This window comes from Bos javanicus, chromosome 19 (genome assembly GCF_032452875.1).
Source record: "Bos javanicus breed banteng chromosome 19, ARS-OSU_banteng_1.0, whole genome shotgun sequence".
Classification (NCBI taxonomy): Eukaryota; Metazoa; Chordata; class Mammalia; order Artiodactyla; family Bovidae; genus Bos; species Bos javanicus.
The window spans coordinates 25,574,060-25,624,558 of record NC_083886.1 but is presented as its reverse complement, the minus strand read 5'-3'; the positions used below and the strand labels follow the sequence as shown (position 1 = coordinate 25,624,558).

The 50,499-nt window shown below is 39.2% G+C and overlaps 3 protein-coding genes across 9 annotated transcripts; 2 read left to right on the top strand and 1 right to left on the bottom strand.

Moving 5' to 3' along the window:
- Window positions 1–918: 918 nt before the first annotated feature.
- ASPA (aspartoacylase) lies at window positions 919–22,195 on the bottom strand. 2 transcript variants are annotated; one of them, XM_061390714.1, is made up of 7 exons: window positions 22,097–22,195; window positions 17,632–17,886; window positions 13,593–13,788; window positions 12,114–12,207; window positions 9,178–9,285; window positions 4,511–4,620; window positions 919–1,751 (listed from the first exon to the last, which is right to left on the bottom strand). In XM_061390714.1, exons 2-7 carry the CDS (start codon window positions 17,865–17,867, stop codon window positions 1,554–1,556), a joined length of 942 nt encoding a protein of 313 aa, XP_061246698.1. In that variant the 5' UTR covers window positions 17,868–17,886; window positions 22,097–22,195; the 3' UTR covers window positions 919–1,553. The 2 variants fall into 2 exon arrangements, with proteins under 2 accessions (XP_061246698.1, XP_061246697.1); XM_061390713.1 differs by lacking the exon at window positions 22,097–22,195 and having other exon boundaries at window positions 17,632–18,044.
- A 1,534-nt stretch (window positions 22,196–23,729) lies between these two features.
- SPATA22 (spermatogenesis associated 22) lies at window positions 23,730–38,623 on the top strand. 6 transcript variants are annotated; one of them, XM_061390712.1, is made up of 10 exons: window positions 23,797–23,814; window positions 24,532–24,610; window positions 25,203–25,292; window positions 26,365–26,493; window positions 29,989–30,049; window positions 30,182–30,277; window positions 31,696–32,038; window positions 33,036–33,168; window positions 35,578–35,675; window positions 38,299–38,623. In XM_061390712.1, the coding sequence occupies exons 3-10, from the start codon at window positions 25,250–25,252 to the stop codon at window positions 38,488–38,490; spliced, it is 1,095 nt and encodes a 364-aa protein (XP_061246696.1). In that variant the 5' UTR covers window positions 23,797–23,814; window positions 24,532–24,610; window positions 25,203–25,249; the 3' UTR covers window positions 38,491–38,623. The 6 variants fall into 6 exon arrangements, with proteins under 6 accessions (XP_061246695.1, XP_061246693.1, XP_061246691.1 ...); XM_061390710.1 differs by having other exon boundaries at window positions 23,798–23,814; window positions 25,175–25,292; XM_061390711.1 differs by lacking the exon at window positions 24,532–24,610 and having other exon boundaries at window positions 23,730–23,814.
- A 6,267-nt stretch (window positions 38,624–44,890) lies between these two features.
- Window positions 44,891–47,726, top strand: LOC133231938 (olfactory receptor-like protein DTMT). The gene has a single exon (XM_061390704.1). The coding sequence runs from the start codon at window positions 45,458–45,460 to the stop codon at window positions 46,400–46,402; it is 945 nt and encodes a 314-aa protein (XP_061246688.1). The 5' UTR covers window positions 44,891–45,457; the 3' UTR covers window positions 46,403–47,726.
- The last annotated feature ends 2,773 nt before the right edge of the window (window positions 47,727–50,499 follow it).

Below are 50,499 nucleotides of genomic sequence, written 5' to 3'. Positions count from 1 at the left end.
GAAAATATTTTCCCCAAAGTATATATACGGAAAAATTGACCTAGAAAAATTGAACTTGTGCATAGGACACAAAGAAACATTCACAGTGGGAGAAGGAAGCTTGGTAAAGCTTGTTCTATACAAAAGCCAATTGATAAAAAAAAAAATTTTTTTTACTAAAGAATTTAGAAGGAAGAGAGTCTATTCCAAAGAAAATAATTTTGGTAAAGTACAAAAATAAATGCTGAACGTTTCAAAGCAGTTTAATTGTGTGCTATAGAGCACTGAATATGGAATGAAATTGGCTTAATGGGATTTGTTTTGCAAGAATGAAATTATATATATAGACATATACATGTTACAGATAATGACAATATTAGTATGATTTTGTAAATATATTTGAAACTGTAAACATGGGTTTCCTTGGGGTCCAAATCATGGGATAAAATGTTCTTTACTTGGCTGTCATGGCCTAAGAGAGAGGGAAGGAGAGGCTCTTGCAAGGATTGGAGAGGGAGGGAGGTGTAAAATTAGACCAAGGACCTTTAAGAAGGATCTTGAGAGTGGGGGATTTGGGCATTTAGGACAGGAGGGAATGTCTTAAAAGAATGTATTTGTGAACCAGAGACGGGTTTGGGTCACATTTCTACTAGCGTCCACTGCCCTCAGTTCTGTCTTTACCACCTACACGGCTGGAGCCCAGAGACTTTCTTATACATTGGTCAGGAAGAAGGACAAATGAGTTCTTTCAAAGTAAGAAGGGACAGCTGGGAAGGACATGCCTTCCAAGTTGGGAAAGAACATGAGCTTCTGGGGGGGCGTGTGAGAGGTCTGAAGGAGGCTCCTGGCTTCCTGGGGTCAGCGCAGAACAAGTGGGCGTACCCGAGTGCGAAGCTTTGTGATGTTTTGTGTGGGTGACTCTCAGTGGACAAAGGCCCATTCAGAGTTTCTTGATTTATTCATAATGTCACCTTTACAATCAGCCCTCATTTCTCATTCACATTTCATCGTCATAAGAGCATTTTAAAATCTACAGATATCACAACTGCTGCCGATTGACTTTAATACTTTAGGATTAATTCAAATGTGAAAAAATTTAAAATAGCCTGTGCTATTAGTTTCTAGGAGTATTTCTATATTACTTAAAAGCATACAGTATTTAACTCTATGCTCAAGTTAATAGTTTTTTGTATATAGTATCTGTGCTGCGCTGTACTGAGTCGCTCAGTTGTGTCCAACCCTGCAATCCCATGGACTGTTTCAATGTTAAAATTTGAATTCTAAGGCTGTTTACTAAGAACGTTAAACTATCGAAGTATAAGGTATATAAAGCTATAGAGAAATAAGAAGTGCACTTCTTTGAATAGGCTACATACATAAAGTATGATATCTGTGAAAGGCATTCATTAACACATTCATTCATTCAACAAATTTACCTGAATGTCCACTGTGTTCAAGGCACCACTAGGAGCTGTGGAAATGATGATGAGTAAGGCACAATCCTGCTCTTCAGGAGCTTATAAACTAGCAGAATTTTTCAAGGTGCTCTCTAACAAGTGAGCCACAAGTGATTTCTAATGTAGAGAGGAGCGAATACTGTTTGCATTGAGTGTTAGTTTAGTCGTCTTTGCAAAAGCTTCTTTCTTCTCATAATATGCGGCCTCATTTACAAACACTGGGTACACGGTTTGGTCTCCACCCAATGAAATAGTCTTTCCATCAAGAGTTAAAAACACAGGATCCTCAGGGTGCAAGGGTTTCCAATCTTGATCCTTTCAGGAAACAACATACATAAATTACATTTGGTTTCTCTCCTACTTTACAAATTGTATAATGGAAAAGAATATGAGAAAGGATGTATATGTGTATATCTATCTCTATATATTCACATATGTGATGGAATCATTCGCTGTACACCAGAAATTAACACAACATTGTAAATCAACTATACGTAGAAGTAGCGTTAGTTGCTTAGTCGTGTCTGACTCTTTGCGACCCCATGGACTGTAGCCCCCCAGGCTCCTCTGTCCATGGGATTTTCCAGGCAAGAATACTGGAGTGGGTTGCCATTCCCTTCTCCAGAGGTTCTTCCTGACCCAGGGATCAAACCAGGTCTCTGGCATTGCAAGCGGATTCTTTACAGTATGAGCTACAGGGACGTCCTGTCAAAAAATCAACTATACTTCAATAAAAAATAAATTAAAACATTCTTATGTCAGGCTCTAGACAACCAAAATGACAGCACTATCTTCTTTTAAAAGAGACAAGTTAGAGGTATGTGACTAAACTGAGATTGAGCAGTTTGTTTTGGCAGCAGTTTTAAGAGTTCCCCTTTTTATTTTTATAACTGCCACATGATCAGAGTCTGCTTTGGTATCAAGTTCACCTTGAATGTTGCTGAAGAGGTTTATAATATCAAAAACCAAACTACATGCACATATTCTTAAGTGCAAATTATATCTCTTGCTAGCTGAAGTTAAATTCCTCTCAGCAAAATTTAGGAAATATTCATTAAGAGTCTTCTGTATATAAGACATTCTACTGTTGGGGATAAAAAATGAGTGACCTTGTGCCTGCATGCTAGAAGGCTCTATTCTGGTGGGGATTGGTGGGAGAAGGTGGGGATAGGCTGGGAAAAGCCTGGGAAAAGCACAAGATAGGTGAATATTTCCTATACCTGTTCCCACATTATGATAACAACTGAATCATTTAAGAGGTTCACAATCTTTATCTTTCTATCCTTTAAAACACTGCCTCAGGCTCCTTCAAGTTTCCACCTGGATCCCACTAAGGCACAAAGCTGGATCTGCTCCACTAGTCTGTGTTTTGGGGCAGGCTGCTTTATTAAGTCGGAGAAGGCAATGGCACCCCACTCCAGTACTCTTGCCTGGAAAATCCCATGGATGGAGGAGCCTGGTGGGCCGCAGTCCATGGGGTCGCTAAGAGTCAGACGACTGAGTGACTTCTCTTTAACTTTTCACTTTCATGCATTGGAGAAGGAAATGGCAACCCAGTCCAGTGTTCTTGCCTGGAGAATCCCAGGGTCGGGGAGCCTGGTGGGCTGCAGTCTACGGGGTCGCACAGAGTCGGATACAACTGAAGTGACTTAGCAGCAGCAGCAGCAGCTTTATTAAGTTGTAAGTCCGAATGACTATCATTAGGGTCATTAAATAGCAGTCTGAACTGGATCAGTGGTTTCCCATTCTAATTACACAGGCCAATAAGATCAGATTATCCCAGAGCAGGGACGGGCGCTGTTATTTTCTAAAAGGCGCTGTAGGCGATGTGCCTCCAGGGCTGACTGCACCAGGCTAGACAATCCATTGGTTCTCTTCCATTTCTGACGTCTGCTAGTGTGTGGGGAGATGGATGTTTCAGCTTTTTAGAATCTTTGCTCTTCTCTGCTTTTACCTCTGCCTCTTCCAGATTTAAACTTCCTATTCTTTCCTACGAGCCTTTTCTTCCCCTTCATTACACCATTATTGATCAAACCAGACAAAGAGCAGATACATACTGGGGTCTTGAGGGGTCAGGGAAAAAAGGCAGAAAACATCCCAAAGGAGGAGGCTCTGATTGGTTTGCTCTAACTTTTACAGTAGTGATGACAGGGAGGTGGTAGCAACGTGGCCAACTGCAAAGAACCTTCGTTCTGGATCTGCCATCAATAACTACAGGACTGTGGGAAGGATCTAATTTCTGAGCCTCCATTTTCTTATATTAAAGTAGATGTAATAATTCTTATCCATTGCACTTGACGCAGGAATTTCATGTTCTCTGACCCCCATCCACATCTCATTATTCTGTTATAGCATCTGGTTATCTTCATTTCAAGACCACAGTTTAGACTTTAGTATATCTAGACTATAAGTTCCACATGAATATAAACCATATTCGTTGATGTACCTCCAGAGCCAGCACAGGATTTATTCCATAAATATTTACTCAGTGATGATCTGAATACCTTATCTAGACTGCAGTGTTTTTGAGAACATCTATTGAGGCACTCACATATGTAAAATGCTTAATGGGCTGTTAAATGTTAGTCGCTCAGTCATGTCCGACTCTTTGCAACCCCATGGACTATAGCCAGCCAGGGTCTGCTGTCCATGGGATTCTACAGGCAAGAAAACTGGAGGTGGTAGCCATTTCCTTCTCCAGGGCATCTTCCCGACCCAGGGACTGAACCAGGGTCTCCTGCATTGCAAGCAGATTCTTTACTGTCTGAGTCACCACGGACTATAAAGGTCTACTCAAAGCTGCGAGCATGCTCAGTTGTGTCTGACTCTTTGCAAACCCATGGACTGTATAGCCTGCCAGGCTTCCCTGTCCACGAGATTTCCATGGCAAGAATACTAGAGTGGGTTGCCACTTCCTCTTCCAGGGGATCTTCCCAACCCAGAGATTGAACCCATGTTTCCTGTGTCTCCTGCATTGGCAGGTGGATTCTCTACCACTGAGCCACCTGGGAATCCCTCCCCTGAAAGGTAGGGCATCATTATTTTGAATATTTAAAAGAAATAGTAACCATTACCTGCAGTTTAGGATGGATGATAGCAGAAATTTCTCCACTTTCATTCCTGGGATAATCAACTTTCTCCATTATTTTATAGACTTCAATAGCACAGGGAGGAAATTCTTTTCCTGTGGCAAAATAAATAAATATAAATGGCAACTAAAAAATAAAAAACACTCCTGATAAAAGGGAAGTTTATACTTCAAAAAAGGAACCAAAAACTGCAAACAGACAGCTATAGGGAGAACACAGTATCTTTTTTGCTTTTAAATCATTTTTCATTGTGAAATATAATACTCAGAAAGTACATAAAACACAATTTCACCCAGAAGTGGGATTGCTGGGATCATATGGGAATCCTGTTTTTAATTTTTTGAGGAACCTCTATGCTGTTTTCCATAGCAGCTGCACCGACTTAGATTCCCACCAGTAGTGCATAAGGGTTCCCTTTTCTCCATATCTTCAGCATAACTTATTTCTTGTTTCTTGATAATAGCCATTCTAAAAGGAGCGAGCTGATATCTTATTATTTTTTTTATACTTTATATTTTAATTTTTTACTGGGGTACAGTTGCTTTTCAATGTTGTGTTTCTGCTGCACAATGAAGTGAATCAGCTCTACATATACAAACAGCCCTGGTCTCCTAGCTCCCTCTCCCACCCCGCTGCCCCATCTCGCCCATCTAGGTCACCGGGGAGCACTGAGCTGAGCTCCCTGAGCTACACCATAGGTTCCCACTAGCTATCTGTTTTACACATGGTAGTGTACACACATCAATCCTGATCTCCCATTCCATCCTACCTCCTTCCCCTCTCATTACGGTTTTGATTTTAATTTCCCTGGTGACTAATGATGTAGAACATTTTTTCATGTGTCTGTTGGCCATCTGTATGTCTTCTCTGGAAAAATGTCTATTCAGATCTTCCTCTCATTTTTAAATCAGTATTTTTTTTTTTTTTACTATTGAGTTGTATGAGTTCTCTATATATTTTGAATATTAGTGCCTTATCAGATATATAATTTGCAAATATTTTCTCCCATTCAGTAGATTGTATTTTCACTCTGTTGCCTTTGCTGTGCAGAAGATTTTAGTCTGACATAGTCTCATTTATTTTTGCCTTTGTTGCTTCTAATTTTGGTGTCAGATTCAAAAAATTGCCAAGACCTATACCTATTTCAGGAAGCTCACTGCCCATGTTTTCTTCTATGTTTTATAGTTTCAGTTCTTATGTTCATGTCTTTAATCCATTTTGAGTTAATTTTTGTGTATGGTCTTTAAGATAGTGGTCATTCCATTCCTTTGCACCTAGCTGTCCAATCTCCCCAATGCCCCTTATTGAAGAGACTGCCCCTTCTCCACTGTAGATTCTTTGTTCCTTTGATGTATATTAATTGACCATATATACATAGGTTTGGAGAAGGCAATGGCACCCCACTCCAGTACTCTTGCTTGGAAAATCCCATGGACTGAGGAGCCTGGTAGGTTTGGAGAAGGCAATGGCACCCCACTCCGGTACTCTTGCCTGGAAAATCCCATGGATAGAGGAGCCTGGTAGGCTGCAGTCCATGGGGTCGCTAAGAGTCGGACACGACTGAGCGACTTTCACTTTTCACTTTGATGCATTGGAGAAGGAAATGGCAACCCACTCCAGTGTTCTTGCCTGGAGAATCCCAGGGACGGGGGAGCCTGGTGGGTTGCCGTCTATGGGGTCGCACAGAGTCGGACACGACTGAAGCGACTTAGCAGCAGCAGCACATAGGTTTATTTCTGGGCTCTCCACTCCATTCCATTGAACTGTGTGTCTATTTTTATGCCAACACTATATGGCTTAATTACAACAGCTTTGTAATATGAAGTTGGGGGCTTCCCTGGTGGCTCAGCTGGTAAAGAATCCACCTGCAATGTGGGAGACCTGGGTTCAATCCCTGGGTTGGGATGATTCCCTGGAGAAGGGAACAGTTACCCACTCCAGTATTCTGGCCTGGAGAATTCCATGGATTGTATAGTCCAAGGGATTGCAAAGAGACAGACACGACTGAGTGACTTTCACTTTCACTTTCACTTTGAAGTCAGGAAGTGTGATGCCTCCAGCTTTGCTCCTCTTTCTCAAGATTGCTTTGGCTATTTGGGGTCTTATATTGCTCCGTAAAATTTTAGTTAAGGATGTTCACAACAACACTAAACCAAAGGATGTTCTCGAATGATTCCTACCAGCACTGGGTCCGCAGGTACACAGAGGTTGGACAGAGGTGGAAAGCAGAACTTAAAAAGTCGGTGCAGGGGAGAGAGAGGCTAGGAATAAGAATCAGGCAGGACACCTGTGCTCTAATCTCCCAGCCGTGTCAACTTGAGCAACATGCTTAACTTCTCGATGCTCACTCTCTTGACCTGTCAGATGAAGATTTCACATCAATTCATCTTGGAGGGCCCCTTCCAGCTCTGACATCCTGTGATTGTGTAACTTCAGGAGGACGTTCAGCAGGTTAGATGACTTCACCATTGTGCTCCTCCTCCTAACTAAGTATGTTAAACATCTGGGCAGCTCTTGAACAGTGAGATATTGGGATATAGCCAGTCTGCCCATAGTGGAGTGAAACTTACAATGCTGCAGCAACGTTAAACAACCCAGTGCCCAGAAACTTGGAAAAGGGGTAGTTTTCGTTTATACCGGGCTACCTCTGAATAAACAGGATGAACTTTCATCCAGCATAGAGCCCACACTATGCTATGGTTGCAATCCACAGGAAAATCTTCCTTTCCCCTTAGTGCAGAAAGTGCAGCCAGGGTGGAATTCAGATATCCTGCCATCACTTCTGTACCAGTTTGCTTCTGCTGCATAATATGTTATGCCAGAACTCTGTGGCATAAAACAACCCTCTGGTTTAGCTCATGATTCTGTGGCTTGGTTGGGCAGTCCCTCTGGTCTAGGCTGGAACGGCTGATTTCTAATTGGCTTGCTCATGCATTTGCGGTGAGCTGGCAGATCAGCAGGAGGTGGATGATCTAAGATGGCTTTGCTGTCATATCTGGGCATTTGATGGGTCCTCAGCTGGAGCGGCAGAACTACTGACTGGGAGGTCTCAGTCTTCAGCCTCATGGTCTTGTATCATCCAGCAGGCTAGGTGAGCTGATTCACAAATGACAGTGCAAGGCTCCTAAGAGCAGCGAGACAGCAAGCCCGGACGTGCAAGTTCTTTTCTAATCTCTTCTGTGGTATAAAACATGCCACATGGCCAAGCCAGATCCAGGTGGTAGGAAAACAGACTTTATCTCTAGCTAGGACATGGAAGCAGGGAAGAGAAGAATTTGTGGCCATTTTTATAATTTACCAAATCTTCCAAGATGAAGACAGAAATATCAGATGTCATTTCTTTAAACCAGAAGGTCCACTGGGAGAAAAGAAGAAAGTGGTAGAACACGAAGGAACATGTTTTTGCTCCTTAGAATCTCAGAGCTGGAGTGACTCTCAAATGCTTAACTTCCATTGATGCTTGAATATTCTCTGTATCTTTCTGGCTAAGTGGTCATCTTGCTCCTGCTTGAACAGCCTCACAAAGTGTGGTCTGTTCCATTGTTGGTCAGCTTTGTTAATCAAAAGTTTCTGTCCTTAGATAACATTATCCCACAGATTCTATTCTGCCCTCTGAGTCACAGAAAACTTGTCTAATTCCTTTCCAGTATAACACTTCTGAAACTCTAAAATAAAATTGGCTTTAAGACTCCTTTTCTGCCAGTCTGAGTGCCTTTAATTTTATCAACCAGCACTCAAATATTGTCACATACACGAGGATACATGTGAAGGTATTCCGTAAACTGAACTTCTATGTGCATCCTTGGGATTATTTTTCTTATGGTTTTCAAACTCTTCAACATTCTCAATCATCTCCTTAGCTGCTGCTGCTGCTAAGTCACTTCAGTCGTGTCTGACTCTGTGTGACCCCATAGATGGAAGCCCACCAGGCTCCCCCATCCCTAGGATTCTCCAGGCAAGAACACTGGAGTGGGTTGCCATTTCCTTCTCCAATGCATGAAAGTGAAAAGTGAAAGTGAAGTCGCTCAGTGGTGTCTGACTGTTAGTGACCCCACAGACTACAGCCCACCAGGTTCCTCTGTCCATGGGATTTTCCAGGCAAGAGTACCGGAGTGGGGTGCCATTGCCTTCTCCCCATTTCCTTAGCTAACCTCTACTATAAGATGTTTCTCCTGAAGTATGTATTCAGAATTTATTCACAGGTCTCCCCAAGTGTTTATGCAAGGCAGAAAAGAGATTATTTCCCCAATCTAATGGGATAAAATGGTTTTGTATTTTAATTTGCACTTCTAACTACTAGTGATATTGGACATCTTTTCATCTGTTTATTGGACATCTATATTTCTTGGTATTTCTTTGCTTTTTAAAATGGACATTAATAGGAAAATGAGGATTTCATTTGTGAGACTTTATTTGGTAGCTGTTCTTCTTGAATGTGTCTACACTGGTCATTGAAGAATGGCTGAGATGATTACATTTAAAAAAAAAAAACAATTAATATCACAAACGTGGCAAACTTGACCTGGGGTCCATTGTTATTTCAGTGTTGAGTGGTTTAGTCATCATGTGCGCTCCATCTCGTCTTCCTGTCCTGATTTATTTGCACACACACAAGCTAACAGTGAAAGAAACAATTTCGGCCTCCTACTTACCTTCATTGAAATTATGTATAAAATCAAGAGCATGCTGAATCATTTTTCTCATTTGATCTAGAATATCAGCTCTCAGAACCCCCTGAGGCTGGGGACCGACTTCTATACCTAGGTACAGAAGGGGAGATAGTCACATTTCATGTGTTAGAATACAAGATGGAGCATTTTCATACATCAAGATCTAGAATCGCATCATTAAAACTGATTAAAAAGGCAGACCATGTAGCATAATGGAAAATATGTGAGACATAATATTAGGCAATAAATAAAGCAGAGCATTTACAAGGTATATGCATAGTAAATAAAGACTGGGAGAGAACATAAGAAAATCAAAGAGTTGTGCTATAGTAGTAAGGTCTTGTGGGTCTTTTTTCTCTAAATTTCCTTCAATGTTGGCAAAATATTTAAAAATTATAATACAGTAAAAGGAGCAGACAACTTTATATTGACAAAATAGTAAGTGACCACAAAGAGAAACTGTCATAGACACAGCTTGTAGGAGAAAACACATCTATTTAGTAATAGAAAGCTAAACTAAACAAGCCATGGATTTAAGTCAAACGACAATCTGTGTGACCCTGGAGCAATATTCTTGCCTTTAACATAACAACCCAACCTGCCATGATAGTCAATGGTTTTAATTTTCTGTGGAAAAAACCTGTATTCATTTCTTCTCATCACAATAAAATTAATTCCCATACCATCAGGTCTACTTCCTGTGGCTGTCAAGCATTCTTCCATAAACCTATAAAATATTTTTCTCTAAACCACTTATCTAGTCCTTTCCCTCCTGTCCAAGTCTCCCACTCTGTTATCATTACAATCATCACCTGATTCATTTATAAAACTATTTACCAATATAACATCATCCAATCCTTTCCATCTATTCATATACATTCTTTTCCACCTATCCTGTTTTCACCCACTTCTGTTATTTCCCCATTCACAAAATCTTACTGTATTCTCTTTTATCTTCATTTTTCACTTCTGTGTTTAGCTTTTCTGGCTATATGTTTGGGCATGTATTTAAGAATATGGTATAAGTGTGGCTAAGGTATGCATAGATGCATAGATGATTTGTAAATGTGTGAAAATGTGTTTGTGGATATGTCTGTCTGCGTTCTGTACAAGGTGTTATTGCTTTCCTACCCAAAATTCATTCCATCTACTCCTTGCTGACAGAGTCCTGATTTTGGCTGGGATTCCAGCTCAGGGGTAAACACAGAACAGTTTTGCTCAATCACAGTACTCCATCAGCCCTAGTAATTAACTGAAGAATGCATATATGACTCAGTTCTGAATAACTGGCCACAACGGAAGGTCCACAGGGGAGTTCCTGGGAGTCTCCTTTCTCCCACCAGATACTGCCATGTTGGCATATGATGCTTGAAATTACAGTGCACATCTTGTGCCACCTAAAGTCACGTCATTGTTGTTTAGTCGCTAAGTCATGTCCGACTCTTTTGAGACCCCAGAAAACTATGGCCTGCCAGGGGATTTCTCAGGCAAGAATACTGGAGTGGATTGCTATTTCCTTCTCCAGAGGATCTTCCTCACCCAGGGATTGAACTTGTGACTCCTTGGCAGGTGGATTCTTTACTGCTGAGCCACCAGGGATGCCCATCTAAAGTCATAGAAGTATTACAAAATACTGAGGTGGAGACAGTGTCTCTCTGATCTTAAGTGTCCCCTCTGCCCATGACTGGATGATATAAAAATATTCCAAATAATATAGTAAAGTAGGTATAATATTTCTAATTATTTATAATGATCTTAATATTCCCCCACACTGAAACGCTTGCAAGATTTGGCTCTATTTTCAGAGGAGTGGGATTTTTTATTTATTTTTTTTGCCACACTACATGCAGGATCTTAATTTCCCAACCAGGGATCAAACCCAGGCACCCTGCGGCAGAGGGGCAGAGTCTCAACCACTGAACCACCAGGGAAGTCCCTGGATCTATTTTTAAGAGACAGATATATCAATAGATATTCATTCTAGCTAAGAGCAACATTTCCCATAAATGTAATAAACCAAGGCTTATAAATCTTATGCTTTATTTGGTGTCATAGATCTCTATCCTTTATTTTTAAGCACTTTGTTTGTTTCAAATAATTACCTACACTTGGTCATTTAGCTTGCCTCAACGGACCCCTTGATTATGCACCAAAATTATCAAAAACCAAATAACCAAGATAACTTTAAATCTACTTCTAAGTTGTGTTGCTGTTGTTCAGTCTCTAAGTCGTGTCCAACTCTTTGTGACCCCATGGACTGTAAGACAACAGCAATTTTAAGGATTACAGTGCGGTCTGCAAACAATGATGCTAGTACGTCACTCAGGAATGAGAATGGGATGTAGAAAAAAGAGACTGTCAGAGAGAGTGTATGAGAGTGAAGCCTGTGTGCTGGAAGTTACCAAAAGGCAAAGACAAATCCACAGCTCAGTAACTGACAGGGCACACAAGTGAATGGATAATAAACACAGGTTATCAGAGACTCTACTGCGAAGCAGATGCTAACAGGGATGCTGGGAGAGAATTTTCCATGGGTCTTCTGTATTTCTGCATGTCTTGCCAGCAAGATACTGACTGCCTTGGCTCCAGATTATTGTTTTAAGAATTTTGTACAGCGGATACCCTTGGAAGATAGGGCTGGTGTCTTGCTTGAGCAAAAAGCAGGTTGCTTACTACCCATTATAAAAGACTCAAATTCCTCTCGCTCAGTGCTTCTTTCTGGAATGTAGAAAGTTGGTCAATGAAAGTGAGGAAATCTGATATAGCTAGAGACAGCCTGGGGATAGTTTGCTTATTACTTGACAATTACAAGCCATAATGATAAGCAAAGTAGCTGCAAATAGTTTTTAAATTAGTTTTCTTAGAGTTTTATCTCAGACATATTTTGTTTAGCTGTGACAGTGGGAAATGTGACTTACCAACAGGATACTTGGCTATAGAACGAGTAGTTGCATATTTGAGAGAAGGATGCTCAATAAGGTAAACATAGCAGGGTAATGGAGCCAAAGACGTCTGAAAAGAATTTAAAACATGTTCTTATTATGTAAAGACCATATGCCTTGTTCTCTTTGCTGTCAGTCAATAATGCCTTCAGTATGTTTAACTTCATCAACTAAGATTAGTAAGACAACTTTATGAAACACATTCTAAACTCCAACTACATATAAAATTAGATTATATGTAACTTTCTGGATAAAATGTATATTAAACAATTCTCCAGAACCACGAACAAAGTATATGAATAAATTCTTCTGAATGGCTTTTGTTATTTTTGTTTTCATCACTCGTTACACTGAGTATTTAGCTTACTATGGGTCTCTTAAAGAATTCTATTTCTACCCTTGTGGGCCAGGTCTCTAGAGATGGCAAGTAACTCCCCCACTTATCTGAATAATTCAGCCTCTTGGTTTTGATGACAATGCAGCATACAAAGTATTCAGCTCTCCCTTCAATGAGCAGCAAAGATACTGCATCATGATCTCCTACCAGAACTACTATCTAGTCAATGTCACTAATTCAAGGAAACAAAAATAATAGTTAATCCTTACTATCGCTCAAAGCACTCAGCTAAATGCATTAAGAATTTTTTTTTCTTATGTAAGGCTTATTATGGTCATACCAGGTAGCTGTTGTTATTATGCCAATTTTATAAAACAAGGAAAGCAAGGAAGTTGATTACCTTGTTCAAGGTTAGCAAGTGAGAAAATCAGGATTTGAACCCAGGTACTGGCTATATGGGTCACATACTTTTCATTAAATCATACTAGCTCATGCTAGCTCTCTGGAAGGAAGGCTATCCATTACATAGAAATAACCATACAGTTCATTATTTGTGTTTTGCTTGACAGTTATTTTCTAGCAGTTTTTCTTATTATAGGCACTGGACTGCTGATTTTTTCATCTTGTAGATTTCTGAGCCTTAAGATGATTAGCTATATGAAGTACCGAAAGATCAGATGTATGTTGGGGTATATGAACCAAACGGAGACAAAGACAGGGCTAAAGACAGTCTTTTTATCATTGGTCTTTAGTCAACATTAAATGACTATCTTTTAAGCTTCTTAAAACTGTAATTGAGCCACTTCAACCACTTCAAAATTTTGGTATTAATTTTACTGAAAAACCCATGATTACTGTCATAGTCTTAATAAAAGATCTAAAATTTTATAGACACAGTGACTCATATGCTCTATTATTTTTTCATTATATTTATTATTTTGCTCATCCCTTCTCCTTTTCTTCTGCCTGTCACTGCTGCTTCTCTTCTGGTGCTCCCCTCAGTCTCTCATTTCTCTTGGACCCTCCCTCCTCACCCTTTTCTGGTTGTTTCAACATCTATAATCAACTTAAAATTACAGGTCCTAGGCTAACTTGTAAATTAATAACATTGACATTACCTTAATATAATGAAACATCTGAATTAAAAAGTCATTCCTGGAATCTTCAAGAATAAGAGTGCACCCCATGTTAGAAGTAGTGTTGTGAAGGTCAAAAATAATGTCATAGGAATCTTCACTATCTTTTGGACCAAATAAATGATTGATTTCTTGAGCCCTTCTCACTTCATATGGCAAATCCTCTGACTTTTTTTTGCTGTTATTAGCAGAAAGAAAAAGATTAACAACACCTGGAGCTAAGATAACATACATATACAATGAGAACACAGTATATTAGAAACCTGGCACCAAAGCTTTAATATGAAAAACCTCTGAGGGAAGGGGAACTTTATGTGAAAATTTTACAAATGAAAAATTACATTTCCCCCCTCTGTTTGATTCCAAGTAATGTTGCATTGTCACACTTGCAAATAATAGTTCATTTATGTGGCTGGTCACAGGAAGGACATTTCAAACACTTTATCATTTGACTTCAACTCTGAATGAAATTCATCCATTAATTTAATCAAGAGTCCCTTAGTAGTTAAGTGCACTGGGCTATAATGAAGCTAGACCATCAAATGCACCTATTATTTTTTTACACCCTAGCTAATTCTAGTGCACAAGAATAGTCAAACTTAGGAGCTCACATCATCTTATTAGGGATTCTTAAGTGATTCTAGGACCCACTAGTGGTCCAGGGCCAAGGTTTACAGAGAAGAGTCTGGGTACACTGTGAAAATGCAAAACATTGCAGGAGTATGCATATATGCATTTTTCTAGGATGAGGGTTGATATTTTTTATTGAATTCTCAAATGAGTCTCTACCTGCTGCCCCCCACCTCCAACCTCAATAGTTAGGATACATTTTTTCTTAATGTACATGATAATTTAAATTTATTTTTCTCATGAAAGCATTCAACATTTCCCTATAATTCCATTTATTTCTATTCTCTGACTATTTTTGTTAGCATCTTCAAAAGACCTACAGTTTGCACCTGAGTAATTCTTGCCTGGAATGCAATCAAGAAATTGGAGCAGCAGTTTTTCAACTATGAAGAAAAGCTGCATACTAAGGCTAGTGCAGTGGGAAGACTGGGGCTTCCCTGGTAGCTCAGCTGGTAAAGAATCCACCTGCAATGAAGGAGACCCCATTTCGATTCCTAGGTCGGGTCCCCTGGAGAAAGGATAGGCTACCCACGCCAGTATTCTTGGGCTTCCCTGATAGCTCAGATGGTAAAGAATCTGCCTGCAATGTGGGAGACCTGGGTTCGATCTCTGGATTGGGAAGATTCTCTGGAGGAGGGCATGGCAACCCACTCCAGTATTCTTGCCTGGAGAAGCCCCATGGACAGAGGAGCCTGGAGGGCTACAGTCTGTGGGATCGCAGAGTCGGACACTGGGCGACTAAGCACAGCACAGTGGGAAGACAGAAGCCTGTGGCCTTTATAACATCACTGAGTTATCCAGTCCTGCCTGGACTGCCTACCTCTGGACTTGTTATTTGTGGAAAGAAACTCTTATTTGTTTAATTCATTGTTTTCAGATTTCTATTATAAGCAACCAGATAGTTCCTAAAGGCTACATGTGTATGTGTGTGCAGGCTAAGTTGCTTCAGACATGTTCTTTGTGACCCTATGGACTGTAGCCCTCCAGGCTCCTCTGTCCATAGGATTCTTCAAGCAAGAATACTGGAGTGGGTTGCCATGCCCTCCTCCAGGGGATCTTCCCGACCCAGGGATCAAACCTGCATCTCTTATGTCTCCTGTATTCGCAGGTGAGTTCTTTACCACTGATCCCCTGGTGGCTCAGTCAGAAGAGTCTGCCTGCAACGCAGGAGACCTGGGTTCAATCCCTGGATCGGGAAGATCCCCTGGAGGAGGAAATGGCTATCCTCTCCAGTATTCTTGCCTGGAGAATTCCATGGACAGAGGAGCCTGGTGGGCTGCAGTCCATGGGGTCACAAAGAGTCAGACGTGACTGAGTGACTAACACTTTCTTTACCACGAGTGCCACCTGGGAAGCCCAAAGGCTACAAATGCACTTTAAAAGCTAATTAACGCCACAACTGCATAAGTTCCTCCCTCCTTGCCACAACTGATTTGCTTCTCCCTCTCCCCCATGTGAGTAAATGACACCACCAGCTACTCAGGTGCTCAGAGTCAAGACATGATGTCCTGAAAGGTAATAAACATCTAGTCAGTATTTGAATAATTGAAAGATTTAGTAACCCACTAGATGTAGGGAATAAAGAATGTGGAAGGTTCTAAGATGATTTCCATAAGTGATTTAGTGGGTAATGGTGACATCACTGAGATGAGGAATACAGGGAAAGCAGCACAGTTTAGGAGAAGGAGGATGGGAGAAGGTAATTGACTAATCTAGCTCATAAGTTTCCATGAACACCCTGAAAAAACACTGTCCAGCCTCTGATAAGTGTTAAATATAAGAAGTAGAAAGTGAGTTTAATTTAAAAGACTACTCTCATTGAAATGCAAGCCACTGAGTGGTCATAATAAGAAAACTCAATCTAGTTCATTTCAGAGTTATTTGGCAAGTTAACATGCCAACTAAAAGTTATTCTTCAACAAATCTTTAGTGATAATGTAAGAGTTAGTTAATAGGTATTTTAGGTGAATAGATAAACCTTAATCGTGTTGACATAACCTCAGTCGTGAATATAAAGCATGTTTGAATTTAAAATTTATGTTAGTAAAAATATGGTTTGATATGTAAGCTATGCTGCTGCTGCTGCTAAGTCGCTTCAGTCATGTCCGACTCTGTGCGACCCCATAGACGGCAGCCCACCAGGCTCCCCGTCCCTGGGATTCTCCAGGCAAGAACACTGGAATGGGTTGCCATTTCCTTCTCCAATGCATAAAAGTGAAGAGTGAAAGTGGAGTCACTCAGTCATGTCCAACTCTTAGCGACCCCATGGACGGCCTACCAGGCTCCTCTGTTCATGGGATTTTCCAGGCAAGAGTACTGGAGTGGGGTGCCATTGCCTTCTCTGATGTAAGCTATGACTAATGTATAATTGCCCCAGAGATTGTATTCCATAAAGTGAGGCAAATTTGTATAAATATAGTAGCCATCTTTTGATCTATGATGAGATTAAAGTAACTCTTTAAACTCAAAACAGGATTTAATAGAAAATGAGTATATAAAAGTGTTATATTAGTTGTTGCTGGGCATTACTTATATCTTAGCTTGTCGTCTGTTAGCTCATTGAGAGCAGAAATCATTTTGTACATAACTTTGTATTCCCATAGTATCTGGCACAGTGCCCCATGAAGAGTAGGTGTTTAATAATATTTTTATGTAAATGAAAGAAGTGGTAAAAAGCTTAGAGGCCTAAATATCTACAGGAGTAGCTACAATGATGTAAACAAAGGCAAAAATAATAAGGACATAGAGCATTATGATTGTATACACTATATGTAATGTATCATCAGCTATAATTTAAATTCAGAAAATTCAGGTCTCAAGGACCCACTACTGAAGGTAGTACATGTACTCCTCAGATCACAGAGCAGTCTAATGTTTTCTGATGATGGTCATTTATTCACTCTTTCATTAAACAAACATTAACTGAAACATTACACTTTTCTTAACTAGAACTTCATGCGCTACCAAAATATAGTTGCAAAAAGTGTAGTAGTGAATCACCTAGAAAGCTAAAAAATATGTACCTAAGTGTAGTGGTCAAATATTAATTTAATGCAAAAGACTTATTAAATCTGTTTCTTTAAAGACATAATTTAAAAATAAAAACCTCTGTTATTTGTTGTCCCAGTCTAGATAGAATATATTTAAAAAAATCAGTTAAGAAGTGTTTGATGTTTAAAAAAATTTATAAAAGAGTACATGAATGTCCAGTTTAGGTAATTAATTCATCACATAGTATGACTAAAAGTGAAAGTGATCTTATTCACAATAGCGATTCTGTGTATGAACATGAATATTATATGTATACACATGTGCTTTCACACATACTACTTCTCACACACACACACACAAACACACATGTGCACACATACAACACAAAATATAGTCTTACCCAAGATTTTCAGAGTCAAAAACTCGATTCAGGTCACAGTCAATATATCTGGTGCACTTCTTCACTGCTCTTGGGTTGGTAATAAATGGTTTTACCTCCAGCCCTGTTCTTTGAATCTCAGTGCTGTTCTCCAGCCAGTGCTTAACTAGAAATACTCCTGTTAGTTCATTCCCATGAGTTCCTCCAAAGATAGCCACCTTTTTTATAGGGTCTTCAGCAACGTGACAAGAAGTCATTTTTGTGAAGTAGGTTTATCTGATTTCGGCAATTCAGAAGAGAGGAGATCAAAGAAAACTTAATTTCTTAGGCAAAGTTTAGAAACTTAAATCTAAATGAGACTTTAACCTAAGTGCAAAGTACAGACTTCTCTTGAGTGGAGTATATTTTAATTTTCTGTTACAAGTTCTGAGCTGTGTTTATTATAGGGATACTCCCTTCTTTAGCCCTGCCCTTTACCATATTTGGGTTAAAATATGCAGAGATCAACTAGAGATGCAGCTGTTTACTTTAACTTCTAACTCCCTCAAATGGTCGGTAGACCTAAATGCAATAATAAGTTAGCATCTCACACTTAAGCGAAACTTCTGCTTTCTCTTTAGCCAGAATGTTTTCTAACAGTGTTTTCATGATTATTTGTGGTAGTAAAAATAGATTACACTTTTCTTATCCTCAAAAATATAAAATAAAAGACTGGCCTATAGTATGCATCTTATTATTCAATATTTATATTTCTGCTTAAAACCATTTCTTCTCTGAAATGAGTTCAGGCCCTATTTATCTTCTGAGGGCATCTGAATTTCAGCTCTATAAACAGCCAACGGCAGATCCTCAGAGAACTCCTCTGGAACCACTATCCTTTCTTTTTTTTATTTTCAGTACATTAAATTTATTCACAAAAAATCCTTAAAAATGTACACTTTTTCCTTTTTAACCTAGTAAAACACAAAACCCTCAATTGAACTGGCATTTATAATTCAAAATCAAATTAGCAGAATATTAAATACTTAAGAATCTTTTAAAAATATAAAGTTACATGCAATTTTGTAGAACTGACATAAAAGAATGGATCAAAAATGGGAGAATATTCCTTCATTCCTAAAAAGAAAATGCATCCGGTAGAAGCTGTGAAGATGCTTGGGTACACAATTTCTTCAGTTGCACTACCAAAGCCTGTCTTTGTGTATCTAATAACTTTATGCACGTGAACGGCTTCTTACAACAGCACGATGGACTGGCTGGCGCTCCCCTCCCTCCAATTACAGTGTAGTATTATAACACTGACCTTTGGCCTCCAACCAGCATAGTACATAGTTTGTGAGTGTTGATTAAAGATACTCACTTTGATTTAGAACCTCAGGACTTTTCAGTAAGTGAGCCTCTTCAGAACCCATGACTGTAAATGTCACCTGCCTCATTTTTGGGGCATCATCTGTGCTTTGGAAAGTACGGCAACCCACTCAGGTGCCACAGGCCCATCCGCTGGATGAGTGGTCAAACTGAGCAGGGTCATGGTTTCCCTTACAACATTTAAGACACTTCAACACATCAGCTATCAGTGTGTAGAACTAGTAAGGCATCAAATAAGCCACCACAAAAGTAGGAAGAGTGATAATGACAGGGAGTGAGGAGTGTGCAATCACAGTGCCTACTTGGCAAGTGCTCACTGGCAACACTGGAGTGAGCGGACAGATGCAAGCCTTGGTCAGCCTGTGCTCAGACTGGAACTTGTTACCACCATATAACTTTAGGCAAAGTTACCACCGGCTCTGCACCTCCATACACAGTGTGCAGTATAAACTATGTGGACTTCTTGTGACAAAGGACCTAGAATTCTAAATAGTGAATTAAAATACTGAACCTACTACCATATTTTATTGACTATGCCAAAGCCTTTGACTGTGTGGATCACAATAAACTGTGGAAAATTCTGAAAGAGATGGGAATACCAGACCACCTAATCTGCCTCTTGAGAAACCTGTATGCAGGTTAGGAAGCAACAGTTAGAACTGGACATGAAACAACAGACTGGTTCCAAATAGGAAAAGGAGTACGTCAAGACTGTATATTGTCACCCTGCTTATTTAACTTATATGCAGAGTACATCATGAGAAACGCTGGGCTGGAAGAAGCACAAGCTGGAATCAAGATTGCCGGGAGAAATTATCAATAACCTCAGATATGCAGATGACACCACCCTTATGGCAGAAAGTGAAGAGGAACTAAAGAGCCTCTTGATGAAAGTGAAAGAGGAGAGTGAAAAAGTTGGCTTAAAGCTCAACATTCAGAAAACGAAGATCATGGCATCCAGTCCCATCACTTCATGGCAAGTAGATGGGGAAACAGTGGAAACAGTGTCAGAGTTTATTTTTTTGGGCTCCAAAATCACTGCAGATGGTGATTGCAGCCATGAAATTAAAAGACGCTTACTCTTTAGAAGGAAAGTTATGACCAACCTAGACAGCATATTAAAAAGCAGAGACATTACTTTGTCAACAAAGGTCCGTCTAGTCAAGGCTATGGTTTTTCCAGTGGTCACGTATGGATGTGAGAGTTGGACTATAAAGAAAGCTGAGTGCCGAAGAATTGATGCTTTTGAACTGTGGTGTTGGAGAAGACTCTTGAGAGTCCCTTGGACTGTAAGGAGATCCACCCAGTCCATCCTAAAGGAGATCAGTCCTGGGTATTCATTGGAAGGACTGATGTTGAAGCTGAAACTCCCGTACTTCGGCCATCTGATGTGAAGAGCTGACTCATTTGAAAAGACCCTGATGCTGGGAAAGATTGACAGCAAGAGGAGAAGGGAATGACAGAGGATGAGATGGTTGGATGGCATCACCGACTTGATGGACATGGGTTTGGGTGGATTCTGGGAATTGGTGATGGACAGGGAGGCCTGGCGTACTGCGGTTCATGGGGTCGCAAAGAGTCGGACACGACTGAGCGACTGAAATGAACTGAACTGAACTGAACTGAACTACCATATTATTAAGCTGACTCATGTAATTTTTTGGAGATTATAAATCACACTGGGTTTTTTTTATCCATTCTTTCAGAAAGCTTTCTCATGGTTAGAGACACAAGAACCAAATTAAAGATGACTGGGTCTTAAGTTACTTTGAAACAAGACTTTTTGGAAACACACTTTAATTTCTTTCTCATGAAGTTATTAGTAATTCTGTGTCAACTTTCTTAGGGATCTTCCTCACTTTTTGCCTCTATACTAAAAGACAAACAACTATTAGTAATTTTCAAGACATTGTAATGCCTGAAAATGTCTTGAGACATGCTCTATATACTAACCAGATTATATGAGTTTATACCGACACAGCCTAATTTACTGGCAGCAGAGACTCTCCACTGGAATGTGTTACTCATGAAGGGGTCTTATTAGGGGAAACTATGCAGAATACTGTACTAAGATGATTACATTCTTTTGGAGAAATGAGTCTGAGCCATATCCGATTTGATTTCATGCTCAATCACCCAGAAAGTCAAATATGTTCAAGTACTGAAAACATTATGTACTAGTGATGGGAGATCGTTCAGAAGGAGTACCACAAGAGTGATTCCTCACAACTACAGAGTAGTTTAATTTAAAAGGTTTTAGCCATCTGTTTTCTCAGTTTATTCACATATCCACTTTAGGTGATAGGAAGGGTTAGCAGTTGACATCCCCAGTGCAGTGGTAAGAGAAAAAAAAGACTAATTTGGTTAAGTTGCTGAGTTTCTAGGAGAAAACCAGGCCTTGGATCCAAGTTTTCTGAATCCAAGTCGAGTGTTTTTCACAGAACAATAGGGTGTTCCCTGTTATTTTTGGCTTTCCCCAAAATTCTAATTTTGCTCTTTCCAAATTCACATAAACAGTGACAACAGTGCTCAGGAAACAAACAAGCTTACAAACAAAACACATGATGGAAATAGAAAATGTGAATGATTCAAAATAGTTAATAAACCAATACCTGTTTTCTTCCTTTAAGAGATTATAATCCAGAGGCAGAGAAAGCATAACAATAAAATTAACATGCACACATTGAAATTACTGTTCTAATTTCAGATAAAAAACCCCTGTAGCTTTTGATTTTCTGTCCACATCCATGTACACTGAACACTTCAGTGCAGAGATGCAGAAAACAAGCATAAATGTAAACAGATGACGATCGTATTATTTAGTTACTTTGGTTTCAAGAGCAGTAACTGGTAAATTATTAACACTCGATTATGTTTTGTTTCTCTTCTGCCAATTTCTGGTTAGTTCTGTCCTTTGCCCCAGTCTCTCTGGAAATGCCGCTTCAGCTTTGTACTTGTGGCTGGCACAAATGACTTGCATTTTGAGGCTTGTTTTATGGAATTTTAACAGATCAACACTCTGAAGCACATCTAACATTCGTAAAGTTTCCTTTACATGTCAAAATGAATAACTTTTTTTGAGAGTTAACGAATTGTAGTAATTCTGTCCTATGCTTACCTTGTTTATTGTGTACAGAGTTTGTCTTCTGTGGAAAGCTTTATTAGAAAAAAAAGGAGAGCATTTCCTTAGAACTAGAGCAACAGAGGCTTTTCGTACTCTTATACCAAGTTAACTTCCGAAAGATTTTTAACTCCCTGTTTCCCAAAGCACTCTAAATATCTGAACCCTACAAAAACTACAAATTTTTATTAGTCTAGTTCTTTTTGAGAAATTCAGAGAACTGATAGTATACAAACTGAGACTCTTTTTAGCTGTCACTATCTCACAATAAGGTTGAATATTTATCATCTGGTCTCAATCTACCTCTAATCCTATCTCCTAATATTTTCTTTGATCTAATCTTCAAAGAAACTACTAATATATCTCATGGTCTCATACTCTTGTGAAGTGAAAGTCACTCAGTCTGGAAGTCTTTCCTGATAGCTCAATCGGTAAAGAATCCACCTGCAACGTGGGAGACCCTGTTTCGATCCCTGGGTTGGGAAGATCCCCTGGAGAAGGGAACGGCTACCCACTCCAGTATTCTGGCCTAGAGAATTCCATGGACTGTATATACAGTCCACGGGGTCTCAAAGAGTCGGACAGGACTGAGTGACTTTCACTCATACTCTTAGGACTTTACTAACAACCTTCCCTTCATCTCTGGGTGCCTCTGCACTCCTTCCCTTCATCTCCCTTAGTATCCAAATGGTCAGAAGACAGGGTAACAGCAAAACATGGTCTTTGAACCCAGACAGAAGTAGAATTATTATTCCTGGTCTCCAGTAAGTACTCAATAAATGGCAGCCACTGTTATTAAAAAGGGCTAACATTTACTGATCATTTACTGTGTGCCAGAACTGTGCATTTATTTTCTCTTTTAATATCTTCAGGGCAATTAAGTAAGTACTATCATTACTATTTTACTGAGGCAGGAAATGTAGGTTTAGAGGGGGTAACTTGTCCAAGATAAAAGGACCAGAGAGGGGCAGTCCAATAGCTGAGGGCCAGAGCCTGGGTCACTGCACCTGCCCTTTGTTCTCTGGGGTCCTGGATCTCTAAGGCATGTGCTGTTTCCCTTCCCAAGCTTGTGCAGCACTGGCCCTGCCTTCCTGAGCCGGGCTGTCTTCAAACCAGGCCTCAGCTCTCACAGCCCCCTGGCGATTCTAATGTCCCATCTGCTTGACCTTACTCTGAAACTCTGCCAGACCAAGCAAGACCCCTCTGACCCGGCTTTGAGGTCTATGGCCCTTGAGTTATTCTATTCTAGGCACACTTCAGGGAGCCACCAGCATCTCACAAACTGATGTCTAGAACTTAAAAAATGACCTCGGGGTGTGGGAACGGGGTTGGGTGACCAGCCCTGGGCCCAACTTCCAGACGAAGCTGGGGTGAAGACTGGCTGAGCACCACAGGCAACCAGAAAAGGCTTGTCCCTCTATGGGTGAAAATCTAAAGAGGCAGAGCCTTCCCTATGCCGTGTACCCCACAGTGTGAGAACGCAAGGAGGGGCGCGTTCATGTTTCCTTGCTCGTGTTTTTCCCTCCTTGTCCACCGACGTGAGGACGCCACATTACCGCGCAACCAGCTGATAGCCTCTGCGCCTGCGCCGAAGGGGGCGTGGCGAAGTGCGCATGCGCACAGAGCGAGTTCCGAGGCTTTTTGGAGGCGGAAAGGAGGCTGCTGGTTGTTGACTGGAGGCTGGGCGACGGTTGACGGAGGCCAGGAACCTGAAGGTTAAAGTTACGCGTCGTGTTGGCAGTAAGGCCAAGCAGAGAAAGCCCTAGTTACCAAACAGCCCCCCTCCCGAGTCAGGAGAGATTGTTGGAAGAGAACATGAGCCCTGACTGGAGCTTTGTGTTCTTCTCCACGAGGCGCCCGAGTAGGCCCGATGGCCTCGATCTGAGGCAGCGGTTTTTGGGGCGGGTGTGTACTTGGGTGTTTGCGCATTGAGCAAACTTTCTGCCCATCTATGTCACCACCTGCCAGAATATAATTAGGGTCCTGTTGTAAGCAGGGGTAGAGAATCCCTCAGGGTCTTCTGCCCCCGGGGCCGGTAGTCTACGGGAGGATGTGGCGCTTTTGTTTGCCTAAGTCTCAGTAACCGTAATAGTCCTTGCTGCCCCTTTTAGTTTTCAGGTGTGTTGCGTTGGTATTTCTGGGCTAGGAAAAGGTCGCTTAACTTCTATTTTGTTTCCTAGAATGGCGTCAGGAATATTCTCTAAAGGGCCTGCTATATCCAGGTTCAAGGCTAAGCTGTGGAAACAAAGCCGAGGCAGTCCCTAACCTCATGTTTCACAAATTTTATTTCTAAAAATGATAATTGATGCTATTTACCCCAGTATGATTTGCATTATTTCTCAGTAGTGTTCATGTCTCTCTGTCTCATGGGGTGGTCCTTGCGAGTGGAAGTGATCTTACTTAGGTTTAAATCTTAATTTTTCACAAAATAGGCAGGTGTGTATTAAAGTGAGATTGAAATATATGAGGCTGGACATGGAAAAAATTACAAAAGAAATCCTGTGGTAAAAGGTAAAAAACAGATCTTGTTTGACTTGGAATTACAGAAACAGAGTTGAAACTTATCATTACAATTATTCTGGATATTAAGTGAAGCCTTAGTCTTTGATATTGTATAATCCAGAGATCTCAAACTAATGACTAAAGCACATGATCTGCATGGTGTTTTAAAGTGAGACAACACATTCTCACATGGCTAGTTCAGTTGTGTATGTTTCCTCCCTGGCCTTGTAAGCATGTTTGCCAATATTGTGGTCCATTTTCCTCTATGTACATCTCATTCAGAATTGTTCTCACGTTGGGTCCTTGATTCTGAAGTAAATTACGTAGACTCTGTGAAAATTCATATATGTTTAGGAAACAAGATTATAGCCACCCTAGTTTTAACTTCAAAACTAATTTGAAAAAATGTGTCATGTTTTAAATTCTTACCTGGAAAGGGAAAGCCTCTGTAGAGTGTTTATCAGGTTTGAAGTCATAGCTTTAAACCATAATTTCAGTAATTACTAGGCTGAGCACTTAATTTTGTTGTTGATACAATATGAGGTATCTGACTAAAACCTTCTTTCTTTGAAGGTTTAGTCAGACAACTTCATGTTTTAAGGTTGGAGTGCTGGAGAATAAAAATTAGAGACTTTGATATTGAAAGAAATGAAGAGAAACCTAAATGAAAATTCAACTCGAAGTACAGCAGGTATTGACTGACTTTTATTTTTAAAATTTCTGTAGTTTGTATGTAGCGTATATACATTGTGTATATATATATAGCCTATATAGATACAACTTTTTGTGTGTGTGTATATATATATATATATATATATATATATATAGTTTGTATAACATATAGATAGAACACTTTGGAAGGAACTTTTAAAAATAATGAACATATAGTCTAGCCTCTTTTTAGGTCGAAGGAAATAACTTAAGACAAAACACTTATTGGCTTAGGTGTAAGTAAAATCAGGTGTTTCTGGATTTGCTCTTGGATTTTCTCTTTCCTGGATTTGCTCTGGATTTTTTCTTGGATTTGCTCTTTAAAACCCTGTGTGATTGATTTGTTTTGTGCTTATTTGAAATATTTATGTGCCAGGGAGATTGTGTATATTACCATCACTCTAAGTCATTCTCAAGAATGATCCATAGAAAATATATATTACAGACCCCTGGAGTTCTTGGTGAAATTGCAGAGTTTTGACTTCCAAAGCAAATCTACTGAAATAAAATTTATGAGAGTGGGGTCTAGGAACTGGAATGCTAAGCATAATTACAGATAAATCTTAGTCAAACTAAAGTGAAAGAACCATGGCCTTAAAGCGTCTGCTACTATAGTCAGAGAGTGATTAGGATTTTGGAAAGCATAGGTCAAATTTTGGTTCTCCTTTACCTCGATTGTACTCAAAGGGTTCCTTCCAGTTGATATGGTGATAAGCAAGCACAGGAGAGAAGTAAACAAAGCAAAAAGTGGGTTTGGAAAGGGTTGGGGGATGAGGAAGGAGATGCGAATTACTGCCAAATAAGAGGAATTAAGGTGATGGTAACATAGAACAAGAAGGGATTTTTTAGAGAGACAGATAAGGCTATTTTGGATCTTTAAAAGAGTATAAAAAGAAATCCAAATCTATATAAATATATTTGTAATGAATATAAAAGTAACATATAGAAATAGACAAATTCAAATAGTATATTATTATATACTAATAATTATTCTATAACTAGGTCTGATTGTTTGCCTCTTGTGTACTAATTTTTTGGTACTTTGAATTTAGGCTGTTTGCCTGTGCCATTATTCAATCAGAAAAGGAGGAATAGACAGCCGTTAACATCCAATCCATGTACAAATGATCCAGGTATCAGTAATGCTTCTGACAATTATGATTTCCCTCCTCTACCATCAGGTAAGAAAATAAAGTGAAAATTCTCAGTAAATAAGAGGATTATAGAAAATGGCAATTTCTACTGTATTATAATGGAAACAGAAAGAAAGTGTATTTTTTTCTTCTTTCCACTATCCAGTTATAGGGATTACTTGGCTCTTTCTGAGCATTCCAGCACAACAGTTAGAGTTTCCTTGTTTACAAGGGTGACTTAGCATTTAAATGGGGTATCTTAAATCTGGAGCCTTTGTTCTAGTGAAGTAGTAACTTATACTGGAAAGAGTTTTTTTTTTCCTATTACAAAACACATACAGATATTATGACTTAAACATTTGGTGGTAAAGAATGGAGAAACTCAAGTTGCTTCAGGAATAAGGGTATGAATGGGAACACAGGAAAAATGGAAGAAAATAGAACTTAAGAAGGTAGAAGCCAAGGAATTTCTTGTGCTTGACCCTAGTCTTTTTTTCTCTTCTTACGTAATTTTTGCTTTGTTTCATTTGTTGACTTTTCACTGTTTCATCCAACTGGCTTCCTTTTAGCGTCCACTGGTATGTGAACTAAGTTGCCTTTTCTGGGTGTTAACATAGCCTTTTAGTTCTAGTTCTCAGAGCCCATGGTTGGCTGCCCTCTGTTTCTCTTGATTCAAATTCTAGAGACTGTGAGCCTTACTTCAACTCATGTTTTTAAAAGGTCACTGAAATCATTTTTTTTAAATTAACTAATTTTAATTGGAGGCTAATTACTTTACAATATTGTAGTGGTTTTTGCCATACATTGACATGAATCAGCCATGTACATGTGTTCCCCATCCTGAACCCCCCTCGCACCTCCCTCCCCATCCCATCCCTCAGGGTCATCCAGTGCACCAGCCCTGAGCACCCTGTGTCATGCATCAAACCTGGACTGGTGATCTATTTCACATATGGTAGTATACATGTTTCAATGCTATTCTCTCAAATCATCCCACCCCCACCTCCCACATAGTCCAAAAGTCTGTTATTTACATCTGTGTCTCTTTAGCTGTCTGGCATATAGGTTCATTGTTACCATCTTTCTAGATTCCATATATATGTGTTAATATACTGTGTTGGTGTTTTTCTTTCTGACTTCACTCTGTATAATAGGCTCCAGTTTCATCCACCTTATTAGAACTGATTCAAATGCATTCTTTTTGATAGCCAAGTAATATTCCATTGTGTATATGTGCCACAGCTTTCTTATCCATTCATCTGCCAACGGACATCTAGGTTGCTTCCATGTCCTGGCTGTTGTAAACAGTGCTGCAGTGAACATTGAGCTACACGTGTCTCTTTCATTTCTGGTTTCCTCGGTGTGTATGACCAGCAGTGGGATTGCTGGGTCATATGGCAGTTCTGTTTCCAGTTTTTTAAGGAATCTCCACACTGTTCTCCTTAGTGGCTGTACTAGTTTGCTTTCCTACCAACAGTGTAAGAGGGTTCCCTTTTCTCCACACCCTCTCCAGCATTTATTGTTTGTAGACTTTTGGATAGCAGCCATTCTGACCAGCATGAGATGGTACCTCATTGTGGTTATGATTTGCATTTCTCTGATAATGACTGATATTGAGCATTTTTTCATGTGTTTGTTAGCCATCTGTATGTCTTCTTTGGAGAAATGTCTGTTTAGTTCTTTGGCCCATTTTTTGATTGGGTCGTTTATTTTTCTGTAATTGAGCTGCAGGAGCTGCTTGTATATTTTTGAGATTAATTCTTTGTTAGTTGCTTCATTTGCTATTGTTTTCTCCCATTCTGAAGGCTGTCTTTTCACCTTGCTTATAGTTCATTGTGCAAAAGCTTTTAAGTTTAATTAGATCCCATTTTGGAGAAGGCAATGGCACCCCACTCCAGTACTCTTGCCTGGAAAATCCCATGGACGGAGGAGCCTGGTAGGCTGCAGTCCATGGGGTCGCTAAGAGTCGGACACGACTTCACTTTCACTTTCACTTTTCACTTTCATGCTTTGGAGAAGGAAATGGCAACCCACTCCAGTGTTCCTGCCTGGAGAATCCCAGGGACGGGGGAGCCTGGTGGGCTGTCATCTCTGGGGTCGCACAGAGTCGGACACGACTGAAGCGACTTAGCAGCAGCAGATCCCGTTTGTTTACTTTTGCTTTTATTTCTGTTACTCTGGGAGGTGGATCATAGAGGATCTTGCTGTGACTTATGTCAGAGAGTGTTTTGCCTATGTTTTCCTCTAGTAGTTTTATAGTTTCTGGTCTTACATTTAGATCTTTAATCCATTTTGAGTTTATTTTTGTGTATGGTGTTAGAGTGTTCTAGTTTCATTCTTTAATTTAACCTTATGGTTAGGCCTCTCATCTCTGAAATAATTAGCTGTGGTGGTTTGTCCTGGGAGATCTTAATGTTTACTTACTTTTTACTTCTGTTTGGAAGAAGGCATGGACAGTCAGATATTCTGAAATATACTTGGTACCTGCTGGTTATATACATTTACATTTTGCGGCAGCACATTTAAAATGCTTTAACAGGATTTTCTGCAACTAGAATTTAAAAATCCTTTAATATATATATGCCAGTACTTATTAATTTCATCCAGTGTGCAACAGTAGACCTTAATCTAATTTTAAATCTATAGTTATTTTGTTTTCTTCCACATTTGAGGAATTGAAAGTATGAATTTCATATTATTCTCATTTTTATAGATAAAAGGTTAAAAAATTCTTGTGGATATGTGAAAGTGGGCATTTATCTGGTAATCTGCTGCTATTTAAAAAAATTCTCCTCTATTTAAAATATTTTATAAGTAGCATGAATGACAGATAATCTTGAAAAATAACCATTTGAGTTGCTGCATAGGTAAATGTACATAATCCTGAAGTACTGAACTTTTCAAGCTCTGACCAGGATTACTATCTGTCAGAGATACAACAAAATATCTTATCATGGGTAAGAGAGAGGACTAGATCAATGTTTTTCAATTTTTCTTCTTGATCCATTAGTAGTTTAGGAAATAACCAGTGTTTAAAAAAAATAAATAGAATGGAATAGAGTAAAATGGAAAATGTCAGTGTATATACATAGTAAGTAAGAAAAAGAATAGATGGTAAATTTGCTATATTCTCTCTCAAACACACACAGGCACTCACATACACACACACACACATGCTGTGTGTGTATATTTTCTGGGTTTTGATGTATTTCTTGCTGTTGGGTTGGGATTAAGAAACACTGATTACACTGAAATTTATGTTACAAAGTGTAAGATACTTTACTAGGATTGACTATGGAAGATATACAGATTAAATACCTTGCTTGGAATACAGTGGGAAAGGGAGATATCTAAAAAAATTAGTAAGACACACTGTGACTAATTCCACAACAAAGTACTTTCAAAGAACATGTCCACATATTCAAGTTTTTTTCTCCTTCAGGCTTTCGGTTGCCTCCCCCACATACTAATTTAATATGAAAGAATTATTTCCCCCAAACACTACCTAACTTACCCTTACCTGTGTTACTTATATCTTTTGAGATTGGGCCTGGGAAGCTGTGAATCCGGAGTTGCCTCCTTTAACAAAAACAGTGAACACGGGGTATGTGAAAAAAATGTGTACCAATAAATGCATGTGTCTGTTACTGATTGATGTTAGTCTTCTGTGTATATTTTATATTTCTCAATTGGGGAACAAATTATTAATAGTTAATAAGATATATTTCCTTGAAAGGCAAATACCACATTCAGTTTCTAATTCCCTGAGAAGTCAAGATTCTCTATCTAAACCTATTCAATCAAATGCTGGGAGCAGCAAGAGTGATTGGAGGTGAGTCTACTTAAGATTTTTCTTATTCTGTTTCTTCTTCTCCGTCCCATCTCCTCCTTTACTCCCTTCTCTCCTCCTCTATCTTTTCTTCCTTTCATAAACAGAATTGACATTTAGGAAATTTCTATACTTAATAACTAACTATAGTGATACTAGCTATGTTTTATGAGAGAAGAGAACATGCTATATAAAACTTTAAAAATAGACAACTTTGGCATTGATTATATTTCCAAAGAATACTTCATGTTATAATGAAATTTCTTTAAATATTTATCACCATGAATTTATGATTTTGTCATTAATGTCTAATTGACAATAGGTAAAGAGTCAAGAATAACTGTATCTAAATGTTGGATATATTTAGAAATTGAGAACCAAATAGAATGCTCAATCTTACCCTAGTAAGATAGTCAGCTTCAAGGTAAATAGGATGGAATTAAGAAAGAAAGATGGAGCACGAAATGCATAAGCATCTGTTAAGATGGTGAGGGCCCTTGTCAGAGGTATCCAAGTTTAATGTCTAAATAATGTGAAAAAATGAATAGATAGAAAAAGGACATGGATTGTTTTTTAGATTGGACTTTAGTATTCTTGGTTAGGTGGTAACTACTGAAATCGTTTTGGATTATTTTCCTTAACAAGGTTGGGTTGCATTGTTTGCCCTCTTGTAGTACTTGTGGTATTTTTAGGAAAATTATATTCAGAAATAGATATTTGTGACTTAGGTTAGTTTTTTCCCTGTGGAACTTTTACCTAGCCTGCTCTGAAATTATACTTTAAATTTTAGCCTCATTAGCATCACGTTCTGATTGGCAGGTACAACTCACTTAAATTAATGAAGCTAGTAAAATGCTGAAATAAATTCATAAGTAAGACTTTTAAGCTATTAAGTAAAAGTACAAAATTTCTAATCAGACAGCTATCCACCCTGCCTATATCTATTTTCTTTGTGATTTAAAATCACTGACAAGCCATAGTTTAACTTTTGAAAAATTTATTTTGTAGAAAACTTAAAAATAAATGTACAAAAAAGGAAGCAAACATACTCAAAATCTTACTGCACTGAAAAAAAATCTTTCTACTTATATATTCTTGTATAGTTTAAAAATAAATTCTTTGGCACTTGACTTTGAGTTGGGTTCTCTGGATTTTGGATTGTCAGTAACTTGCTATGTGACTTTGGCAAGTTACTTCCTCCTTAAGATTCTGTTTCCTCACCTGAAAAGAGAGGCTTAATATATTTTAGGGTTGCTGTGATGATGTGTTTAGAATATCTAACTGGTCAGTAGTTGCAAAGTAGTTACAAAGTAGTACAAATTACCATATAAATGCAAATTAAATAATTAATAATTTTCTCTTAGTTAAGAAAAAGTATATAGAAACAAAACTGATACCAATTTTTAAAAATACTATTACAGCTACAGAGATGGCAACAAAAATACCAGTTTAAAAACTTGGGATAAAAATGATTTTAAGCCTCAGTGCAAAAGAAGAAATCTAATGACAAATAATGGAATAAATTCAGGTCCAATTAATTTGGGAGCTCAGCAGCAGAAACAATTAAGAGTATCTGAATCTACTAACTTACCTAACCAAAGAGAAAGTGAAGCACTCAGACAGACAAAGTCATCAGAAATACCTGGCTCCACAATGAGAAGTCTAGACAAAAACAGCACATTGCAGGCATTTAAGCCCAATTTTCAACAAAATCAATTTAAGAAAAAAATGTTGGATGGTTTTCAAGAAGTAAACACCCTCAAGGTAAACTTGTCAATATTACTTGCATTTTTGTATTTCAATTAAAAAATGTGAGATAAGTATTTAGAAAGTTACAGAGATAAGAGCATTTGAAATCACTTCCATGTCATACATTACTGGATTAGCACAAATAGCCAGTTCTACTGGAGTAGATGATGTTTTTATCCAGTATGTTTTCTTAAAGGTTGTGAATGGCTGCTCTATAAATAAATGTAATTTTGTTGTACCCATGAGAGGATGTGAGCTCAGGGTCTTCCTACTCCACAATCTTGGCCATCCTGCTCTTAGTTGATTTTTTAAAGTGCCAAAACATTCCTATCTCAAGGCCTTTACACTCACTATTCCCTTATTCCTCTGTCAACAGCCTATTTAAAATAATAATCCCTGTCTCTTTTTATCCTTTTATCCTGTTTTTTTAAAATGCACAGAATATATCAATTTTTGACATTCTATTATATCTTTATTAATCTTCTGAATCCCCTATTAGACTGTAAAATCTGTGAAGGTAGATAGGTTGTCTATCTTCAGTATTGTTTCCTCATTAGCTATGTCTGGCACATGGTAGGTGCCAATAACTGCTTTTGGAATAAATGAATAAACGTGTCTGGATTCCCTCAGTGTGAGCACGTTAGGAAGAGAAACTGTATTTGACTTACCTGTGTTTGTCACAGAATTGGCACAAGATACTTTAAAAATATTTAAAGAATCAACAAATGAATGAGTAAATGAATGCTCATGTAAAATAAGAGATAAAAAGAAAAAATCTTAATTATCTCCAAATGTATTCTAGTTTCTTCTCCTTTATAAAGTACTAATGATGCTTTTAATTTAGGGGAGTAACTGTACTAAAATTTTCAGTAGTTCTTTTTTACATATTTTACATAGTATATTAACATATTTTGCACTTTTGCCTGTTATACGGACCTAGAATCTTTACATAGAAAGTGAATGAATATGATGAAAAAAATGACAGGTTTTTCTACTGCTGTGTTTTTTTCAGAAGGAAGCCTCATCATATCAGTTAAAGCTTAGGGAAAAAGATAATTCTTTAAGAATTATATCTGCAGTTATTGAAAGCATGAAGTACTGGCGTGAACATGTACAGAAAACTGTACTTCTTTTTGAAATATTAGGTAGGTGTACTACTTCAAAAATACTTCAGTTATATCATTTGGACAATCATTTTGAATGATTACTAGGAATACCTAGGGGTTCTTAAAGAAAAATAAAACTTTACAAAAGGAGATGATGGTTTTTTAGGATTTTCTTCAGTTCCGGTGTCTTCATTGATTTGTGTGACTTAAGATGAACTTGGTTATTCATGCTAATATTATTCTAATTTGTAATGTTAAAACTGGACAGAGTCTTACAAGTAATCTAGCTCAACCCTTGAAGTAGGTGAGGAAATGAGGCAAATAATTAAAATAGACTTGACTAAAAATCACTAAGTTAGCAGCAAAAATAAATCTAGGGACCAAGTCTCCTTATTCTCAAAGTATTCTTTCTACTATATTACCCTAAATCCAGTAGCAATTTCTGTGTAAATTAAATTATAAATTACATATCCTAAAAGAACATTTGCGAAGAATCCTTGATTGATATGAGTAAACACCCAACAATTAACTTATCCCTACGGTTTTCTGAATTAATATTCAAAAGGGAGGAGAGTTTTATAGAATTTCTGGAATTTAATTTTACTTAGAATAAAGAGATAAACAACAAGTAGAGATTCAAAACATTTCTTTCCATAGTTTAAATAAAATATTCAATTTAAATTATGAAATATTTTAAGCATACAGAAAAGTACAGAGACTATAATAAATATCCACATATCTTATCTTATAGATGTGTTTGAACACCCCATCTGTTTTTATTCTTCTCTAGATACAGTCACTATGGTATCTTGCCTTTCCATGCTTTTATAATTTTGCTCTGTACATCTGATTTCATAAATTTATATATATTTATTTATTGTTTTTGTGTGTTTTAAACTGTAGAGTTTACATTTTCATCTGGCATTATGTTTTTGAGATTTAACCATCTTTCTGTCCTGTCACAGTGTTAGCTTCATTCTGAGGCTCCAGTTATGGTCTTTCCAGCAGCTTCTGACTCTTCCCTTATGATATTAAGAGGATTATCAAAGTTCTCTATACCATACATTCTTCTTTACACCACATCGTCACATTCTTTGATAGTTTCTTCTGGTTGCTCTTTTCCAGAAACTAGCAAATGACCCTTTGCATGTCAACGTTTCTGACTGGGCAGCAAGACTCTCACTGTCACTCTGAACTCTGTAGCTGGGGAAGGGGATACACAGACTGGCTTACATTAGTCTCAGGTCACTCCTGGGTCTGGAGGTGGGGACACATCTAATCCAAATCATATAGCTAAGGATGGCATAAGGGAAATTTCCTAAAGGAAAATCTGGGTATTATTAGGGGAAGTGGAGATTGACCTCAAAACAACAAGTGTTTACTATCAGTACCCAATAGATGGCTATTAAAGGAATGAATAGTGGTCTCACTTGATAGTGACTAGGAAATGGCAGCCCACTCCAATACTCTTGCCTGGAGAATCCCATGGATGGAGGAGCCTGGTGGGCTACAGTCCATGGGGTTGCAAAGAGTCGGACATGACTGAGCGACTTCACTCACTCACTCTTAAGATTAAGCTTGAATTATCATTTGAATTTTATAAATGAAACAAATTTGAAAGAGGTTTAAGTTTTTTCAGTTTAGTAAGTTGAAGAGCTGAGACTCAATTGCATGACTTCTGATGCTAATTCAGTGTTTTTTCTTCATTAAATCATGATGTTTATGTATTATATGTGTGTATTTAATATGTGGACTTCCCTGGTGACTCAGACAGTAAAGAATCTGCCTGCAGTGCAGGAGACCTGGGTTCAATCCTTGGATCGGAAATATCCCCTGGAGAAGGAAATGGCAATCCACTCCAGTATTCTTGCCTGGAGAATTCTATGGACAGAGGAGCCTGGCAGGCTACAGTCTGTGGGGTCTCAAAGAGTTGGACATGACTGAGCAACTAACACACACACTGTTATGTGTGTTATGTAGTATGTAGTAGATTAGTCTGAGGATGTAACCACTGCATCAAACACATTCACAAAACTTCAGGGATTTCCTGGTGGTCCAGTGGTTAAGACACCGTTCTTCCGCTGTATGGGCACAGGTTTGATCCCTGGTCAAGAAACTAGGATCCCGCATGCTACACAGCGTGGCCAAAAAACTAGAAATATAAAAACACACAAACAACAAAGGAGAAAATTTCAGATGGCCAATTATTGTCAGTTATATTTTTGTTATATAGTCAGTTCCCGAGTTGGAGAGAGTCAGAAATTTTGTTTTCCTTAGAATAAAACGGTTTCAGAATATCTTTCCCTTTTAAAATGTTTTCTTAGTATTGTATAAATAAAACTATGAGAGATTGGTATGGGAATGGTTAAATATCAACTTCTCTTTGTTAAATTTTATTTGCGTTTTACCAGCACTAATTTTTTCCCCCTCTATTTCAATGTTGCTTAGCTGTTCTCGACTCAGCTGTTAGACCTGGCCCATACTGTTCAAAAACTTTTCTTATGAGAGATGGGAAACATACTCTGCCATGTGTATTTTATGAAATAGTGAGTATTTGTTTTAAGTATTCTTTGCAAAGCCTATGCCAACAAAACTTAGAAATGCAGTCTATAATTTCACTGTAGTAGAAATTCTGTTAACTAGTAGTGCTTTTGACATTTTGTTTGGTTCAATTCTGGTGTTAAAATTGCTTATTTGCTCAACTGATATGGAGAGCTTACTATGTTATGGGGGCTATGCTAGATGCAGGGGTGCAAAGTGGAATATAAGTGGTAAATGGCCCTTTCTCTCAGAGTTTATAATCTCAGGTAGAGAGACAGACACATAAATATTACACTTACATAATAAGTGGTATGACAGAGATGTGTGCATGGTTCTATAGAAGTAGATAGGGAGGATAGGTGAGATCAGCAAAAGCTTTTTGAAGAATGTAGTAACTTATCTGACCTTAGATATATAAGGTCTAATAAATTAAGCCACAGTGTTGGAAAGTAGGGGAAGAAGTGAGAGGAATGCATTCTAAACTGAGGGAGCAGCTCGTGTAAAGACATGAAGCACTGACAAAGCCTAGATTGTTCAGGAAACTGCAAACAGTTTACAATTACCAGGGTGTACGGTTAGTAAGTGACAGGGTAAGTTAAGGGTAGTCGTTTTGGGGGAAGGCAGAAACAGTGGGCTGGGATGTAGGGAAGAGGCTTGGTAACAAAGGAGAATGGAAACCTTATACAACTTACATACTTTGTAAAAGAGTTTGGTATTAGATCTGAAATTGAGCTTAATTCTGAAATCTCACTTGGATTCCAGTTTGTACCCCACCATTCACTAGCTTTATGACCTTGAGTGAGTTGGTTACACTTCCTGTGCATCAGTTTTCTAATCAGTAAATTGAGACTAATTCCCACTTTGAAAGGTTGTTTTGGATATTAGGTTATAGAATATATGAATGCATAGCATCTAACACATAGCAGATGACAAGAAATAGTAATTGAATGTTATTTTTAGAATATCTTTGATGCTCATTATTTTTCTCTAGTCTAAAAAGATTTTTATTAAAGCATATCATATACAGAAAAGCTGTACAATTCTATGAAGTTACCACAGAAGTGAACATAACCAAAGTTAAGAAATAGAACATTGCTTTCACCCTATGTTTCCTTGTGCCTGTTCTCATTCACTACCTCTGTTTTCTGCATTAACGTAACAACTATTGTGACTTTTAATATCATAAGTTAATTCTGCTTGTTTTTGAACTTTCTATAAATAGTATCATATGATATGTCTGATCTCTTTCACTCAGTGAAATGTTGTAAGATTCAGCTGTGTTGTTGCATGTAGCTAAAGTTCATTTATTTATGTTTCTATGTGATACAAATATAGCACAATTTGATTTTCTGTTCTACTGTTATGGATGTCTTTTGGTGATTTCCAGTTTCTTTTGTTATTATGAGTAATACCCTGTGAACATTCTTGGTGTGCACATGCATGCCTTTCTATTGTGTATATACCTAGAAATAAAATTGCTGAATTGTAGTGCATGTGTATGTTCTACATAGAGTTGTTGCCAAAGAAATTTCTAGAGGGTTATAAGAGTTTATGAACTCAATCAGCATAGGAGAGTTGTAGTTTTTCTTCATTCTTATCAACATTTAGTACTGTCAGTCTTTTTTAATTTAGCCATTCCAGTGGGTCAGTTTAGTGCTATCTCATTTCTCTCCAATTCCCTGGTGACTAATTGAGGTTCAGCACTTTTGTTGTTTACTGGCCAGTGAGATACATTCTTCTGACAAGTCTGTTCAGGTCTTTTATAATTTTTTTCTAATAAATTATTTGTCTATTGATTTGTAGGAATTTTTGAAAAATCTGTTCTGACTACAAGTTCTTGGTCTATTATGTGTATTGCAAATCTTCTCATACCCTGTGGTTTGACTGAGAGGTTTTGGAGCTGGCTTGTCTTTTCCTGGCTTATGAGTTCTCTTAGGACATAGCTCTTTTGAATCTCCCAACCCTAAGCCTGGGGTGGGGGTGGTATGGTTCCAGAATCTCTTTTCTTTGGGGAACCTTGGACTCCATTTTTTCTCCTAGCCCTATAAACCCATAGAAGCTCTGCTCAGTTTATTAGACTCTTAAACTGCCTTGATTGTGATCAGCAGTTACCTCAGAGGGGGAAGGTATCCCCAGATATCAGGCCCATTCTGGACTTCTGTCCTCCCCCTAGTTAGGGTCTCTGCAGTTCCTCACTGCCGTTGGTATCTCTCTGATTTCTGGGAGGATATTTTAAAATAATTATTCCATCCAGCTATTCTAATTGGTTTTAGTGGGAAAGTTGATCTGAACTAGCTTGTCTGCCATCTACTGAAAGAGGAACTCTGGCAGTCTAATAGAAGTGAGTATTCATGTGCTGATATATTGGGAATTATTCAGTTGTTTAAGAAGCAGCAGCTCACTTGCTTGTAAGAAGCCCTACCCAAATGAAGGTCTTTCTTCTGTAACAGGGCATCCATTTATGCCTAGCTATTATGTCTCGTCAGCAGGGGGGCCCTAAATGACATAAGGGAAGTAACGGCATTTTGTAGTGATTCGTATTTAGTTGATCATATTATTAGTTTAAAAAAATTTAAATTCAAATGGAGTAATAATTAACTTTATCGATATTTATTTTTTGAAAAACAGGATCGTGAACTTCCCAGACTGATTAGAGGCCGAGTTCATAGATGTGTTGGAAACTACGACCAGAAAAAGAATATTTTTAAATGTGTTTCTGTCAGACCAGCATCTGCCTCTGAACAAAAAACTTTCCAAGCATTTGTTAAAATTGTAGATGCTGAAATGAGATATTATACTAGTGTAATGAATGAAGTTTAAGTAGTGATGAAGGAAGTTTAAATAGTATAAATTAAGCATTTTCCTGTTATTGTTTAAATTATCATCTCCATGGTTTTTTTGGCTACTGTTTTGTGTTTCACTTGTTGAATTAAAATATTTAAATCCTTTTAAATGTGGGAAGAATTTTTGAAAAATAATTTTACTGTTTTTACAAAAGTGGTGGATTTGCTAAAGTTAAAAAACCATTTCAGATAAAAATGCTCAAAAGAATAGGAATAGGTAGATACTAACAATATGAGAAAATAATACATTTGAGTCAGACATTCCCACTGAAGTTAAGAACAAGACCAGGTGCCCACTGTCAGGACTGTTATTGAGCATTATACTGGAGTTGCTAGACTATGCAGTTCATTTAATTCAAATATTTAGTGGGCAAATACTCTATGCGAAGCACTATTTCATGTCCTTGTTTGTAACAAAGCAGTTAACAAAGTAACAAAAGTCTCTGAATTTATGGGATTTATATTCTGGGACCCATAGAATATTGTTAGATAAAATAGAAATAATTGGGAAATAAAAGAGAAATAATAAATATTGCTATTGGTAGATGATACTGTTGTATATATGGAAAACCTAAGAAAATCAACTAAGGAACTACTATAAAATGACATAATTTGGTAAGGCACCGGAATAGAAAACTTAATATGCAGAAATCATTAGTAGATGTTATATATATGATCTGAACCATTATTAGAGTGTAAACTGGATAATGATACCATTTAAAAAATATCTAAGACTAACCAATACTAAGTAATAAATGTGGAAAAATATGAACAAAACTTTAGAATACCTTCTAATGAGGGACACAAAAGAAGACTTGGACAAATGGAGAAATAACATCATTTTCTTGGATAGAAAGACAAAGATGTTGATTTTTCTAAGATTAATTTGTAACATGTAATTTTTTTCTTTCTGTATACAAAACCAAACACACACACATTAGCCAAATGAATAATAAAAGTTATGTATATAAGAAAATGAGACTAGTCAGGAATACTCTGAAAAAGAATAGTAGAAGATAGTTTTATCAAATATTATAAAGCCTTAAACATGTATTAGTTATCTATTGTTGCATAACCAATTGCCCACCAAATCAGTGGCTTTAAACAACAAGCATCTCACAGTTTCAGTAGGCCAAGATTTATGAAGTGGCTTGGTTGGGCAGCTCTGGCTTGGGTTTCTTAGGAGGATTCATTTCCAAGGTGGCTCATGCACATGATTGCCAGGTGGGTTCTTGCTGTTGGAAAGAGGATGCACCTTACTGTGGGGGCCTTCCAAAGGGCTGCTTAAGAGTCCTCATGACATGGTAGTTAGCTTCCCCTAGAGCAAGTAATTGGAGAAGGCGATGACACCCCACTCCAGTACTCTTGCCTGGAAAATCCCATGGATGGAGGAGCCTGGTAGCCTGCAGTCCATGGGGTCGCTAGGAGTCGGACATGACTGAGCAACATCACTTTCACTTTTCACTTTCATGCATTGGAGAAGGAAATGGCAACCCATTCCAGTGTTCTTGCCTGGAGAATCCCAGGGACGGGGGAACCTGGTGGGCTGCCGTCTATGGGGTCGCACAGAGTAGGACACGACTGAAGCGACTTAGCAGCAGCAGCAGCAGCAGCAGCAGCAAGCTTTCATATAGGAGCTTTTCTTCATTACCGTCTTCCCCAAAGTATAGTCAGGTGTGATCAGTGATTGTAATCAGTCACTACTCCTGGACCCTGAGAGCATTTGTCTTAGAGAGGTCCTGGGTAATTGCTTTCTCTTTAATGAGTTCCTCCAGGATCCAGACTCCTCTGGGATCCAGGGCCCCTTAGGCCCAAGGATGTGCAGAATGGGAGATGTGAGAAGGGAGGTTTCAGACACAGGTGATGACTACAGGGGCAGATAGTGCCCCTTAGTGAATAAAGGGGAGCAGGATTTCAGGTCAGGGTCCTGCAGTCACCCTCACACACTAGGTAAGATTGTGAATGAGCTAGTCACTTAAGGTCCTTCCAACCTGAGGGTCTTGATTTCCCAGGTTATGTGATGTTCTCCAGCAGAGTTTTTCAGGTATGATAATCCTCCTGTTTACCTCTCAACTTACCATGATTTCTCCACATTCTAGAAATGATTTGACTGTTCACCAGTTTCAGTAGTTTTTTTACTAATGATAGAGTGTATAAATATTACTATGTATTATAACTCATAAGATTGGATTATTTCAAAAGAAGACCTCTCTGCAGGTCAGGCATTTAATGCAATGGTCCATAACCCTTGACTACCTATTGGAATTATTTAAGGAACTTTAGGTGTCCCAGATGGTATTAGTGGTAAACAACCCACCTGCCCATGTAGGAGACATAAGAGACACGGGTTTGGTCCTTGGGTGGGGAAGATCCCCTGGAGAAGGGCATGGCAACCCACTCCAGGATTCTTCCCTGGAGAATCCCATGGACAGAGGAGCCTGGTGGGCTACAATCCATAGGGTCACAAAGAGTCAGACTGAAGTGACTTAGCATGCATGCAAGCAAGGAGTTTTAGATAGCAAACCCCTCTCCCCAGAGGTTCTGATTTATATTTACTGGGGGAGGGTGCAGTAATCTATGCTTTTAAATACAGCATGGTCCACAGACCAACAGAATTGGGAATCACTAGTCCCTTGGAATGCAAGGAGATCCAACCAGTCCATTCTGAAGGAGATCAGCCCTGGGATTTCTTTGGAAGGAATGATGCTAAAGCTGAAACTCCAGTACTTTGGCCACCTCATGCGAAGACTTGACTCATTGGAAAAGACTCTGATGCTGGGAGGGATTGGGGGCAGGAGGAGAAGGGGATGACAGAGGATGAGATGGCTGGATGGCATCACTGACTCGATGGACATGAGTCTCAGTGAACTCTGGGAGTTGGTGTTGGACAGGGAGGCCTGGTGTGCTGCGATTCATGGGGTCGCAAAGAGTTGGACACGACTGAGTGACTGATCTGATCTGAAGGTAAAATTTGTGCTCAAAATACAGAATTTTAGGCACCACAGCAAACCTGCTAAATCAAAATAAGCATTTAACAGGACCCCTGTGTAATTCATGTGTAAATTAATTTTTAGAAGCACTGCCCTTTGTGATTCTTACGGGCACCAAGGACTGAGAACCAATTCACCCGCCGAAGATGAGAGTCATTGCTTGTTAATGGAGCCACTGGTGCTCTTATCCTAGATCTCTAGCAGCATCTGCAAGTGCCAGCTCTCTGGTTTGTGATTTCTAATAAAAACTCTTGACACCAGAGATGAGCAGCACTGGTTTTCCAGGGAAGCAAAATTTTGGAAAATCAGGTGCATGAAGCCTAACTCGATGCTTTCCCCTACTGCCACACCAGCTAGCACATTAAGTCCACAAATAAAAAATTATTAATGTGGCTCAATTAAACAGCATCAGCAGGGTGAAATCCCAGCATCTGGAATTGATCTCTTTGAGGGATGGAACTTAACCATATTCCTAGCACTCCTTAGTTTTCTCAGCTCTGAGGCACAATCGTATCTGGAAAAAAATTGGAAGAAGGTCTCAGGGGTAGAAATTATCTTTATTCCTTCCTTTTCTCCCCAAATTACTTAACATATCTGTCACATTTAATTTTTTTTTCATTATCGATTTCCCTGAATCCTGTGGATATCAATAGAAGGAATACAGTGTGGGTGTAGATTCTGATTGTTCAGGCTGTCAGGGAATGGCTGTCAGGGAACTCTGCTCAGTGGTAGCCTGAATGGGAAGGGGACTTGGGGGAGAATGGATACATAGATATGTATGGATTAATCCCTTTGCTCTTCACCTAAAACTATCACAACATTGGTTGTTAATTGGTTATGTGCTGTGCTGTGCTTAGTTGCTTAGTCGTGTCCGACTTTGCAACCCCGTGGACTGTTGCCTGCCAGGCTCCTCTGCCCATGGGAATTCCCCAGGCAAGAATACTGAGGTGGGTTGCCATGCCCTCCTCCAGGGGATCTTCACAACCCAGGGATTGAACCCAGGTCTCCCACATTGCAGGCGGATTCTTTACCATCTGAGCCATCAGGGAAGCTGAATCAATCAGTTATAAAACCAAAACAAAATAAAAAGTTTAAAAGAAAAAAAGAGTAGTGTGGTTGAGATAGTCTAATACTTCCATGAGTTTGAGGTTACATCCAGGCATTCTGTAAAAAAAAAGTAAAAAACTAGTGAGCTCTTGTTCTGAGAGGATTAAGTAGGAGTAGATACTCTAAAATAACAGGAGTTTTCTGTCTTGAAAGTTGGAGGAATGCATGTCCCATCCTGAAGTACAGCCAATAAATATTTCAAAAAATGAAACATTGGCTGCAGTCAGGCATTATTCCAGATGCCGGCACTGCTGCAGTCGTGGAGGCATATATATGGCCTTGCCTGCATGGGATTTACAATCTGGTGGGGAAAGACTGCTGCTGCTAAGTCTCTTCAGTTGTGTCTGACTCTGTGTGACCCAAAAGACGGCAGCTCACCAGGCTCCCCCGTCCCTGGGATTTTCCAGGCAAAAACACTGGAGTGGGTTGCCATTTCCTTCTCCAATGCATGAAAGTGAAAAGTGAAAGTGAAGTCCGACTCTTAGCGACCCCATGGACTGCAGCATACCAGGCTCCTCCATCCATAGGAGTTTCCAGGCAAGAGTACTGGAGTGGGGTGCCATTTTCTTCTCCGGTGGGGAAAGACAGCTGTAAACAAATAATACCCCCGGGCGTCGTGTGCTATGGAACAAGCACAGGATGCTGTGGAAACAAAGCACTCGGTTCTTACCTGGTCTAGGCTGACAGGAGGGTTTAGCTGAGTAAACGGTGTTGACTTAAAAATAGTCACAACCTAAAAATTGAATTACGTTTTGTTCGGTGGGAATTTTTAGGGCTTTAGGCCCAGGAGACAGTATCTTAAGCGACCCTGAGAGAACTGCTCCGAGGAGGCGGGGATTGGGAGAAAGAATCAGGTTATATAGAAGTTTGCAACAAAGGGCAGGTAGTCTGAGCATTAAAGCATTTTTGTAGGGCTTCTCTGGTGGCTCAATAATAAAGAATCTGCCTGCCAACACTGGAGACACAGTCTCTGTCTCTGATCCGGGAAGATCCCACATGTCGCAGAGCAACTAAGATGGTGTGCCACAACTACTGAGCCTGTGCTCTAGAGCCCAGGAGCCGAGACTACTGGGTCCACAGGCTGCGATGACTGAAGCTAGTGCTCCTAGGGTCTGTGCTCCGCAACAAGAGAAGCCACCGCAGCGAGAAACTCATGCACCACGGCTAGAAAGTAGCCCCTGTTCCCCGCAACTAGAGAAAAGCCTATGCAGCAACGAAGACTCAGCACAGCCAAAAGTAATTTTTAAATAAAAAAGTGTTTTTGTGAATTAAAGTTGGACACAACTGAGCGACTTCACTTTCACTTTTCACTTTCGTGCATTGGAGAAGGAAATGGCAAACCACTCCAGTGTTCTTGCCTGGAGAATCCCAGGGATGGGGGAGCCTGGTGGGCTGCCATCTATGGGGTCGCATTGAGTTGGACAGGACTGAAGTGACGCAGCAGCAGCAGCTATCTCAAGGAATTTAGAACTATGTATGGGAAGATGCAAGAATCTGGGCTCACTGAAATCATTCCTTTCTTATGCATCTTAGTTATCTGGATACACAGTGTCCTGTGATTTTTTCACATCTTGAGTTCTTCAGTGCTCACCATAGGGAGTAGCTGAAGCCTGATGGCTGCCAGGGCACAGGTATTGTTCTCCTTCCCGAGTGCCCTGGGGTGCTGGGATTACTGATGACTGTGACATCCTTGTTTACTGATATGGCAGGAAATATTCCATTTCCCAGGGGCATGTAATATGCCTGATGGATAAATACAGGCAAACCAGGTGAAGAGGGAGCCAAGGGAGGAAGGTGCTAGGTAGGAGGACAGCAAGTGCAAAAGGATGGAGCAAGAAACTAACTTTTAAGTGCAGCCTTGGTGAGAGTGGGGTGTGTGTGTCATAATGGGATGAAGATGTGGAGGCAAGGGTCAGATCATGAAGCACCTTTTGGCCTCTGAAAGAGCAGTGAGAATCCATGGAACTTATGAGAATAATGATCAGATTTTTATCTTAGAATGCCACAGTGTAAAGAGATTGAAGGGGAGTAAGTATGGAAGCAGGGAGATAAAGAGGCTGTTAAGTAATACAGACAAGTTCTAATGTTAGCCTGGTCCAGGGTAGTGAGGGTTGGGACAGTAGTGGATGAATTAGAGAATTGAGTGGGAGAATCTTATAGCACTTGGTAGAGTGGGTCCTGATAGTGACAGAAAGGAGAGACTGAAAGAAAACTCCTAGGTTTCTATCTTGGGCCTGGATTTCTTTTACTGAAGTATGATAGACCTGAAGGAGTGGGTCGGGAGAAGGGCAGAGTGGGCTCATGAATTTCATATGGGATCTGTGGATGGCTGAAGAGCCTTGTGGTATTCCATGGGGAACATGATCACTAAGCCAATGATGAAGGTGATAAAAGGCTACCCATGAGCTTTAGATGGTAATGGATGCCAAAGGAATATGTGCGTTCTTCCAGGCCTGTAGATATAAAAGTATGAGAACGGTATTTAGGAAAAAACCCAAGAAAACACCAATATATGAGAATGGAGAAGAAACCAATCAAAGTGACTGAGAATGAATGGTAAGGAAACAATCAGGAGAACCAATGTGAGCACATAGAATATAGAAGATGAGAGTGTTTTAGAAGGGAAATTAGAGTTAATATTCTTTTACATGCTAATTGATGAGGAATGAAGGAAAAGTCTTAAAAGTGGCTTGGATTTGGAGACGTAGTGTATTTTTGGTTACAAACTGTTACAGATAATGACAGTGAAATCAACCATTGACCACAAACTAACAGACATAATGTTCATTTTTATTCAGGTGTTTAATGGACACCATCATTTTCTCCTAAAGATACTGAACACAGAGCATGACAGGAAGAAATCAAACTATTGTCTCAGAGTTCCTCCTCCTGGGCCTGCCCATTAGACCTGATCAGCGAGACTTGTTCTACACTCTGTTCCTGGCCATGTATGTTACCACTGTCCTGGGGAACCTCCTCATAATGTTCCTGATTCGACTGGACCCCCACCTCCACACACCCATGTATTTGTTTCTCAGTAACCTGTCTTTCTCTGACCTCTGCTTCTCCTCTGTCACAATGCCCAAATTGTTACAGGACATGCAGAGCCATGTCCCGTCCATCCCCTATGCTGGCTGCCTGACACAAATGTACTTCTTCCTGTTTTTCGCAGACCTGGAGAGCTTCCTCCTTGTGGCCATGGCCTATGACCGCTACGTGGCCATCTGCTTCCCCCTGCACTACACCACCATCATGAGCCCCAGGCTCTGTCTCTTCCTGGTGGTGCTGTCCTGGGTACTCACCACGTTCCATGCCATGTTGCACACCCTGCTCATGTCCAGGCTGCATTTTTGTGAAGACAACGTGATCGCCCACTTTTTCTGTGACATGTCTGCTCTGCTGAAGCTGTCCTGCTCTGACACTCGAGTTAATGAACTGGTGATATTTATCACTGGAGGGCTCATTCTTGTGATCCCTTTTCTACTCATCATCACATCCTATGCTCAAATTGTGTCCTCCACCCTCAAGGTCCCTTCTGCCAAGGGCATCTGCAAAGCCTTCTCTACCTGTGGCTCCCACCTCACTGTGGTGTCCCTGTTTTACGGGACAGTTATTGGTCTCTACTTATGCCCGTCAGCTAGTAATTCTACTGTTAAGGAGACTGTGATGGCTACGATGTACACTGTGGTGACCCCCATGCTGAACCCCTTCATCTACAGCCTGAGGAATAGAGACATGAAGGGAGCCCTGGGAAGAGTTTTTTACAAAAAGAAAACTCCTTTTTCTCTGTAATGATAGAGCTGAGATTTCTACACAATTGTATTCAGTAGGTATATTGACATTAAAATTGGGATATTAACCCAGACTTATGTTTTCCCCAATGGTCTTTTGGTTAAGTTACATAGCTAGAAATTGCCAAAGTAAAAGCTAAAGTGGAGATATGTAGCTTCGAAGGAGGAAACAGACAGAACAGGCTGTATCTTGAAAGCAGGACTCCATCTTGGGCCAGACTGTGGACTTTGAGCTATATGCCCAGTGTCTATGAAAACGACATACCAACTGGAAAACTGGACCCCTGGAAGGAAGAGCCCCAGGGCTCCTACCTAGACCCTCTGAAGAATGCCCTAAATATCTGTGTAACTGAATAGAATCATGCATTCTATTATGCTTACTGTAGTATGACTACAGACCTATTGATAATTGTCCATTGTCAACTACCTAGACTTAAGGCATATGGATCACAGGTTAACTTTGATATTATCTTTCTTTTCCTTTGTTCAGACTAGTTTCAGGGAATTTGAGGAGGTGGGTTTGAGCACGTACACATAGGGTATATAAGGTTTTCAGAAAAACTGGTTAGGCTCCTTGGCTAAGAGGAGACTCTGCCTTAGGCCCGCAGGTGTAATAAACTGCACTCCACTATCTGCATTGTCCTTCTGAATTTGTTTCCCGGAACGCGAGGCTTCAACAGCTGGACTCAAAAAGGGGATGTCAGTGACCTGCAGGCAAGGGCTTCCTCTTCGTTTTTCCCAAGTAATTCTAAGAAGCATCATTTAAAAAGTTTTACTTGATCTTTGTCTTAAGTTACTAAACAACTATTTATGATAGGGCCCTCGAGGGGTCTTATTGATAAGATGGCTCCTTATGTCAACCTCGCAAACGAATAAAATCACAGTGATCTGCAGGACTGACCAAATTGCCCTAATGGCATCCTGTTGTCTCACTGGCACCTATCTTCTCAAAGCTGCAAGACCACCAGATTCCAGACCTCTGGCTACGTGACCATCCTTTCAGAGAATTTTTCGTTGGTGGGGTATAAGAAGGACTCTGTCAGAAAGGGAGGACGCTGATTCTCCTTAAGAGCCAGTCACCCTCTCTTTTCCCTCTATTAAATTTCCTTTCCTTGCCTGATTGCCTGGCTCGCTCTCTTTTTCTCTGCATTCACCTTACAATTTATTGTGGTTTTTTTTTTTTTAAACCCAAACCCTGCTTTAAATAATACCCTGTCCTCTCAGGTCAAAACTCAAAATTCTCACTCCTCTGCTAAAAGAAGCTTTTCATTATTGAATACAGTTTCTTCCTTACATCTTCTTCTGCAAAGGTTCACATTATTCTCTCTTAGCCTTTTCTCCTCTCATTTATTTTCATGACTCCATTGTCTTTTTGACCTGACCTGAACCTCAAGTGAACTTTCTATTTTCTTTGCTACTATAAGTTTGTCTTTACCTGAGAACTGACTCACAGCTGGTGTCCTAAAAGTTATTCCCTCAGGTATGGGGAAGGAAGCCAGAGTCTAGTTACCAGCCTCACTCTTCAAGGGTGTCTCTCTCTACTTACTTATTTGGAATTGATCAACACACCTTATGGGCTTCCCCAATGACTCAGCAGGTTCACTTACCATAAAGTCCTCTAGGTTCATCCATGGCTTCACAAATGGCAGAATTACTTTCTTGTTTTAAGTGCTGAATAATAGTCCACTGTATGTGTATACACGTTTAAAAAGTCCATTCATCTGTTGATGGACCTTTGGGTTGATTCGAAATCTTGGCTATTGTGAATAATACTGCAACAAATATGGGAATGCAGATATCACTTTGAGGTCCTGAATTCACTTCCTTTGGATATATAGCTAACAGTATATAATGTTTCCAATTTCTCCACATCTTCTCCAACATTTGTTATCTTTTTTAAAAACGAGCATCCATCTCAACACATCTGTGGTTTTATCTCAGTATAGTTCAATCTGCATTTCCTTGGTGATTAGTGATGTTGAGCACCTTTTCATATATGTAGCAGCCATTTGCACGTCTTCTTTGGAGAAATATCTCTTCAAGTCCTTTGCCCATTTTTTAGTAGGATTATTTGTTTTTTAAAGATTTGACTGTGCCAGGTCTTGGTTGCGGGTCCTTTCAGCTGTGGCACGCGAATTCAGTGGCTGCATGTGGGGGCTTGACCAGGTGTCCAACACAGACCCCCCTGCATTGGGAGCATGAAGCCTTAGCCCCTGGACCACCAGGGAAGTCCAGGATTATTCATTTTTTGATTTTGAGTTGTAGAAGAGTCTTATACATTTTGTACATTTACTCCTTGTAAAGATGATGATTTGCACACATTTTCTCCTTTCCCACATGATGCCTTTGTACTCTATTGATTGTTTTACTTCCTGTGCAGAAGCTTTAGTTTGAGATAAAATCAGAATGAATAAACCAGGGGTTATTTCCACTTAATCACATTATATGATCTTTTAATTGAATGCAGTTTGCTAATATTTTGTTGACAATTTTGCATCTATATTTATCAGGGATGTTAGCATTCAGTTTTCTTTCTTGTAGTGTCCTTCTCTGGTCTTGAAATCAGGGTAATGCTAGCCTCGTGAAAGGAGTTTTGAAGTGCTTCACCTCTTCAGTTTTTCAGAAGGATAGGTGTTCTTCTTTATTAAGTTTTGATAGAATTCACCAGTGAAACCATCTAGTTTTTCTTGTGTGAGTTTTTGCCAATTGTGTCTTTCAAGAAATTAGTCCTATTCACTGAGGTTATTAAATTTGTGGGCATAGAGTTATTCATAGCATTCTGTTATTATCCTTTTAATGTCCAGGGGATCTGTAATGATATTTCTCTCAATTAGTAAATCATGTCCTCTCTTTTTTTTTTTCTTAGTTAGCTTGCCTAGGGGCTTACCATTTTTATTGATCTCTTTAATAAAGTCAGTTTTTATTTCATCTATTTTTCTCTTGATTTCCTATTTTCAATTTCATTGACTTCTAAGTTTTATTATTTATTTTTTTCTGCATATGTTGAACTTAGCTTGCCCTTCTTTCTCTAGTTTTCTATGGTGAAAGCTTAGATTATTGATTTTAAACCTTCTTTTCCAACACAAGCATTCAGTGCTTTAAGCTTCTCTTAAAGTTCTGTTTTTGATGCATTGTACTTTATTTAGTTCAAAATACTTTAAAATTTATCTTGAGCTATCTTCTTTGCTGCTAAGTCGCTTTAGTTGTGTCTGACTCCCTGTGATCACATGGACAGCAGCCCACCAGGCTCCTCTGTCCACGGGATTCTCCAGGCAAGAATACTGGAGTGGGTTGCCATTTCTTTCTCCATATCTTCTTTGACTCCTGTGTTATCTAGAAATGTGTGTTTAATTGCCAAATATTTGGGGATTTTCTAGCTATCTTTTGGTTGTTGATTTCTAGTTTAATTCCTCTGTAGTCTGTGAACAGACATTGTGGGATACATATCCTTTAAAAAATTTTTGAAGTGTGTTTTGTGGCTTAGAATATGGTAAACCTTGGTAAATATTCCGTAGGAACTTGAGAAAAATGTATAATCTGCTGTTGTTGGATGAAGTAGTCTTTAGATGCCTATTGTATCCAGCTGGTCAATGGTGGTTTTGATCAAGTTCAGCTGTATTCCTACTGATCTTATGCCTGCTGGATCTGTCCATTTCTGGAGGGATGTTGAAAGAGTGATCTTGAAGTTTCCAGTTATGAGTGGATTCATCTACTGTTCTTGGCAGCTTTTTGCCTCACACATTTTGATGCCCTTTTGTTGGGTACATACATATTAAGATTGTTATGACCCTTTACCATTATGTAATGCCTCTCTTTATCCCAGAAAACTTTCCTTGCTCAGAACCTCATGTATTTTGAAGATAATTTTTATTGAAAGAGAAGTTTACATACAATAAAATGAACCCTTTTAAGGGTGTTGCTCAAAGAGTTTTGACAAATGTGAGCACTCAGGGGACCTCAATTCTGGTCCAAATCTAGTGTTTGTCACCTCACCATTCCCTTCTGATCCTTAGCAATCAGTCATCCATCCTCTGGCCCAGTCATCTACTGATCTGTTTTCTATCACTATAGATTAGATTGTCTGTTTTTGAATTTCAT

Excerpts from the sequence above, each read along its gene's own strand:
- LOC133231938 (XM_061390704.1), top strand. The coding sequence starts at position 45,458 with ATGACAGGAAGAAATCAAACTATTGTCTCAGAGTTCCTCCTCCTGGGC.
- SPATA22 (XM_061390711.1), top strand. The coding sequence starts at position 25,250 with ATGAAGAGAAACCTAAATGAAAATTCAACTCGAAGTACAGCAG. Across the intron at positions 30,050-30,181 it reads ACAAAAACAGTGAACACGGG|GCAAATACCACATTCAGTTT; the intron begins GTATGTGAAAAA and ends TTTCCTTGAAAG. Across the intron at positions 32,039-33,035 it reads AAGAAGTAAACACCCTCAAG|AAGGAAGCCTCATCATATCA; the intron begins GTAAACTTGTCA and ends TGTTTTTTTCAG.
- ASPA (XM_061390714.1), bottom strand. The coding sequence starts at position 17,867 with ATGACTTCTTGTCACGTTGCTGAAGACCCTATAAAAAAGGTGGCTATC. Across the intron at positions 13,789-17,631 it reads TTTGACTCTGAAAATCTTGG|CAAAAAAAAGTCAGAGGATT; the intron begins GTAAGACTATAT and ends TGCTAATAACAG. Across the intron at positions 1,752-4,510 it reads TCATCCATCCTAAACTGCAG|GATCAAGATTGGAAACCCTT; the intron begins GTAATGGTTACT and ends GTTTCCTGAAAG.